We start from the raw sequence: 72,089 nt of genomic DNA, 5'->3' as shown, positions 1-72,089 counted from the left end.
ATATCTATACACTGAATGTGAGTGAGTTCACACTTTTCAGGTGCCGGATGCAACCCTGTGCTTTCCGGACTAGCATCAGCGCATCGATCATCATCAATCTCAGTCTTTCAGCGCATACAACGAAAATAAAAAACTCCACATTAAACCCTAGGGACCAGAAAGTGAAACAACAAAATCCTCACGTCACACTTTTACGCACGGCAACAAAAATAACGCTCCGTGGTTCAAATCACTTTATCACTAAAATACAACCTCTCTCCTGCATTGTTCAGTGTTCCCTCCGATAATGCTGCTGTTGTAGTCTCTAGCTCAATGTCCACGCACCCAGCAGAATAGCCGAGCGCAGTTCCAGGTGATATCATCGTTCCAGCCAAAATGATAGCCGCTCCTCACCAACACATCCCCCCACGGAGAACTTCGACCAGCAAGTTCTTCGCACCGCCGTCCACCCAGCCAGGCGCCCCGCAGAGAAGAGTAGTCAGTCGAGTAGCCAACTGAGATCAGGTCACGAGCGGTGGTAGTCATCACAACGTCGCCGCCGCTGCGAGGTCCTTCATCATAGTAGAAATCCAGGTCGCGCCGACGTCCCCATGGCGGTGGTCCTCCTCGCCGTAGGAAGACACCCACGGGGCCGAGTCTCCTCACAGCCAGGCCCGCTCCCGCGGTCCCCCCAAAATACACAGGTTCTTTAATCGAAGCACACACCCGCAAAAGTATGCACAACGATGGAGCTGGCCCGCCAAATATGTCGTGTATTTGAGTCATTAACTGCAGGTTAGCAGGCTTTAGATGTAATAAAATGGAGGAGAATAGAGAAGAGAAGCAGACGTCAGGGTTTCCAAAGTTCCATGGTCATTTATTCAGATTCAGCAACAAACAGCATCATGGAATCCAGAGAGCCAGGGCAGAGCCCTGACTCCACACAGCCTCCTCTGGGCACAACCATCATCCCAAACAAACATCTCACAACGTTCTTATAGTTGTCTAAATAGCCATATAAGGTATGTACTTAAAATAAGAGCAGCACAATGGCCATTTGGCTCAGCTGCAGCTGTTGCTGCGTTAGAATATAGCAATTTCACCAGTCACACTCTGAGTAGCAGATGGCAGGCTGGCTCACAACACATTCATGATTCTCCTACTTTAGTAAACTGACCTAGTATCATTTCTTAATATGTTTTGACTTGCACACTGTCCATATACCACAACTATTATGTAGTTGCAAACATCATAGTTAAACGGTTAATAATAAACATAATGAATTATTTAACCTTAATAAGCATTGTTCCCACTTTAGACTAGGTAGATGAAAAAATCATGTTAGTGCATACATATAAATGAATACTAAATGTTTTAATGTTAACAAAGCGACTAGTAAAGGTTGAACAATGACATAATGTGTTTGTAATGCTATTATACACGTTATAGTAGCGAAGAATATTCCAGGATTGAGTTCCTTGGCCAACTGGTACACAAGAAAGCTGAAGCACACACACACACACACACTCTCTCTCTCTCTCTCTCTCTCTCTCTCTCTCTCTCTCTCTCTCTCTCTCTCTCTCTCGCACACCCAAACAGTGAGTCGGTAGCCATTTGTTATGGAGCTACATTTCTGTCTTTATTAACCAAACAAAAGGAAAAGATTTGAGAGAGAAAACAGAGCAACTTTTATTTTATTTCATGAAAACTAATTAAAACATCAATAAAAAAATCCTAATTTGCAAGCAAAGACATTTATATAAACAGAGCAAAAATTATTTTGAATGAAAACGGCAATCAAAAAAATAATATTTGCAAGCAAAAAAATAAAAAGGATTTGAAAGAAAACACATTCTTTGTGGGTCGAGGGACAATTTTTGTGGGTTGCGAATAAATATCCCTAATTTTTGTTTCTTGTTATTATTTCAAGATTTTTTTTTTTTTTTTTTACTAATTCATTCACTAACATTTTTCAAAATAATTTCATTAATACAATAAAAAATTAGGATATTTTTTCTTCATTTGGGTCTTAAACTAATGAAACTAACAAAAGAATTAAAAAAAAAAAAAACACATTTCAACTGAAATAAAAATAAAAGCGAGGCTTTACAAATAAAACGATAACTAACTGAAAGTGTGTGTTGTTGTGTTTACAAAAGGAACTAAAACAAAATAAATTCATAGAGAAAATGTCCTTAGTTTTGTCAATATTTCATAATATATCGTTGCTGTCGGGGAGAAAGCTCTCATCTCCATATTTTAACTTTGTGTTTTCTCGTAAATTAACGCCCTACTTGATCATACTACAGCATCACTCAAAAGTAGCAGATCTACAAGCTTGAAACACGGCGCGAAGCGACACGTTTTAAGCTTGTAGATCTGCTACTTTTGATGCTTTTGAATTTGAATCCAGAAAAGTAACAGTTTTGGACATGTGCAGTTTCCACCTGACAGAGACCATATAAGCCTACTATACCTACTTAAAGAACACCTCTATACCATAAAAACATCAGCTTTGACAAGAGACAATCATACCAGTGTTTCCAGAAAGTAGACCGATAACTTGTAACACTGAGGCTGGGGTTAGACAGCAGCATAATAATAGAATTCTGAGACTCATTCAGTCGACACATACATTTACACATCAAGTTTCTCAATAGGGCATGCAAAGTGTCTCTCCAGCTTCTTTTTCCCTTTTCTGTTGTTCCATAAGTTTTATATCCGCTGCTCTCAATGCCTTATCCGCTTCCCTTCTCTCATTTTCTTTCCTCTCTGCTTCCCTTCTCTCATTTTCTTTCCTCTCCGCTTCCCTTCTCGCATTTTCTATCTCCGCTTCCCTTCTCGCATTTTCTATCTCCGCTTCCCTTCTCGCATTTTCTAGCCTCTGTCTTTCCTGTTCTGGTTTGGTGACAAAGCAATGATGACACACATACATCTTATCCCAGCCAACTGGTCTGTAGAAGTTACCTCCATGGAACGCATATACTTCTTCGCCATTAACATATCTTGTTACAAAATCATCCCAGCCGTTCACTCGTTGAAGTCCGCAGCCACACTGGCAGCAATTGAGGTTTTTGCCTTGTTCCCATGGTCCCATTTTTGAAGAATTCTTCAGCAGCTACAGTAAGAGTGATTTTCACATGCGACCTGAAAGATACAACCAACATATGACAGGAACTGTTGCAGCTGTTTAATTGTTGGTTACAAATAAATAAATAAAACAAAACAAAGGCAACAATTAGCAAATAACAATTTAATTCAACAAAAGATTACATAATATTTATATATTATATTTAAAATTAGTTAAAAAATCATATTGCTTGCAGTTGTATGAACTGCTCCTGGTCCTACATTATTTCAAAATATGGAATAAAAAATATATAGTTATCAAAATATGAAACTAGTCCATCAATACCATAGACACAATGGGACAACTTATCTTTAAAGACAACATGGCATGGCCAAAATGGCATGGCCAAAAATCAATTATTATTATAAATCAAATATTCTTTGCTACATATCACATGATTCCTGTAAAAACGGCAAGCTAGGGCAGGATAGGTCACGGATATCGAATCGATTGCCATTTACAGTAGCGAATGGGATGAGGTTATCAGTGACACCCTTTCAACCGTTGTCAACATTTGTGTCTTCTATGAACGGACTGTATGAAGTAGCACATTTTGAAAACAAAGATGGTCGGGTTTGTGTGCCTCGATGGTTGGTAGTGGGCCATAGCGAGACTATCAGATTGGGCAAGCAGCTCTGAATTTGTGTACAGTCCATGATTGGACAACTGATAAAAGATATAGAGCAGGTAGAGCAGGTGTTTTAGGGATAAGGCTGGTGTTGGAAGATAGCAACTTTTGCACAGGAACGCCCTTTGCGCCATGCTAAATCCCCAAATAGTGGGTAGGCTATGGCAACTTTGGCCCAAAATAGGGCCCCTATACTAGATCTGCACAATGTGGGCACAGGGCATACAAATTACAACTGTGTCTGTCGTGTCTCCACTTAGCTTCATCTTGCGCCGGGTAGAAGATAAGGTAGCCTGGAAACCAGACAAATCTGCCATCTCAAAAAATATTGTCCTCAGCAGATTTGGTCTGGCCCCGCTCGGTCGTGATTGGATTTTGCTGCCCCCGAAGTTGTGGGGCACCAATCAGAGCCCAGTATGCAAATATGGGGCGGGTTTATCACCTGAGACATTTTTTTAATCCACCCCTTGGAAATGCAGGTTCCACACAGAGATTTCAGATTAATATCTACGTAGTACATATGAGCTTAGTTTTAGCAACCATAACACGTTAATCCATCCTATTTAGATTGTGGCACTTTTACATTTTACACAAAAAGAAAATTGCTGTGGTGTCCTCTCTGATAACTTCATTCATATTCAAATTAACTAATTAAGTATTTCAATGATGAATTTCTAACAAATTGACATCTCACTGACCTTAACAGGGGTGTAGATATAGACAGTGCAGCAGTGTCACACTGGGGGGGGGGGGGGGCAGTTGATGGGTCCTGTGTGTTGGACAGAGAACGGGTCCTTGCTGCTGACTCAGTTCGCCACCTCGAAAGAACTGTGTTCACAGGAAATCAAACAGTGTAACTAAGTATTTCAAAGTACAAATCTCAAGTGTGCATGTCTACACACAGTAATGGTGAATCAAGTTTCAAGGTTAAAGTATGAAGGAATAGCGAGGTGCGAGTTTTATCACTTACGTTTAATAAGTATTAAGTAAAGTAGTAAGTATAAGTATTATTAAACATCTCAAACACTACAAAACATTTCAAAGTAAAAAGTTCAAGCATGTTTGTCCACAGTAAGCAGATTGTTTTAAGTTGTGAATTGAGTTTCTAGGTGAAAGTATATGAAGGAGTTGTGAGGTACCACAAATAGTGAGGAGGACTGAGGAGAACTATGGTGTGCTCGCTGCTGCTGCAGCGAACCCACAACAAGGAAGTCAGAGCCTGCTTAGAGGCTCTGAGTAACCTAATGACCTGTCATGAACTCACACACATCAAGTTCTGTGAAGGCCATATACTTTAACTTAGTTCTGTACATGAAAAAGTAGAGAACTAAGGGACTAAAAGATACTGAAAGTTAAAACAGACAAAAAACTGTAGCCTATAATATTGAAAAATATATCTGCAAAGTGGCAACTCCGAGTTCAAGCCAACACAAACTGTTGGAATTTTAAAGCTGTGAGGGGTCCAGACGTTAAGCTAAATAATACAATACAATTCAATCCCTTTTTAATGACATCATACAGAAACTAAATTACTTGAATGTTCGCAAAGCCAAATGCTTGTAGATTAGCAATTATATTAGACATCAATTTCTCCAATAAGCTTAGGATATAATTTAGTTTCTTTAGTAAAAAATAGCCCTACTGTATATGTTGTTTGATTGTTTAGTTTTTTTCTTTTTTTCCTAAGGGTACGGTCACCGTTTTCTTTTTAAATCCGCAAATGGCAACAAACCGCTCCGTTCCCATTGAAAAGCATTGGCAAGATCCGTCGCATAGGCAGACTTAAAGTTCGGTGTGAATGTAGCCTAAATGTGCTTTCTGTGAAGATGCATACAGATCGCACCAAATGTTTTTGCCTGATTTGAACAGAAACTGTTGGTACGATTACAGCGAGTTAAAATATATCATGTTTTGATAATTATGGACGTTTTTTTATTCATTAAATATAAATAATATATACCAAGATCAAGACAGTTTTTTTCTACATTTCATAAATAATGTTACCCATGTTATTATTTTTAAGTGCATATAATTTACTCCTGAGTACTGAGTACTACATTCACTGACGTTATTTTTACTTCATGATTCACTGGGTATAAATAGTAATGATTGAAATGGTACTCACTCTGTGTCATTCAACATCCAGATGTTGGTCCCAGCTGGTGACTGAGTGATGAATGAAGTGACCTGAACACAAGATAGACAGAGTTCTACCATCCACACACACATTTGGGACTAAAGATGACTGTACAGTAAACTGTATTGCAGTCATCTTAACTTAACACATCTGTGAGTGTTAAGTTATGTAGTACAGGGGTTCCCACTTTTCAGCTCAAGACCCAAAAGATACATTTGATGTCTCGGGACCCAAACTTATAAAAGTTCGGTGTGACTGCACCCTAAGTCATTTCAATCATCTCTTCGTTACAGTGGCCACCTCTGGTAAAATTGCCTATACCCTTATTGAAAAGATCATGCTATTCCCACCCCAGTTGCGACTGTGGCCATTTTATTTTGCATAAGTCAACGTTAAAGGTAGGGTGATATTTTGTGGTTAAAACAAAACGTTTTTTGTTAAAAGCACTATATTCTATATACATTGCTATAGAGTGTTTGTTCAGTAACAGGGGTCTCCCTGTCTCTCTCCAGCTCTTTAATAAACAGAAAATAATAAATGATCAGGTAGGTGACCACATTTCAGGCAATCAGAAGAGTATTCACCTTATTCCTGGCCAAGCCCACCGTGGGTGTGGCCAGGTAGGGGAGTAAGTTGTTTGGGGAGTGGTGGGGAGCATAGATATAGAAACCTAGATACCTCATTGGCCTCTGCAGTTTGTTGGAGCGACCTGTTTGGTATGGTGGCCGCCATATTTCCGGGGAGAACGGGCACAGGCCAATCACAGCGTGTTGACTACTGGCCAACCACAGCACGTCTTTTCCAGGACTTGTCAGAATCTAGTTGTCCCGCCCCCACCTGCCTCTGATTGGCCTACTGAACGCCCCCTTCTGTGGCGCACGCAGACATTTCCAGCTGCCCCCCCGGAAGCAGAAGCGCGTCCGCCATGCAGACCATTCAGAGCCAGAGGAGGCGTCTACCTTTATATGTCTATGGTGGGGAGCCCCATATCACATAGGTTTCCTTTTTACCAGTGTTGCCATGTCTGCTTATAATAAGCGATCCTGGGCTTGTTTTTTAAGTGTAGTTGCTTATTTGGGCTTGCTTCCTAATGTCTTTTAAACCAGTTGCTCCCAATTTTTTCCATGGCAAGGACCCCCAGATGTATTTATCCATGGACTCCCATCTGAAAATATTTTGTGCCAGGGACCCCCATACAAGATTTGTGTTGTAACATATTTAAAAAATATTCAAATATTAGAAAATATATATATATTGAAAATAGTAGATCCACATGACACGTTATGAGCTTGTAGATCTGCTATTTTCAAATAGCTGATGTAAAGTGGTAAAACTTAGCCTAGACACTTCTTTTGGGCCTGATTCTGACATGTCCTGTAAAAGACGCATTGAGATTGGCCAGTAGTCACTTTGATTGCCAGTTGTACCGAACGCTTACCCCAAAACATGATTCTGTCCGTAAAATTGGTATCCCGACCTGAAAATGTATTTTCTGTTTATTAAAAAGCTGGAAAGACATGGAGACTCCTGTTACTGAACATTCTATAGCAATGGGCGGCCATAGCTGAGTGGTTAGTGAGCCCGCCTGCGGAGCCAGAGCCCCTGGTTGTCCCAGGTAAGATTACAGGCCAGGCAACAACGTGTAGATGTGTATCCCTGAGCAAGACTCTTAATCTCTCCACACGCCGCAAAATGACTGCTCACTGCTACTAGTGATTATGGGATGGGTAAATGCAGAAGATAAATTTCACGGATGTGCAAATATACAGTGGGAAAAAAACACCCCAAGGAGTGGGGACGAATATTTGTTTTTATTTTTATTATGAGTACTAGCAGAATATAGAGCTATTTAACAATTATTGTAACCAAAGAAAATCACTACCCTATACCTTTATGTGACTTAGGCAAAAAAGAAAGTCTGGAGAAAGTCAAATAAGTCAAGTTTGCAATTGCCTAAATCAAAACAAGTTGGTTTAAGTAATTAAATCCTCTTATGTTACTTAACTGACAGACAGCGTTATTAGTATGTCAATAGTCATTTTGGGTGAAATGATTACGAAATATCATATAGTCTGGTATTTAGTTTTCTAAAAAATAACATTTTAGCAGGGTAAAAAATTATGCTGTGCTATGTTCAAACTTTTTAAAAGGGTTGTGTTTTTAAGTCTGATATTATTTTTAAAACATTAAAAACAAATATTTACTCACAATCCATATATATTTTTTATCCATCTGTACTTTGGATTGAACAGTATAGTCAAAATATTAGTAGAGAAAATTTAGCATATATATTTTACTCTACAGATGGATTATATATATTCATTGACTTACCGTGTTGTGTTGGTGTTGTGTAACAAGAAGAGACATGAGGAGGATGTTTTTTGCACCTTCTTTATGAACCCTGCAAACCACTCCCTCCTCTGACCATATCTGAGTCCACCCAATGTGAAGCAGCTCGTGTGTGTGTGCGTGTGTGTGTGTGTGTGTGTGTGTGTGTGTGTGTGTGTGTGTGTGTGTGTGTGTGTGGGTGTGGGTGTGGGTGTGGGTGTGCGCGCGTGTTGTGTAAATCTTCAGTTCCAATTTACTGTGTTAAATGCTTGACCTCCAGAAAGCATTTGACACAGTCTTAAAGACACACACGCACGCAAGCGCGCACGCAAGCGCGCACGCAAGCGCGCACGCAAGCGCGCACGCAACAAGCGCGCACGCAAGCGCGCACGCAAGCGCGCACGCACGCACGCACGCACGCACGCACGCACACACACACACATAATGATTTGGGACCCATTTTTGGATCACGGCCCAGTTTTTATGGGTCTTGAGTAAATATCCCATTAGCCTACTTGTTGGATACAACAATATAAAGGAAAGAAATAACAAAAAGAAGCACCATCAATAAAGATACAAAATTATACACCTACAACTATCCTGCATTATGTAGAAAAACAACGCATGTGTCTTTGTCAACCCAGTGCAATCAGTGCAAGGCAAAGCAAAGTGACAGTGTCCACAGTGCAATTAACAACGATACTCTAAGTGACATTAGAGGTCATAGTCCTTGATACTTATTTTATTCCAAGCTATATGACAGCTGACCAACCTTAGTCTCTTTGTAAATCTGAATAGCTACCGGCACAAAGTATTCTACATGCCAAGTCTCACATAGTTTCACCCAGGAACTTAAACACAATCATAAAGTAATAAAGCGGATTGAAAAACAACCATACAATCATTAAAAAGCAGTAATCAGCACAGTCTGTAGGACAGAGCATTATCGGTCATGAGAGAATTTAAAACACAGTCTACCATCACATGCAATATCCTCACAGCCCACACTTTGGGAATCGCTGGCCTAAATTGTAAATTGTAGTCACAGTCAAATAAATTGCACACACACGGGTCAAGTGCAGGTCAACCTCTCAGCGTATTTGCTGCCTAAACGCCCAACAGGGAAAATTGCAAGTCACCACAAAGATGCAGATTTAGGTGGAATATGGTGGGAACCACCACAAAGAAACAGAAAGGAGCTTCAACAAAGCTTCCATGTTTCCCCTTTCACACGGAAAGCATGTTTCCCCTTTCACACGGAAAGCATGTTTCCCCTTTCACACGGGGGAAAGGAGAAGCTTGAAGCTACACAATACTGTACGTGTGAGTCTCACATAAAAGACCATAATAAATGTGAAACTATAGCTTCCTTTTATGCTTTTTGTGTGCGTATGTGTGTATGTGTGTGTGGTTAATATGTTTTTGAAGCTTATCCATACAAACCCTGCAGTTTGTTGCACTCTGGGTAATTCTAAAGCATTTCTTGCGATGGTATCGCCTGGTAAACCATCCCGCCGCGTGAATTCACATTGTCATGTTTCTTCTGCAGATTGATCTGGCCCCAAGCACTGGGTGGGCGTTTTGCAGAAACAAAAAAGAGCGTCTGTCAATCGCAGGGCCCTGTGCTATCAATAAAGATAAGAAAAGACAGAAATAAATATAAAAACAAGATTTTTACATTTTTTTGCGAAAATAGCTGATTTCACAACGCGTCAAATCTAGTTCTGGTCTCCAAGTTACCGGCCTTCTCTGGGACCTTTGTATTGAATCGGGTCAAGCTAGACGCTGGTTCACTGATAGCACCATCCAGGGATGAGCTGTAGGGGGTGCTATGGGGGGTCGGCGACCCCTTAGTTCTGGCGCTGGCTGGGGGGCTGGGAGCTCCACATGCACGCGCCAGTCAGCTGCGGTCTTAACACCTTAAAGTTTAAACAATAGCCTCTCAAGGTTCGCGCCGTCAGCGGCGAGCCGTTCTCAATAGCGTCTCCCTGGCTACTTTGCATAACATTAGGCTACTCGAAAAAAGCCATGGACTTGAATTGAATGTGTACATTCCTCTCACAATGAGAGACAACAGTCTCTGCACTGCAGAGTGTGAAGGGGATCGCTTAGAAGAGGACCCAGTTCTCTGAGACAAGACAAAGACAAGTTGTCTGATTATTTTAAGTACTTATGTGTGTGGGTGAGTCTATGTAAAGGGCTTTTATATAAAACTAAAAGGAAAATAAAATAATTAATTAATTGAAACAAAAATAAAAAACAACAAATTAACAATGCAACTAAATAATAAGATATAATTACATTAAAAATCACATGTTGAATACAGTATTTCAACTAGCACTGAGCTGATTGGCTATGTGCACATGCGTGCACGTGCGCGTGCACGTGACGTCAGAAAATATAGCCCCCCTAGTTCAAAAATCCACAGCTCATCACTGGCGCCATCCCATTCATGTTTTACCTCTCAATAGATCTGGCTGTATTCCCACAGGACCTGAAAAAGGATCAAATCATCCCACTCTATAAAAAGGGACCAAGAATGACCTAGGTAACTACAGACCAGTGTTTGTACTGAGTACAGTTTCGAAAATATTTTTAAAATATAATTAACATCTTAATGAGTATCTGAACAAATCCCAGTCAGGTCAAGGTTATAGGTCTTATTCAACATATTTGTTTATTTAACTTTTTAACTGACCAGATTTGGAAAGAGACAAAGACAAAGAAATATGTGGGATGTTTTTTTGATTGATTGATGTACTTTATTTAGTAAGACATGAGAACAACAGTACATGGAAGTACAAATTCACAATACAAGGTCTACTAAACTGGAAGACTCATTAAGCACTGAGCTTGTTTAAGATGAGATCCCCATGCACACAAATCATGATGACATATAAGAGACAGACAGATATACACACTACTATACAGAACGTCATACAATCAGCTTACAGGTTACTGGTATGAGGAGTGAAAAATATGTACAAGAGAAGAAAAAAAGGGGTAGGGGGGGGGGGTAGGTTAAGACTTAGACAGGGGCCATTTTCGAGCCTCCTGAAGGTGTATCTTTAGGGCAGTTTTGAAAGTGAGTAGGGTTTTGGTGTTGCTTGACCTCCATAAAGCATTTGACACAGTCAATCAATTACTTACAATTGACGCATCTTATAATATGTCTTATGCAATATATTTAGCAATACACATTATCGATCATAATAATATTACATTTATACATACTGTATGTATACAAAATCCCCTGTGTTTTATTTTCTTCTTTTTTTTCATTACACCCAAAGAGTATAGACTGTTTGCCCAGATGGAAAGACGCTGATGTTTTGAAGTTGTGAAGTAATTTTTTTCATGATGAGAGTTTAGGAGAGCTAAATCATCAGCAATAAGGAATAGGTTACAATCACAGGCTGACTTCATATCATTAAGCAAATAACAAATAGCTCTATATTCTGATAGTACTCATTGCTATAGAGTGTTTGTTCAGTAAAAGGAGTCTCCCATGTCACTCCAGCTCTTTATTAAACAGAAAATGCATTTTCAGTACTATATTCTGTTTACTAAAGAGTACTTTAACCTTTTTAACAAACAAAAAATAAGCTAAATCACTTACCCTACCTTTAAATGAAAGAGTGGCACGGCATGTGATTACTGTTATCTTCAATGCCATAGCCAGGCTTGGCAATGAGTGGCAATCAATATTAAACCTTTATCATAATGTTACTGATTACTGACTGGTACTGAGCTGCATTATCTCATGACCCATAATGCTCTGTCCTACTGACTGTGCTGATCATTGCTTTTTCATGACTGTATGGTTGTTTTTCAATCTTCTTAATGACTTTATGGTTGTGTTTAAGTTCCTGGGTGAAACTGTATGAGACTTGGCATGTACTTTGTACCGGCAGCTATTCAGATTTTAATGATCAATTAATTTATTGTGTTCCACCCTGGATCAGTGGAATGAAGGTTTAAAGACAGAAATACCATGCCATTTTTAACAAAAAAAAATTTGTATATTTTAAAACACAGTCTACAATTCATTTTCAAAGGAAGCCAGCGACATGAAGATACAAAGATACATTCGGGGAAAAAAACAAGATACAAAGCTAAATATGCTGTGTAGCTTTGTATCTTTGTACCTTTTGTATCTGCCGGTGTGAAACTGCATACACAGAGGTCAAGTGCAGGTCAACCTCTCAGCGTATTTGCTGCCTAAACGCCCAACAGGGAAAATTGTAAGTCACCACAAAGATGCAGATTTAGGTGGAATATGGTGGGAACCACCACAAAGAAACAGAAAGCTTCAACAAAGCTTCCACGTTTCCCCTTTCACACAGGAAGCTTCTATGTTTCCCCTTTCACATGGGTGGAAGAGAAACGTGAAGCTACACAATATACTGTACGTGTGAGATGGTGAGAGTCTGGGAGAGCTGAATCATCAGCAATAAGGAATAGGTTACAATCACAGGCTGACTGCATATCATTAAGAAGAGAATAGGACCTAAATCCTGTGTGTGTGTGTGTGTGTGTGTGTGTGTGTGTGTGTGTGTGTGTGTGTGTGTGTGTGCGTGTGTGCGTGCGTGCGTGCGTGCGTGCGTGCGTGCGTGCGTGCGTGCGTGCGTGCGTGCGTGCGTGCGTTCTATTCCCAGGCCGGATGGACCGTTGCTGCGGTATTAAAAATGTACTTGAGTAAATGTACAAAAGTATGGGTATCAAAATATACTTAAGTAAAACCATCCATGAACTGTCACTCAGAAGAAAGCCTGCCATGCAAGCCTGCAGTGTTTGTTCAGTAAAAGGAGTCTCCCATGTCACTCCAGCTCTTTATTAAACAGAAAATGCATTTTCAGTGCTGTCTCCTGATTGGCTTAAAATGTGTCACCTACCTGAAAATATACTATATTCTGTTTACTAAAGAGCTGGAGAGACCCCTGTGACTGAACAAACGCTCTGTAGCAATAATTACTATCAGAGTACTTTAACCTTTTTTAACAAAAAAAAAGGAAAAAAAGATAAATCGCTTACCCTACCTTTAAATGAAAGAGTTGCACGGCATGTGAATACTGTTATCTTCAATGCCATAGCCAGGCTTGGCAATGAGTGGCAATCAATATTAAACCTTTATCATAATGTTACTGATTACTGACTGGTACTGAGCTGCATTATCTCATGACCCACTTTGAGCTGCATTTCATGTCATGAAAGGTGCTATACAAATAAAGTTTATTATTATTATTATAATGCTCTGTCCTACTGACTGTGCTGATCATTGCTTTTTCATGACTGTATGGTTGTTTTTCAATCTTCTTAATGACTTTATGGTTGTGTTTAAGTTCCTGGGTGAAACTGTATTAGACTTGGCATGTACTTTGTACCTGTAGCTATTCAGATTTGTGTGTGTGTGTGTGTGTGTGTGTGTGTGTGTGTGTGTGTGCGTGCGTGCGTGCGTGCGTGCGTGCGTGCGTGCGTGCGTGCGTGCGTGCGTGCGTGCGTGGTTACGCTGCACAACAAATAGCCTCTGATGCGTGGTTACGCTGCACAACACATAGCCTCTGATGCCTGACAGCGAGTCCATGGTTCTATTCCCAGGCCGGATGGACCGTTGCTGCGGTATTAAAAATGTACTTTAGTAAATGTACAAAAGTATGGGTATCAAAATATACTTAAGTAAATCCATCCATGAACTGTCACTCAGAAGCAAGCCTGCCATGGAAGCCTGCAAGAAAACAAATTCAAAATGAAAGTAGCCTAATTTGTATTTAATGATCTATTTTGGGTCAAGATACTCTTGGTACACTGTTGTTCATTCTATGGCATTCTGTGGCAACATTGTTGGCAATACAGGATAAACAGCAATTCAACGAAAGGAAACAACGTCTGCACACCGGTAATGCAGAAGCTCCGCTGTATTTATTTATTGCTGTTTCGATCAGTGTTAACTTGACAGAAATGTTTTATTTAGTTAAGTCATAGTCTTTTGAATAAAATGTAATTTAGTTTTAGTCATATTTTTTCATCTGAAAAGTTTCTAGTCTAATTTTAGTCACCTAAATCTACAGTTGATTTTGTCGACCAAAATGTATTTTGGCGGCTCGTAATGGTGTCGTACTGGCAGATTTCACATTTGGTTAAATGCTGAAAATAGCCGATCTACAAGCTCACAACGCGTCACAGGGTGACACATTGTTAGCTTGTAGATCGGCTATTTTCAGAGCGCAACACACGAGCGCAACCAAACGACTTGTCTTTTAGTTCTACTGGATCTCTGCTCCAGTCCCTCCCTAACTGTATTGTCTAGTTTGTATTTGCTGATGAAATTGTCAATTAGTTTTAGTCATCATAGCTTAGTTTTTATTTTGTGTTCGTCAATGAAAAAAGGTAGTCGACGAACATTTTTCATAACAGTTTTAGTCGACGAAATTAACACTGGTTTCGATCAACGTGTGATCTTCATCAGGTCTTTCTTTTTTAAAGGTCAGATGTGATGTTGTCCATTCTCACCACCTGTTGGCGGTACGTCAGGAAGTCTAGTATCTAGTCGCACATGCTTCGATCGACTGGTCAATCCTGAGGGGCTTTTTGGTTGATTGTGGAGCAATTTGAAAACTCATATCAGGGGAGCAATGCAGCGTGAGTGAAAACAGGAATGACCTTGGCACCACATCAATGGTCCATGTGTGTTACCTGTTTAGTAATATGCTACTAATACTTTTCAACCACAGCTAATGAGACATCTGTAGAATTAGGCCTACCGGTAGTTTTGGAACAGACACCATGAGACAAAAGATATATGCACACAGAACACATAGAATGAATTATATTAATAATTATAGCAGATTGTTTTAATTTGTAATGGGAGATGTATTTGTCTCATCAACGACAACTGTGCAGTGGAGACACTTTCTGATATTTGTCAGCCGACAGTGAACTGAGATAAAGAAATAAGGATCTGTAATCTCTGCCTCTACATGAAAGTGCTGTCATCAGCACAGGGGTGGGGTTGGGGGTGGGGTTTGGGGGGTGTCATAGCTGAGTAGTATAAGTGACCAGCGGACAGTCCACATCGACAAAGCATCAGGAGCATTGAACGAGTAAGTAAAGTAAATTAATTATATTTTCTGACACTTATTATTTCCATTTGTTATTTCCATTTTGTTTTTTGTTTGTTTGTTTGCTTCTTTTTGCATGCTAAATTTCTGATGTTTTAAACACAATTCCAGATCCGGATCCACGGATCCAGTCCTGGTCTTCTTCCTTCATTCTTCCATCAAAAATGGCTACAACAATGTGAGTTGTGATATTTTGTGATTTTTTTTTAATTAAAAACAAACGCTGTGCTGGGTTTTGTGATGTTGTGAGAACTGTTAAAGAGAGAGCAATATATTTGCTTATGTGCTAAATTAAAGAGAGCTATTTTTGAGCCAAAGCACATGAATCAGCTGATCATACAGTGCATCAAATCAATACAAATTAGGACCCCAGCATGATAGTCTATGGGACTAAAACCTTCAGTTTTGCAAACCATGCAATAGTATTGTACTGCATTGTACTACATTGGTGACCAATATTTGTGACTCCAGCAGCTGTTTCAATTTTCAAGAATAATAATAATAATTGATCCATTAAACTATGAAATTAAAGCCAACCAGTTCACCTGACGAACCATCTGAATGGGAATAATTCTGCTCCTGATGGTGCCTGAAATTGCTAGAGTCACAGACCTAAGTACAGTAGGTCAAGTTTGGTGTAACTACCAACCAAGACCAAGTGAAATCATCTGTGTTCATTTAACTCTGAGAGTGTAACAATGTAACCAGAAGGACCTGAAGAGGAGCATTATAATGACTATTGCAATACACAGAGGTACACAGTAGAATCCTTGGTGTTAATTTATTGTAACTCTGAGAGGCTGTGTCCAGCAAGGGCAGTGTATGTTTTGAATTGTTTACAATGGGAGTGCCACATTTTTGGAAACCCCAGCAGCGTGATGCGGCACTGAGCGATTACAGTATTTTCAGCCTGGCAAAAAGCCTCACTGGACACCTGTATGAATGTATATGTCACTCTCTGTCTCTTTGTCCAACAGAATCTCATTACAAAATGTGCAATGGATAAGATACTAATGTCCAAAAGTACATATAGTAAGTTATGTCTCACCATGAGTAACTACTGTAGTAACATAGTACATTTATTACATTATTCAAACTAATCACCAAATGTTCTCATTAGTTCATTAAACTCATTAAATTGCCCTTACTACAACTCAACATTTAATTGCAAGTGTTATACTGTGCCTCATCACTGGGGAGCTGCACAGACCTAGGGTATTTGCAAAGGGTATTTTGATCATAGTGTTAGGCCAGACTATGATATAGGCCAGATCGTAGCCTTGTTTTTATTTTTTATATCAAATTAAAAACAAGGATATAAACTTGCAATTAAAGTAGTTGTAAAATGAATAACAAATGAGAATATTTCATTATTGTCATTGTTTGAATAATAATACATATTTGTAACTAGTAACTACAGTTACTTTTGGTGAGACATAACTTACTATTATTATACTATTCTTCCTTGGCCTACTGGCAGCAATCACAGAAGGTTTGGTGCTATCAATCCGGTGGTTTGCAAGATTATCTGTGAACACGCACACGCACACGCGCATGTACACAAGGGTATAAACATAATCTCTGTCCCGGGCTCTCGACCTGGTGGAGATAATTATGAAAATAACTCACATTTACAAAGGTCCAGCATAACTACTGAAAATGTGACTGTACTGACAAAATGGAACAGATTGGAAGTTTTATGCTTTACTGTATGTACTTAATGTACATTGGGCTTGATATAATATTGGCCAATACATTTATTCATAGGCCAATATCATATGCATGCATTCAAAACCAGCTATATTTGCAATGCTCTGGAACCCTTTGTACTGTTAACTGTGTAATTAAATGTATATTGATGATATTAGTGTCCTTGTCTTTGTTTATACAGAGCTTGGGAGTTTTAAATAATCTGTCTTTAATGTTTATTTTAGGTAATCAGATGCTGGTAAAGACTTGATGAAGACTTGATTATCCTGACTGTCACAGCAGATCCTGGTTTAGGTAGAAGACAATTATTTACTGTATTTATATTTATTTTACAAGGTATTTCAGCAATAAGTAATTCTGTCATTTGTACACAAACTCCACAAATTACATTAAATGCCTTCCCATACTCCTATTGTCACTATTACAAGGCATTTGGCAAATACTCTCATTGGTAGCAACTGCAGAACAAGCTTCAATTCATATATAACTTAAATTACACAAATATTAATTAAAATATAGGCTAGAGAGTATTATGGTTTACCAACAGGATAAATGAACTAACACAGGTTCTGTATTTTCTCCAGTTCAGCGTGAGCCATGGACAGTAAAATTATAGAGCTGGCAGCTCTTGGTCGACCCTTCAGTCTCGGCATGCTCTATGACTGTCGACAAGACTCACTAATCCCAGGTAAAGCTTTAAATGTAGAACTGCTTTGAATGTACCACTTTCTTTTTCATTTTTACATATCGTTGCTGTCGGGTACCAGCTAACTCATTTTTTGAGCTTTTACATTTTTTTCCCCATAAATCAGTGCTATTGAACATCCTTTACGTCTGTGTGTTGGTTAAAACAATTATTGAACCAATGAAAAGTATAAAAAAATGCTTCTGACAAAACCAGCTAACTCCATTGGATCCTCAAACTTTCTGCTAAACCAGCTAACTCCACCAAAGGGGGGTGGAGTTAGCTGGTTTTGCTGACTCCAGGCTCCACACCCTTTTGACTTCCAATCTCATTGTGAGCTTGGAGGTCCATTCAGCTGTTCTTATCAATGATGAACAAAACCTCCTAACTCCACTTTTTGTTTTGTTTTTTCATTTCCTGAAAAATGTACACTTTGGAGTTAGCTGGTTTCTGCCTGACAGCAGAGATGTTTAATTATTTAAGTATGGGTGCTTCCAGCGAGAATTCAACCCACAAACTTAAAAGTAATAGTCCTGTGTTTTACCTATTGACTTACATAAGATCAGCAGTCTTTTTGGGATTGACACTTAAGTCTCAAAAGCACTTGCCCATCGGGCAAATACAGGTCATGTTTTACTTGCCCAAAGGTTATGTTCACTTGACTGAAAAATAAAATTGTAATAATAAGTCATCAAATGTGAAAGCAGAATGAGGAAATGGGATCCATTGAGGGAGTGATTAACAGAGTTGCAAATATATAAGGTGAAAAAAGAGATTCAGAAACAGTCAGCTAGTTACTGATATTCATTATTATAGGGCGGCCATTCCAGGGTCTGGGAGAAACAATCCACATGTTTTCATTATATTCTGGATGAATTGCAAGGCTGTGCACCAAATATTGTTATTATATTTATCAAACACAGTGAAAAAACTATCAATAATAGTGGTAAGGTACATAACTGAGCTACATACTCTATCTATCAATTACAGGCTATACATTGTGGGATTGTGAAGATCTGGGAAAGGACACAAGAAAAAGACCCCAGCACAACACTGAATTTGAGATAGTTGCATCTGAATCGATTGAGGACAAAACTACATCACTGAATGTTCAAGCGTCCTTGAAAGCAAGTTTCTTGGGTGGACTGGTAGAGGTCGAGGGCTCTGCCAAATATCTCAATGATAGTAAGACTACACAAAATCAGGCTAGAGTAACATTCAAATACAAAGCTACCACAATGTTTGAAGAATTGTCAATGAATCATCTTGGAAGAGGCAATGTGGACCATCCACATGTTTTTGAATCAGGCATAGCAACACATGTTGTAACTGGTATCCTTTATGGGGCACAAGCCTTCTTTGTATTTGACCGTGAAGTGTCTGATAAAGAGAATCGTGAGGAAATTGAAGGCAGCTTGAAGGCAGAAATCAAGAAGATCCCCTGCGTGTCAATAGGAGGTGAAGCTTCTCTAAAAGTGAAAGGCACAGACATGGCAAAAGTTGATAAATTCTCCTGCAAGTTCCATGGGGACTTTGCTCTTAAAACCACCCCAGTGTCTTTTACAGATGCAATACAAGTCTACCAAAGTCTTCCACAATTGTTGGGAACAAATGGAGAGAATGCTGTACCAGTGAAGGTCTGGCTGATGCCTTTGAAGGTTTTAGATTCTAAAGCTGCTCAGCTTGTCCGTGAGATTAGCATTGGATTAGTGAATGAAGCTCAAAGTGTCCTGGAGGACATCGGTGAACTGGAACTGAAGTGCAATGATGCACTGAAGAGCACTGTCGCACAACAGTTCCCACAGATTAGCAAGAAGCTGAGAGCTTTTAAAGATCTGTGTGAAGAGTACAAGCTAGACTTTAAGAAAACCTTGGCAAAGAAACTTCCTTCACTCAGAGGAGGTGGGGAAGAGGAAAGTGTGCTTGCAGAGATCCTGAAAAGAAGACACTCATCTCCTTTCAACAACAAAGACCTGAGTGAGTGGATGCGCTGCAAAGAGAGAGAAATAAACATCATAAGCTCCCTCACTAACATGATGAAAAACACAAAGGTTGTCTCAAGTGAGAGTGAATTTGACAAAATAATCCTCAGTTCAGAAACAGAAAAGGCTGTATGCTTTGCTTTCACCTCACTGCAAACGGCTGAACCATATCTGTCATCTTTATCAAGCTACCTAAGAGAAACACCCAAACAAGTGAACACTGAAGATACTGCACTGCATACCTGTGATGTAGAAGAGGAACAGTGGTACTTTTCAAAAGAGTTATCTGAGAAATTGAGACAGAAAGCAAAGCTTTACATTGATTTTGTGGAGGCCAACAAGGACGAGAAGAATATACAGTTCCTTGCGACAGCTATAACAAATGAGAGTCAAAAGGGTGCAAGTGTCTACCTTTATAAGGATGGATTTCTGGTCAATGAGAACTTCGAGCCACCTTCAAAGCCTGAAACACCTACAGCGAGTGACATAACCCATAACAATGTGACACTCAAGATGTACCCACTAAGATTTGGAGCGGAAGACATCAGCCATTACTGTATTGAGTACTGTGTCACTGGACAAGATAGCTGGCAACAACAGACAGCATCCATAGCTGATGAAGTCACAGTGTCAAATTTGACTCCTAACACAGAGTACACGTTCAGATACCGAGCAGTTTGTCCAGTTGGCAGGGGGCCAGACAGTAAAGACAGTGGCTCCATGAAAACTTTACCCTCAAGTCCACCTGAAAAACTTCAGGTTGAAGCATACTCAGATCAACTATTTGCTAAATGGGAGCGACCAACTGAGCTTGCGGACGGGGTGAAAGTGGAGAGCTACAGTGTGGAGTACTCAAAAGTATCCACTGGAATGAAAAATGAACAACTGCAGTGGAACAAAGTGGTGTCAAATGCTGAAAATGCCATCATTACTGGGCTAGAACCATTGACAGATTATGTAGTTAAAGTCAGATGTGACTGTGGCGTAGCTGGCAGAAGCAAGGAAAGCATTGCAGTCACTGTCCAGACAACAAAAGCTGAAATACGTCTGGCTGAATTCTACAGACATGAAAGCGAACTCATCAATTCAGGGCCACTCTCAGTTTACAGGCTACCTCTGAAAATGAATGAAATTGACATTGATGGATGCAAGAGCTACAGTATTGGCAAGGAAAGCATAAGGCCAAATCGCACGATAATGGTGCTTGGAGCAACTGGGGCAGGAAAAACCACCCTCATCAATGGGATGATCAACTACCTCCTCTGCATCAACTGGAATGATGATTACCGATTTAAATTGATTGACGAGGGACAGCTCGTTGATCAAGCTGAAAGCCAAACATCTGAGGTCATTGCATACAAAATGAACCATCAAGAGGGTTTTAAAGTCCCGTATTCGCTCACCATCGTTGACACACCAGGCTTTGGTGATACTCGTGGAATAGAAAGAGACAGGGAAATTACAGAGAAGATCCGGAACCTTTTCGGTTCCGAGGTTGGTGTCAATGAGATTGACATAGTGTGTTTCGTTACCCAGGCCTCTCATGCAAGACTGACACACACACAAAAGTATGTGTTTGACTCTGTGCTGTCCATTTTTGGTAAAGACATCGCAAAGAACATTCGGATGCTGGTGACGTTTGCAGACAGCCAGACGCCCCCAGTTCTGGGGGCGATAATTGCCTCCAAAGTCCCATGTCCTAAAACAGATGCGGGGTTGCCCATTTACTTCAAATTCAACAACTCTGCTTTTTTTGCAGAAAAAAGATCCCCCAGGGAAAGGGACTGTGATGAAGATGAAGACTCTGACGAGGACAACTTTGATCAAATGTTTTGGAACATGGGCATGAAGAGCTTGAAACATTTCTTTGCAGCTTTAGGCAAAATGGAAACCAACGATTTGGAGCAAACAAAGGAGGTTCTTAAAGAACGCAAAAGGCTTGAGACAGCTATCAAAGGCATACAGCCACAAGTTAAAGCTGGGATAGAGAAACTTGAAGAAATCATGATGACGGAGAAAAAGATTAAAGAGCATGAAGCCGCCATGTCCACAAATGAAAAGTTTGAGGTTGAGATTCAATTCGAAAGGACAGTGCAAGTACCTATCACTAAAGCAGGCGAGTTCAGCACCAACTGCGAAAGATGCAAACATACTTGTCACTACCCCTGTCTAATAGCAAATGACATTCAAAAGAAACTCTGTGCCGCCATGGACGAAAGTGGAAAGTGTACTGTATGCCTGCACAAATGTATGTGGAAAGACCATAAGAACCAGAATTACAGATGGGATGTTGTTACGGTGAAAGAGAAGCAGACATTGAATGACCTGCAGGAAAAGTATAAGATAGCCACACAAGCAAAGATGTCTGTCCAAGACGTGATTGAACGACTAAAGGAAGACAGTGAAAACCTTAAGGCTGTGATAATGTCCCTTGTGCAGCAGGCAGCTGCATGTTTGGCTAGATTGAATGAGATTGCTTTGAGGGCCAATCCACTTTCTGCCCCTGAATACATAGACATCCTCATTGATGGGGAGAGGTCTGAAGCCAAAGAGGGCTACAAGAGCCGAATTAAGTCTTTGGAGGATATGAAAGAACAGGCGAAGATCATATCCAAGGTCGCTAAACAGGAAGATGTCCTGTCATTAGGCAAAACATTCTGAAAAAGTAGCAGAACTACAAGCTCAGAATTTGGTGATGCGTTGTGATTTAATGTAGAGGTAAAAAAAAAAAAAAGAGGAGGGGACCAAGGAGAGGGCCCTGGTGGACTCCGGTCAACAAAGTATATAGGTTTTAAGTGGTTAAAAAACCCTTTAATCATTAAAGGGTTGAGTAGATTATATTGCTTGATTCATATTTGATGATTTTCTTTTCTTTTTTCAAAGCAACACCATTGTTTTGAGTGCATGTAATTATTTTAAATGTAAAAGCAAGCAAACAAACAAACAAACAAAACATTTCCACTGGAAAGTAGTGCCCACATTGTCAATTATTTGTGTTTTCTTTGGTGGTCTGTATGCATTAATCGAACAAATTAGTGCTTCCGTTTGCATAAATTACTATAGTCCCATTTGTTAAAATGTGAGTGTACTAGCCTGTACTATCTAATCAAATACTTTGTAAATTGTCATAACTTAAGTCAAGATATGTGCCCTGCTGTGGTAGTGGAAAGAAGGAAAACTTTGTCAGTAAAGGACATACAGAACACATTGTAATTGTAAATGTGATCCATTCTTTAAGATAGATTTGCAAAGAGGCCAAACCGTTTAGTATAGTGTTCAACTTCAGTGAAACCTACATACAGGTATATGGAATGATATTGGTTGCTAATTTAGATTTTGTTTGGATTTAATTTTTGTTTATATTTTTGTATTTCTTTGGTGCCGGTGACGAGGGGGAGTTTGGCCGTCCCGGCTGTGCTGGCATTGATGTTATGGGCTGTGATCTTCAGCTGGAGTTGGTGAGTACAATGTTTGCGTATACAAAGCAGAGAAGGTTAGGTAGGCCGGGTGGTTTAGATACCATCAGAGCTACGTGAACCCCCGTGCTAGGAAGAAGAAGCGCTTAACGCTGTTTGTTGTTTTGATGTATTTTTTTTTTCTTGTTGAATATGCTGTAAGTTTGTTATTTTAGTTTGTTTTTTTGTGGTGCGTCGAACGCCGGGATGCCACTGGGCATTTGCCTGGTGGCAGAGCTGCATGTGGGCGCACTGAAGACTAGCTTTGAGCTGTTAGTCAGAGGACAACTTGAGTTAGATGCGGGGCAGCTCTCTTGAAACAGTATAGTTACTTCTCTGTGTTGTGTACGTGTGCATGTGCTCACTATAGGGCTGGGGAGATAATGATGGCTGATTGTAATTTCTAGATTTAAAAAAAAAATTGCATTTGTTATATTGATATAGTTAATTACGCTTTTTTTCTATTGAAGATATCAGTAATAAGGTGGAGGCCTCTTTGGTTAGGCCGCTTGTGCACCCCCCCCCCCCCTCTCTCTCTCTCAGGTGGAATGTTGGCAGGTGTGTGATCAAGCTGAATGGAGGAGGGGGCTGGTTTCAATGTGCTCTCTCTCTCTCTCTCTCTCTCTCTCTCTCTCTCTCTCTCTCTCTCTCTCTCTCTCTGTCTCCAGCAGCCTGTTCTCTGTACATTTTACTTTTACACAGTCCTTAATTCATTATTTTACTTCAAGATTATGCTTACATTGAAAAATTTTTTTTTCTGTTTAATATAATTGTATTGCTAATAAATACATTTCTTAAATCTACACCCTGTGTGCAACCCTTTTTTACTGTGTAACTCATTATTGGAGAACTGCTTACATTAATCAAGCATTTTATTGCTTTCTTTTTGTCGTAATATTGTGTGTGTGTGTGTGTGTGTGTGTGTGTGTGTGTGTGTGTGTGTGTGTGTGTGTGTGTGTGTGGTCGGTCTTAATGTAGCCTAGTCATTATCTTAGTGTTGCTGTGGCACAGTGTACAAAAAGCAGCTCTTAAAATCCTTGTAGCTGTGAAGTAGTAATGCACACAACAGACTCAACTGTTGGTATACAGTTGGAAGCACGTAGTTCTGCCTGGATTATAGACTGGAGCAGACATCGATAAAAAGCACATTAAAACACAAGACAAGGAAATGTAACATCTAAACAGAGACCAAGGCATAATGCTCCATAAAAGGAGCGTTATGCCTTGAAACAGAAACTGAACACACACTAAACATACGAACAATCACGTTAGCTTGTGCATATAACATTCTACGTTGCCTGTAGATGTCCCTATCATCACATAGGTAATTTGTTAAATAATGGCCTACGTACACAGACCTTAGTACCAGACAGAAAAAAGACAGGAAATGACTGTCTTCCCTACTTCTTATAATCATGATGTTACTCTTCTTTGCATTGTAAATTATGTCACAGTCTGAGCCATATTGAGAGCAGACCCTCAGTAACTGATTAGGCCAGCACTATGGACAGAGGATCACCAAGTCATCCGCGTACATCAGGTGGTTGATGATTTTGTTACCAACCCGACACCCTGTATCACCCTGTATCAGCTGCTTAGATAGGTCATCCATATATAAATTAAAAAGCAAAGGAGACAGAATACTTCCCTGTCTAACACCATTATTTACTGTGAAATGAGCAGAAACACAGTTACCTCATCTAACACATTGTCTGATGTGCGTACCAAAAAGCCAGGATTCAAAATGTAGGAACCCCTCTTTTATGTAATTTATGGAACAACTTTTTGTGATTAACACGCTCAAAAGCTTTAGACAAACCAATAAAACACGTAAAAATGGTGGTATTATGACAGTTATTAAATTAAATATTTACTTTAACCCTTGCATTGTGTTAGAAACCTGCATCCACTTGTGGTGTTAGTGGGTCAAATTTGACCTGTGATTTAACTCAGCCCTAAATACTAAAAAAAATATTATTTTCATTAACTTTTTTTCTCCCACCTCATAGCTGACTTGTTGTGCATTCATATCCATGGATTTAAAAAAAATATATTATGTTGGGTTAGGGTTAGGGTTTCATCTTTCAATATATCTCGTTTTCAATTATAAAAATGTTAAAATTCACTCATTACATTTCCTATAATGAAGACAATGGATAATGAAGTTATCTAGCTATAATAGACATTAGAACACACTTCCAAAAAAAGTTTTTTTACAAAAATATGTAGGCCTATATATTTTTTATACTTTTCTTTTTTTTACTAAAATGTTAATATTATTAAAAATAGTGACACTTGGTGTGTTAGGGTTATTTTTGACCCATATACCATAGAAGGTAAAAAGTCATTTATTTTTCATAAACTCAAACTTTACTCCTGATAGCAAATGCTAATTGAGGACAAGTCTCTCTCACTCTCAAACATGTAAACATTGAATATTGACAATTTGGGGGGAATTAAGCCACACTTCTCTGCCGGGTAATTTCGGACCCTAACACCACAAGTGTGACTTTTTTTTATAGAGACCATCAGAATTAATTAAAATGATGATAAATAATTTTGTTGCGTTAAAATTGCTATTTCTGAGGATATCATGAAGCCTAATTCCAATAAAGAAATGTAAAGGGTACTTTTTACCTATTTAAACTTGAAAACTGGTCAAAAATGACCCTAACAATGGAAGGATTAAGGCAAAAATACCCATATCTGTGCCATGTTTAGGTTTAAAACCAATCTGGTTGTCAGAGGTCAGGACAAACTTCTCCAATCTGTTCAGTATAGTCCTCTCCAAGACCTTGGATAATACTATTCAGTTTCCCAGATTTAGCTTTAGTAAGGCACTAATAAAACGGATAAAATGGAATTTGGTCAAACACCATGTAAAAACCTAGTAAAGCAGACAGCAAGTAAGGGACAGAGTTTTCTGCCTGCAAACTTAAGATGTTCAGCAGATCTCTTGTCCATACCACACAACGTATTATCTTTAAGCATCTTGACTGCATCATGGACTTCTTGTGGGGAGATAGTCACATCCTCATTGTATTGTCAACAATGTTGCCCACTATGAAGGAGTTGCTTTGAACACAATTGAACAGCTCATAATAATGTTTCTGCCACAACTGAGAAATCTCCTCTGAGCCAGTTACACCATCAATATTTGTTGGCAAAGATGTTTTACAATTATTCAATACTTTCCAGAAGTCATTTGCATCATGGTTTTGTAGAAAATACAATGAGACGCAGAGCATATTTAAAATTTGCATCCTGACCTGTGTGTGTGTCTCCCTTTTGTTGCAAATCTGAGCCAGTTTGTAACATGTTGAACCAGAAAGAGAGAAACACTGCAGCTTACTGGTGAGCCTGAGAATAACAGCAAGAGTAGAGGTTTTCCCTTCTGGAAGGGCAACACAAGATAACTTCACACATTTACATACTACACAATATCTGACTAAAATGTCAGTTGAATGTACTTGGTATAATATTGGCCTATACATGTACATTGTAAATGCATATAGCATTCAAAACCAGCTATAATGTCAGTGCTCTGGAAGCCTTTGTACTGTTTAATATAAAAATGTTTCATCTTTTTTTAATCTTTATTTATTTCATTAATGGTTTACATGATGCCATTCATTTACTTTCCTTTTTAACTTTTTACATATTCCATAAATGAAAAGGAGCAGGAAGAAGATAAATCTTGTTTATTGTGTGTAAATCACTAATAATACACTTTATGTAATAATTTATGCTCATAATTAGTACACCCCTAGCATTAGTACACCCCTAGCTGTACTGTGATTGGCTGACTCTATTGGCTGACTCTATTCAGCACTGTGATTGGCTAGCGAGACACATGATGACCACACCACCCACTTCACACTGGGTGTGATTTTTGGGCGGTGTAGCCGGCCCTATAAGTGGGGTTGGGACACCTCATTAGTATTAGTTTCCTGCACTGTGATTGGCCCACTTGGCCCACTTTCCTGCACTGTGATTGGCTGACTCTATTGGCTGACTCTATTCAGCACTGTGATTGGCTAGCGAGACACATGATGACATTAATAACCTATAAATTATAGGATTATATTATTATTGTATTAGTATTATTATTTATTCGGTTATTGTTGTTAGCACAAGCAGCATAAATGGCTTTAGACAACTTGTGCCAAGGGAAAGTAAGTCTAAGGTGAAGGTGCTCTTCATCCTCACTAGCCACCAGCTTATCATAGAGGGATAGCGTCATCGTGTAGCAGCCCTTCATTCTCCTCCACATAAATATAAATAAAAACAGGTTTGTAATGCCTGCTCTGCCCTCAGGGCAGATTTATTATTTTAAACAAGTAAAACAGTGACCCCTATTGACAGTATTATTTGTAGCACTCCTTACATAAACTAAAGCAGGTGCAGTTAATATACTAATCAAACAGAAGTTGTTACTTTGAAAATTAGTCGAGAGTCGAGACTCTGGGCAGAAGGTACATGTGGCTTGTAGAGTGCACTTTTTTTTTGTCTCTTGATGTGATTTTTCATTCTTTGAGTATGCAATGCCTGTAAGTAAGATTTATGTTTGTGTATCGTGTAGTGTATGTTATGTCTGGAAATGAGTGTTAAATTGTCAATGTACACCATGTATTAGCATATCAGTGGTTTGTTTGTTTGTATGTATGTTTGTATCTTTTAATTTTTCACTCCATTTTCCCCTGTAAAAAATAAAGGAGCAAGGAACTACAGTTATGCAGAGAACCCATAATGGATTTATTAACCTAAATTATGCACCTACTTTAGACTATTATGTAGTTGCAAACATCATAGTTAAACGGTTAATAATAAACGAATGATGAATATAATGAATTATTTAACCTTAATAAGCATTGTTCCCACTTTAGACTAGGCAGATGAAAAAATCATGTTAGTGTGCATACATATAAATGAATACTAAACTATGTTTTAATGTTAACAAAGCGACTAGTAAAGGTTGAACAATGAAATAATGTGTTTGTAATGCTATTATACACGTTATAGTAGCGAAGAATATTCCAGGATTGAGTTCCTTGGCCAACTGGTACACACAAGAAAGCTGAAGCACACACTCACTCACACACTCTCTCTCTCTCTCTCTCTCTCTCTCTCTCTCTCTCTCTCTAATTAAAACATCAATAAAAAAATCCTAATTTGCAAGCAAAAACATTTATATAAACAGAGCAAAAATTATTTTGAATGAAAACAAATGAAAACGGCAATCAAAAAAATAATATTTGCAAGCAAAAAAATATAAAGGATTTGAAAGAAAACACAAAGCTGAAGCACTATCTCTCTCTCTCTCTCTCTCTCTCTCTCTCTCTCTCTCTCTCTCTCTCTCTCTCTCTCTCTCTCTCTCTCTCTCTCTCTCTCTCTCTCTCTCTCCCCCACCCAAACAGTGAGTCGGTAGCCATTTGTTATGGAGCTACATTTCTGTCTTTATTAACCAAACAAAACGAAAAGATTTGAGAGAGAAAACAGAGCAACTTTTATTTTATTTCATGAAAACTAATTAAAACATCAATAAAAAAATCCTAATTTGCAAGCAAAAACATTTATATAAACAAATGAAAACGGCAATCAAAAAAATAATATTTGCAAGCAAAAAAATTTAAAGGATTTGAAAGAAAACACATTCTTTGTGGGTCGAGGGACAATTTTTGTGGGTTGCGAATAAATATCCCTCATTTTTGTTTCTTGTTATTATTTCAAGATTATTATTATTATTTTTTAAAGTATTATATATATCTTTTTTACTAATTCATTCACTAACATTTTTCAAAAATAATTTCATTAATACAATAAAAAATTAGGATTTTTTTTCTCATTTGGGTCTTAAACTAATGAAACTAAAAAGAATAATAAAAAAAAAAACACATTTCAACTGAAATAAAAATAAAAGCAAGGCTTTACAAATAAAACGATAACTAACTGAAAGTGTGTGTTGTTGTGTTTACAAAAGGAACTAAAACAAAGTAAATTCATAGAGAAAATGTCTTTAGTTTTGTTAATATTTCATAATATATCGTTGCTGTCGGGGAGAAAGCTCTCATCTCCATATTTTAACTTTTTGTGTTTTCTCGTAAATTAATGCCCTACTTGATCATACTACAGCATCACTCAAAAGTATCAGATCTACAAGCTTGAAACACAGCGCGAAGCGACACGTTTTAAGCTTTGTAGATCTGCTACTTTTGATGCTTTTGAATTTTAATCCAGAAAAGTAACAGTTTTGGACATGTGCAGTTTCCACCCGACAGAGACCATATAAGCCTACTATACATACTTAAAGAACACCTCTATAGCCTACCATAAAAACATCAGCTTTGACAAGAGACAATCATACCAGTGTTTCCAGAAAGTAGACCGATATCTTGTAACACTGAGGCTGCGGGGTTAGACAGCAGCATAATAATAGAATTCTGAGACTCATTCAGTCGACACATACATTTACACATCAAGTTTCTCAATAGGGCATGCAAAGTGTATCTTCAGCTTCAGCTTCTTTTTCCCTTTTCTGTTGTTCCATAAGTTTTATATCCGCTGCTCTCAATGCCTTATCCGCTTCCCTTCTCTCATTCACTGGTTTGGTGACAAAGCAATGATGACACGCATACGGGTTGCCATACAACTTAGCCCAGCCAACTGGTCTGTAGAATTGACCTCCATGGAACGCATATACATCATGGCCATTAACGTATGTTCTTAATAAATCATCCCAGCCGTTGACTCGATTAAGTCCGCAGCCACACTTGCGGCAATTGAGGTTTTTGCCTTGTTCCCATGGTTGTTCCCATGGTTCCATTTTTGAAGAATTCTTCAGCAGCTACAGTAAGAGTGATTTTCACGTGCGACCTGAAAGATACAACCAACATATGACAGGAACTGTTACTGTTGTTAATTGTTGGTTACAAATAAATAAATAAAACAAAACAAAGGCAACAATTAGCAAATAACAATTTAATTCAACAAAATATTACATATGTTTATATATTATATTTTAAAATTAGTTAAAAAATCATATTGCTTGCAGTTGTATGAACTGCTCCTGGTCCTACATTATTTCAAAATATGGAATAAAAAATATATAGTTATCAAAAATCAATTATTATTATAAATCAAATATTTTTTGCTACATATCACGTGATTCCTGTAAAAACGGCAAGCTAGGGCAGGATAGGTCACGGATATCGAATCGATTGCCATTTACAGTAGCGAATGGGATGAGGTTATCAGTGACACCCTTTCAACCGTTGTCAACATTTGTGTCTTCTATGAACGGACTGTATGAAGTAGCACATTTTGAAAACAAAGATGGTCGGGTTTGTGTGCCTCGATGGTTGGTAGTGGGCCATAGCGAGACTATCAGATTGGGCAAGCAGCTCTGAATTATTGCTGTGGTGTCCTCCCTGATAACTTCATTCATATTCAAATTAACTTTTTAAGTATTTCAATGATGTATTTCTAACAAATTGACATCTCACTGACCTTAACAGGGGTGTAGATATAGACAGTGCAGCAGTGTCACGCTGGGGGGGGGGGGGGGGGGGGGCAGTTGATGGGTCCTGTGTGTTGGACAGAGAATGGGTCCTTGCTGCTGACTCAGTTCGCCACCTCGAAAGAACTGTGTTCACAGGAAATCAAACAGTTTAACTAAGTATTTCAAAGTACAAATCTCAAGTGTGCATGTCTACACACAGTAATGGTGAATCAAGTTTCAAGGTTAAAGTATGAAGGAATAGGAGGCACGGTGGCGCAGTCGGTAGCGCTGTCGCCTCACAGCTAGAAGGTCCTGGGTTCGATTCCCGCCGGGGGACGCTGTGGGTGCTGGGGGCGTGTCTTCTCCTCCGCGTCATCAGCGCCCATACCCTAGGTGGGGTTGGCAAAAGGGCCTACTCTGTGTGGAGTTTGCATGTTCTCCCCGTGTCTCCTAGGGTAGTTAATACCCTCACAAAAACATGTAGTAATCCTGGTCGCTATACCGCCTCCCCCATGACAGCCGGGGCGCCTGATGGAGGGGAAGGGAACTGGTTGGAATAACGTGTTCCTTCCACGCGCTACGTCCAATCAGGGAAACTCCCTCCTGTCAGGTGACAAGAAGGTCAGTTGGCTCTCATGCCTGAAGGAAGCATGAGCTCGGCCCTGGCCTCCCTACTGTGGGGGACTGGTGTAGTGCTGGTGTAGGGCGGGTGTAGCGCCCAGGATCACTTAGGAAATTGGCACCGGGTGAAAAAAATGGGTTACAAAAATCGCGAAAAAAAAAAAAAAAAAAAAAAAGAAAGTATGAGGTGCGAGTTTTATCACTTACGTTTAATAAGTATTAAGTAAAGTAGTAAGTATAAGTATTATTAAACATCTCAAAGACTACAAAACATTTCAAAGTAAAAAGTTCAAGCATGTTTGTCCACAGTAAGCAGATTGTTTTAAGTTGTGAATGGAGTTTCTAGGTGAAAGTATATGAAGGAGTTGTGAGGTAACACAAATAGTAAGGACTGAGGAGAACTACTGTATGGTGTGCTCGCTGCTACTGCAGCGAACCCACAACAAGGAAGTCAGAGCCTGCTTAGAGGCTCTGAGTAACCTAATGACCTGAAGAGGAAGGAAGCAAGCACTCAAGATGAGTTTTCGAAGTACCAAAGTACAGGGTGCACGGCTCAGGCAGATAAAGTTCATAGAAAGGAATGCCAGCACTCACTTAAGTCCATTTAGGCTCTTTATTTATAAGGTCATAGCTCCCCAGCACACAGCGTCAAAAACCGGACGTTTCGGCCCAGAGGCCTTCTTCAGCGTATAATGACATCACACTGTTTTTGTGTCACTTATAAAGGGACCTTGGTGCAACGCACAGAGCGGTCCGGGTAACACCACAATAAGACAGTCATTTTTTAAACAGTCATTTTTTAAACAGTCATTTTTTAACAGTCATTTTTGTGTTGTTAACACAAAAGGGTCACCATAAAACAAAAAATACGTATATAGAAAAAAAGAAAGAAAGCAAAAAGAATTATTATTATTTAGCAATAAAGCGACAGGTTTTACAACCTTAGTCTATGCGAGTCCCTCAGTACTCCTTCATAAAGACAAACTCAGATTTCATTCAAGACTTGCATATTTGTGAAAAATGTAAAACACATTTTTTAAAATACCGAAGTATACACAAAGTCACTTGAGAAAGAGGCATTAATCATTCATTGTCACATCATCAATTTGTTGCTCTACAAAATAAACTTATTTCACTCTCAAGTGGTATGCTCTGTCTGTTTTACACACAATAAATACTATAAGAAACAACCTAATAACAGTTCTTCGTTTAGACCTTTAGGGTGTTCTGTTTGGAGAGAGTGTATCCACCATGCCTCTCGTTGCAATAGCAGTTTTTCACGATCCCCACCTCTTTTTAAGGGCAATAATGCCTCAATACCCTGAAACCTTAAAGCACAGACTTCATGTCCCACCGCATTAAAATGTCTAGCAACATGTGATTTTTCATCCTTGATTCTAATATTACTTTTATGTTCTGAAATTCTAACTTTAAGTTCTCTTTTGGTTTTACCCACATAACAAAGGCCACAAGGGCATTTTAGCAGATAGACCACAAACTTAGTTTTACAGGTGATGATGCTTTTAACATCATTTTTTTTTCCTGAATGTGGATGCAATACATGCTTCCCTCTGATCATTGCATTGCAATGAACACAGTTGTAACACGGAAAGTTGCCCGTAGGCAAATCTGACATAAAATGCTGTGGTGGAACATAACAGTCTGCCCTCACTAAAGAGTCCCTCACATTTTTGGCACGTTTGTGTGCAAAGATGGGGGGCTCCTTGAAAACATGACCCACATTAGGATCACTCGATAACACATACCAGTATTTTTTCACAGAATTCTTAATATCAATGCACAAAGGGGAATAGGTAGTGGACAAAACTATCTTAGACTCCCCTGCACGAGCAGGTTTTGGAGTTAACAAACTAGACCTCTCTTTCTCTCGAGCTCTCTGTACATTAACACTTAGCACTTTATCACTATAACCTTTAGTTTTGAAACGATCGCACAAGTCCTTAGCTTGTCTTTCGAAAGCACTGTCAGTACTACAGATTCTTTTCGTCCTCAATAGTTGACTGTAAGGTAAGCTTCTCTTTAACCCTGACGGGTGATAGCTAGAAAAATGTAAATAATTGTTTCTATCAGTTTGTTTTCTGTAGACACAAGTAGAAATCTTATCTACCTCTCTCTGTACTAATACATCCAAGAATGACACGGATTCTCTACTAAACTCTAAAGTGAAGGATATCGATGGCATTCTAGAATTAATATAAACCTTAAACTCCTCCAACTGTTCCACTGACCCAGAAAAAATGAAAAAAACGTCATCAATATATCTAAACCAACATCTTAACCAAGGAGAAAAAGGATTGTTATTGTACACAAAGTCACCCTCAAATTTTCCCATAAATAAATTGGCATAATTTGGGGAGCAGGGACTTCCCATGCTCACCCCTTGACACTGTAAATAATAAGAGTTCTCAAATTTGAAATAATTTTTGTTTAACACAAGTCGAGTCAGATCAGTGAGAAAATCAGTAGGGGGAGTTTTAGCCTCTCTCTGGTTCAAAAAATAAGTCAGGGCCTCAAGCCCTTCTTTATGAGGGACATTAGTGTACAGGCTAGCCACATCCATAGTACACAGGAGATCTGAGTTAAGAGTGTTCTGAACCGAATCTAATTTGTTTAGAAAGTCTGTAGTATCTTTAACAAAAGAAGGAAGCTTGGCAACCAACTGTTTAATATGTAGATCTATATATTTGGACATAGGTTCAGTCAAAGACTGAGTTCCTGCTACTATAGGACGGCCCGGAATCGGTTCAACCAAACTCTTATGTATTTTAGGAAGAGAGTAAAAAATAGGTCGCACAGGATGTATTTGAAACATGTCATGTTTCATTTTTCATATCAAGTCATATTCATTTTTTTAGATGAATTGGTCATCCAGTGCCCTCTTAAGAAAAAACTCTATTTCTTGTGCGAACTTTGCAGTAGGGTCACTGCTTAAAGGTGTATAAAAGTCACTATTACTCAACTGTCTTGTAATTTCAGCTCTGTAAGACGTTTTATTCAACAACACTATCGCACCACCTTTGTCAGCATTACGTATAACAATTGTCTCATCTTTAGCTAAATTGGCCAAAGCCAGCCTCTCTTGAGGAGTTACATTAGAGTTAACCTTCGACTGTTTGTTATCATGAAAAACAGAAAAAACATTTTGTTCAACAAGTCTGCAAAAAGTGGCTACAGAGTGATTAAAACTCGGAGGGATAAAAGTACTTTTCGGTCTCAGAGTTCGTATATTTTCAGAACGAACAGGTTCTTGCACTCGGTTAATTTGTAGTCCATGTGTCGTATTCGGAGCCTCTTTAGCAAAGAAAGCTTTCAACTTGACAGACCTGAAAATTTTAAAGAGTTCTACTCTCGTTTGAAACGAGTCAGCTTTTTTGAATGGAACGAAGGACAAACCTTTAGAAAGGATGGCGGTCTCATGCTCGGTCAAAGTTGCCAGCACTGTACAGAGAGCTCGAGAGAAAGAGAGGTCTAGTTTGTTAACTCCAAAACCTGCTCGTGCAGGGGAGTCTAAGATAGTTTTGTCCACTACCTATTCCCCTTTGTGCATTGATATTAAGAATTCTGTGAAAAAATACTGGTATGTGTTATCGAGTGATCCTAATGTGGGTCATGTTTTCAAGGAGCCCCCCATCTTTGCACACAAACGTGCCAAAAATGTGAGGGACTCTTTAGTGAGGGCAGACTGTTATGTTCCACCACAGCATTTTATGTCAGATTTGCCTACGGGCAACTTTCCGTGTTACAACTGTGTTCATTGCAATGCAATGATCAGAGGGAAGCATGTATTGCATCCACATTCAGGAAAAAAAAATGATGTTAAAAGCATCATCACCTGTAAAACTAAGTTTGTGGTCTATCTGCTAAAATGCCCTTGTGGCCTTTGTTATGTGGGTAAAACCAAAAGAGAACTTAAAGTTAGAATTTCAGAACATAAAAGTAATATTAGAAACAAGGATGAAAAATCACATGTTGCTAGACATTTTAATGCGGTGGGACATGAAGTCTGTGCTTTAAGGTTTCAGGGTATTGAGGCATTATTGCCCTTAAAAAGAGGTGGGGATCGTGAAAAACTGCTATTGCAACGAGAGGCATGGTGGATACACTCTCTCCAAACAGAACACCCTAAAGGTCTAAACGAAGAACTGTTATTAGGTTGTTTCTTATAGTATTTATTGTGTGTAAAACAGACAGAGCATACCACTTGAGAGTGAAATAAGTTTATTTTGTAGAGCAACAAATTGATGATGTGACAATGAATGATTAATGCCTCTTTCTCAAGTGACTTTGTGTATACTTCGGTATTTAAAAAAATGTGTTTTACATTTTTCACAAATATGCAAGTCTTGAATGAAATCTGAGTTTGTCTTTATGAAGGAGTACTGAGGGACTCGCATAGACTAAGGTTGTAAAACCTGTCGCTTTATTGCTAAATAATAATAATTCTTTTTGCTTTCTTTCTTTTTTTCTATATACGTATTATTTTTTGTTTTATGGTGACCCTTTTGTGTTAAAAAATGACTGTTAAAAAATGACTGTTTAAAAAATGACTGTCTTATTGTGGTGTTACCCGGACCGCTCTGTGCGTTGCACCAAGGTCCCTTTATAAGTGACACAAAAACAGTGTGATGTCATTATACGCTGAAGAAGGCCTCTGGGCCGAAACGTCCGGTTTTTGACGCTGTGTGCTGGGGAGCTATGACCTTATAAATAAAGAGCCTAAATTAACCTAATGACCTGCCATGAACTCACACACATTATCAAGTTCTGTGAAGGCCATATACTTTAACTTAGTTCTGTACATGAAAAAGTAGAGAACTAAGGGACTAAAAGATACTGAAAGTTAAAACAGACAAAAAACTGTAGCCTATAACATTGAAAAATATATCTGCAAAGTGGCAACTCTGAGTTCAAGCCAACACAAACTGTTGGAATTTTAAAGCTGTGAGGGGTCCAGACGTTAAGCTAAATAATACAATACAATTCAATCCCTTTTTAATGACATCATACAGAAACTAAATTACTTGAATGTTCGCAAAGCCAAATGCTTGTAGATTAGCAATTATATTAGACATCAATTTCTCCAATAAGCTTAGGATATAATTTAGTTTCTTTAGTAAAAAATAGCCCTACTGTATATGTTGTTTGATTGTTTAGTGTTTTCTTTTTTTCCTAAGGGTACGCTCCTTTCCCATTGTAAAGCATTGGCAAGATCCGTCGCATAGGCAGACTTAAAGTTCGGTGTGACTGTAGCCTAAATGTGCTTTCTGTGAAGATGCATACAGATCGCAGCAAATGTTTTCGGCTGATTTGAACAGAAACTGTTGGTACGATTACAGCGAGTTAAAATATATCATGTTTTGAGTTCAGTATCAAAGTTTTTTTATTCATTAAATATAAATAATATTTACCAAGATTAAGACAGTTTTTTCTACATTTCATAAATAATGTTATCCCTGTTATTATTTTCAAGTACATATGATTTACTCCTGAGTACTTGACATTCACTGAAGTTATTTTTACTTCATGATTCACTGGGTATAAATAGTAATGATTGAAATGGTACTCACTCTGTGTCATTCAACATCCAGATGTTGGTCCCAGCTGGTGACTGAGTGATGAATGAAGTGACCTGAACACAAGATAGACAGTTCTACCATCCACACACACATTTGGGACTGTACAGTAAATGATATTGCAGTCATCTTAACTTAACACATCTGCGAGTGTTAAGTTATGTAGTACAGCTCAAGACCCAAAAGATACATTTGATGTCTCGGGACCCAAACGTATAAAAGTTCGGTGTGACTGCACCCTAAGTCATTTCAATCATCTCTTCGTTACAGTGGCCACCTCTGGTAAAATTGCCTATACCCTTATTGAAAAGATCATGCTATTCCCACCCCAGTTGTAGAATGGCTTATGTCAAGAGTGTGACTGTGGCCATTTTATTTTGCATAAGTCAACGTTAAAGGTAGGGTGATCTTTGTGGTTAAAACAAAACTTTTTTTGTTAAAAGCACTATATTCTAATTCTATATACATTGCTATAGAGTGTTTGTTCAGTAACAGGGGTCTCCCTGTCTCTCTCCAGCTCTTTAATAAACAGAAAATAATAAATGATCAGGTAGGTGACCAAATTTCAGCCAATCCGGAGAGTATGCTTATTCCTGGCCAAGCCCACCGTGGGTGTGGCCAGGTAGGGGAGTAAGTTGTTTGGGGAGTGGTGGGGATCCCCATATCACATAGGTTTCCTTTTTACCAGCGTTGCCGTGTCTGCTTATAATAAGCGATCCTGGGCTTGTTTTTTAAGTGTAGTTGCTTATTTGGGCTTGCTTCCTAATGTTTTTTAAACCAGTTGCTCCCAATTTTTTTCATGGCAAGGACCCCCAGATGTATTTATCCGTGGACTCCCATCTGAAAATATTTTGTGCCAGGGACCCCCATACAAGATTTGTGTTGTTAACTAATTAAAAAATATTAAATATAAAAAAATATATATATAAAATAGACACTTCTTTTGGGCTTGATTCTGACATGTCCTGTAAAAGACGCACTGAGATTGGCCAGTAGTCACTTTGATTGCCAGTTGTACCGAACGCTTACCCCAAAACATGATTCCGTCCCTAAAATTGGTATCCCGACCTGAAAATGTATTTTCTGTGTATTAAAGAGCTGGAGAGACATGGAGACTCCTGTTACTGAACATTCTATAGCAATGGGCGGCCATAGCTAGGTTAGTGAGCCCACCTGCGGAGCCAGAGCCCCTGGTTGTCCCAGGTAAGATTACAGGCCAGGCAACAACGTGTAGATGTGTATTCCTGAGCAAGACTCTTAACCCCTCGAAACTCTTAATCTCTCCACGCGCCGCAAAATGCTCACTGCTCCTAGTGATTATGGGATGGGTAAAGGCAGAAGACAAATTTCACGTCTGTGCAAATATACAGTGGGAAAAAAACACCCCAAGGAGTGGGGACGAATATTATTATTATTTATTTTTATTATGAGTACTAGCAGAATATAGAGCTATTTAACAATTATTGTAACCAAAGAAAATCACTACCCTATACCTTTAATGTGACTTAGGCAAAAAAGAAAGTCTGGAGAAAGTCAAATAAGTCAAGTTTGCAATTGCCTAAGCCAAAACAAGTTGGTTTAAGTAATTAAATCCTCTTATGTTACTTAACTGACAGACAGCGTTATTAGTATGTCAATAGTCATTTTGGGTGAAATGATTACGAAATATCATATAGTCTGGTATTTAGTTTTCTAAAAAATAACAATATTTTAGCAGGGTAAAAAATTATGCTATGCTATGTTCAAACTTTTTAAAAGGGTTGTGTTTTTAAGTCTGATATTATTTTTAAAACATTAAAAACAAATATTTACTCACAATCCATATATATTGTTTTATCCATCTGTACTTTGGATTGAACAGTATAGTCAAAATATTAGTAGAGAAAATTGAGCATATATATTTTACTCTACAGATGGATTATATGTATTCATTGACTTACCGTGTTGTGTTGGTGTTGTTTAACAAGAAGAGACATGAGGAGGATGTTTTTTGCACCTTCTTTATGAACCCTGCAAACCACTCCCTCCTCTGACCATATCTGAGTCCACCCAATGTGAAGCAGCTCGTGTGTGTGTGTGTGTGTGTGTGTGTGTGTGTGTGTGTGTGTGTGTGTGTGTGTGTGTGTGTGTGTGTGTGTGTGTGTGTGTGTGTGTGTGTGTGGGTGTGCGCGTGTTTTGTAAATCTTCAGTTCCAATTTACTGTGTTAAATGCTTGACCTCCAGAAAGCATTTGACACAGTCTTAAAGACACACACGCACGCACGAACGCACGCACGTACACACACATAATGATTTGGGACCCATTTTTGGATCACGGCCCAGTTTTTATGGGTCTTGAGTAAATATCCCATTAGCCTACTTGTTGGATACAACAATATAAAGGAAAGAAATAACAAAAAGAAGCACCATCAATAAAGATACAAAATTATACACCTACAACTATCCTGCATTATGCAGAAAAACAACGCATGTGTCTTTGTCAACCCAGTGCAATCAGTGCAAGGCAAAGCAAAGTGACAGTGTCCACAGTGCAATTAACAACGATACTCTAAGTGACATTAGAGGTCATAGTCCTTGATACTTATTTTATTCCAAGCTATATGACAGCTGACCAACCTGAGTCTCTTTGTAAATCTGAATAGCTACCGGCACAAAGTAGTCTACATGCCAAGTCTATAAATAATAAAGTAATAAAGCGGATTGAAAAACAACCATACAATCATTAAAAAGCAGTAATCAGCACAGTCAGTAGGACAGAGCATTATCGGTCATGAGAGAATTTTAAACACAGTCTACCATCACATGCAATATCCTCACAGCCCACACTTTGGGAATCGCTGACCTAAATTGTAAATTGTAGTCACAGTCAAATAAACTGCACACACACGGGTCAAGTGCAGGTCAACCTCTCAGCGTATTTGCTGCCTAAACGCCCAACAGGGAAAATTGCAAGTCACCACAAAGATGCAGATTTAGGTGGAATATGATGGGAACCACCACAAAGAAACAGAAAGGAGCTTCAACAAAGCTTCCATGTTTCCCCTTTCACACGGAAAGCATGTTTCCCCTTTCACGTGGGGGAAAGTAGAAGCGTGAAGCTACACAATACTGTACGTTTGAGTCTCACATAAGACCATAATAAATGTGAAACTATAGCTTCCTTAAAACATTTTTTAAACCCTGCAGTTTTTTGCACTCTGGGTAATTCTAAAGCATTTCTTGCGATGGCATCGCCTGGTAAACCATCCCGTCACGTGAATTCACATTGTCATGTTTCTTCTGCAGATTGATCTGGCCCCAAGCACTGGGTGGGCGTTTTGCAGAAACAAAAAAGTGGAAGAGCGTCTGTCAATCACAGGGCCCTGTGCTATCAATAAAGGTAAGAAAAGACAGAAATAAAAATAAAAACAAGATTCTTTCCATTTTTTTCAAAAATAGCTGATTTACAAGCTCACAACGCATCACCTCTAGTTCTGGTCTCCAAGTTACCAGCCTTCTCTGGGACTTTTGTGTTGAATCGGGTCAAGCTAGACGCTGGTTCACTGATAGCGCCATCCCATTCATGTTTTACCTCTCAATAGATCTGACTGTATTCCCACAGGACCTGAAAAGGGATCAAAGCATCCCACTCTATAAAAAGGGACCAAGAATGACCTAGGTAACTACAGACCAGTCTTTATACTGAGTACAGTTTCGAAAATCTTTTTAAAATATAATAAATTAACATCTTAATGAGTATCTGAACAAGAACAACCATATGTACAAATCCCAGTCAGGTCAAGGTTATAGGTCTTATTCAACATATTTGTTTATTTAACTTTTTAACTGACCAGATTAGGAAAGAGACAAAGACAAAGAAATATGTGGGATGGTGTTGCTTGACCTCCATAAAGCATTTGACACAGTCAATCACAATCACTTACAATTGACGCATCTTATAATATGTCTTATGCAATATTAGCAATACACATTATCGATCATAATAATATTACATTTATACATACTGTATGTATACAAAATCCCCTACTATGTTTTATTTTCTTCTTTTTTTTCATTACACCCAAAGAGTATAGACTGTTTGCCCAGATGGAAAGACGCTGATGTTTTGAAGTTGTGAAGTAATTTTTTTCATGATGAGAGTTTAGGAGAGCTAAATCATCAGCAATAAGGAATAGGTTACAATCACAGGCTGACTTCATATCATTAAGCAAATAACAAATAGCTCTATATTCTGATAGTACTCATTGCTATAGAGTGTTCGTTCAGTAAAAGGAGTCTCCCATGTCACTCCAGCTCTGTAATTTATCTTTATTAAACAGAAAATGCATTTTCAGTACTATATTCTGTTTACTAAAGAGCTGGAGAGACATGTGTGTGTGTGTGTGTGTGTGTGTGTGTGTGTGTGTGTGTGTGTGTGTGTGTGTGTGTGTGTGTGTGTGTGTGTGTGTGTGTGTGTGTGTGTGTGTGTGTGTGTGTGTGTGTGTGTGTGTGTGTGTGTGTGTTCCCTACTGCAAATGTCATCCAAATGAGTTGTGAAATTTGTCTGATCTTTGTACCAGATTGCCTTTCACAACACTGTCATTTTGGCGAAAATTAACATTCGTAAAAAAATAGGTCACAACGTGAGCTTGTAGATCAGCTGTTTTCGGTTAAGAGATTAGTGTAGAGGTAAAAAAGGACCGGACCTAGTGCTGACACTTTATGATATACCTCTTAGTTCCACTCAGTCAATTTATATGGAAGTGTTTCCCTCTAGCTCTCATATAGTGTCATCTAAAGACTGTTTTTTTTTCTTTCTTTCTTTTTTAAATTGAGAGCCAGGCTTTACCTTTCTCCTGTTTTATCTTCCTGGGTGTTTTTTTGTGTTGTGGACATTCTATTAGTGTTGTGTGATCAGACTGAACAGTAAAATCCTTGTTAATCCATTTGTAGACTTACCTCAGGGTTCATACTTAATAATCAGTGTTGGAAAAGTTACTAAAACATAGTAATATATTACTTATTACATATTACTTGTTTAAAAAGTAATATAGTTACTTTACTTATTACTGCCTGCCAAAAGTAATTAGTTACTTATTACTTTAAGTAACTTTTTTTCCCTCGCCCCCAGTAATTGCATCCTTTCTCCCCAAAAGTCTGACTTTGCATTTTCAACATTAGCAGTTGTTTTTTTCTCTTTTCTGCAGCCTACATTGTAAATTCCTCATTGTTGATTTAACTCTGAAAAGTGTTCTGTACACATGACCAGGGCCAGATCTACCATATGGGCACTTTGGGCACGTGCCCAGGGGCCCCTGAGCATGAAATAGGCCCCTGAGCCCGATTTTTTTTTATTTTCTTGCTCCGCGAAAATATCACCCATTCTCTTGATCATGATATGATTATCCAATAGGAATTAAAGTCGTCATGAAAATTGATTTTTTTTTGCTAAATTTAGCTCAGAGACGAGGGTGACCCTTTCAAATATGATTATTTCGAACCTTTGATCTTCGTCATCATGCAGTACGTTTGCGTTTTCAGGAAGTAATAAAAAATCGAATGTGATGGACTTTTGATATAAAAATACACAAAACAAAGTTTTGAGTCACTTCCACCCACCGATGGAATAAAGTGAACACCAGTGACATTGCACTGACACAAAAATCACTCTCCAGTACAGGATGGAGGTCAGTCAAATGATTAAAACTCAATTTCTAATGAACGCCAGCCCATGGATACATACGACTGTAGCTCTAGTTGTAAGCCCCTTTGCTGTGTTGCATTATTATATTTGTTGTTAGCAATCATATAATTGCTTGGAATGTGTAAAAGTGACCGATTGGCCAAGTCCAGATATGCAAATTTGGGGTTCTTTATTTTAAGAATGTATCAACTGTCATTAACCCAGCTACACATTCCCATAGCCTATGACTGATCTAAACATTCCAATCGAGGTTGTACAACATAATATAAGTTACATTTCTCACCCATCACTATATTCAAAAGACCATTCAATTATTGTCTTGAATACAGACAGACCACCCACCCCTCCTCCTGTATAGTACTTGGCACCCTCCAATCTAGGACTGCCAGAACTGCAGAGGAGAGCGGTTGAGGTGACCACACCCATGATTAGCACCACTATCAATGATTCAATAAACAGAAACACGTCAGGGGGGGGGGGGGGGCTCGGGAGCTTCAGTGCCCAGGGGCCCCCAGGGGTTTTAATCTGGCCCTGCAACATGACGGTCCATTTGGTTCCATTTGTACACTCATTTGAATTATATTAACACTAACACACTAAGACTTTTACTGTGTATGAATTCATAACGTACAGACTAAATGAAAACCATTTGACTATGAATTGAATACTAAGGACCTCAATGGAAACAAGACAGCAAGGACTTTTTTGGAAGTATTTTAAATGTATTTAATGTATTTTTTGCCTAATAAAATATTCAAATTCAAACACCTGGGCTCAAACTGATAATGACTCATCATGAGACACAATCTTTGAACAACTTCTGTTGTTTATTAAAGCTCCAAACAGTGCTAGGCCAATAAGGCTACATGTGCCAGTGCATTTCAATTCCAAAAATATAGAAAAACTTACATTTCTATATGACTGACTGGCCATCAAAACTGAAAGCATCAAGAGGACTCAGTCAGGACACAAAACACATTCAAACTGAAAATAATCAAATCAAAAGTGTGTGCATACAGCAGCAACCAGTTAAACAACAAAACCTCTTCATAAACTGCTATATTTCTTTGTAAACAAAATGTTTTCTAATAAAATACAAAAATAAAAAGGCTCCCATAGCAACACATATCATCGTGGGTTTCTGACAGAATGTAGGAGCAAATGCAAGTTAAAAAAATCAATCATTCTGTATGACTGCTGAAAATTTCAAAGAAAGTCAAAAGTGTGCATTGTTTTGTTCCACTTTTGCTTTGACAATGTAAACATAATGCTATTCTGGCTGAGCCTGAGAACTTCAGTATCCCAAGCAGGAATTGAACTCATAAGCCACGATTCACCAGTCCAGTTAACAACCCCCTGCACCAACCTACTTTCCTCAATGGAGGAAGTTGTGGCATCATATAAATAATGTAATTTATATATATATATAGCCGACCTACAAGCTTACGGCGCGTCTTCATCGGTTAACAAGTCACTTATAATAAGCAGACATGGCAACACTGTTTGATCCGGTTTAAGGCCTGCCCTTCTGCAGCTGATAATTCACACATAGACAAGTGCGCAACATTTCCGTATCCGCTCTAGACCGGATCAGCAGCCTGCATATAGCAACTCGATCCCAACCAGTCTACCATTATATCAATGGACCAAAAACAACACAGGATCAAATAAACACACTCAAACCCAGAGTACCACCAAGGCTCGTGAAAAAAAGTAATAAATTACTTTTGGAAAAAAGTAAAGGTAATATTATTACTCAAAACGTGAAAGTAATTAGTTACTTTACTAGTTACTGGAAAAAAAGTAATAATATTACTTTAAGTTACATATTACTTTAGTTACTTTCCAACACTGTTAATAATAATACATTTGGTACCCACTCCTTGGGGTGTTTTTTTTGTCACTGTATATTATTTGCACATAACATTTTTCCATCCTATAACCACTATAGGAGCAGTGAGCAGTCATTCTATGGCGCTCTGGGAGCAATTGGGATCAAGAGTCTTGCTCAGGGACACACATTGACACATTGTTATTGGCCTGGCCTGGAATCATACCTGTGACACGCAAGGGCTCTGGCTCCCCAGGCAAGCTCACTAACCGCTCAGCTATACTTAAATGACCACTATGCATGCTATCAGGTGAAGGGGAGATCTTCAGTTCCCAAAAAGAATAAAGTCTGCACACTGGGTCAAGGGTCACGATTCAAAGTTGGTTTCTTTTACACCATCATTGGACGTGACGTTTTGAGGCCTACCGTCTGATGAAGAGCCGGCAGGCTCGAAACGTCACGTCCAATGATGGAGAGCTGCCTTTAAGGAACCAAAGACCATTTTAAACTTTGGAGCATGACCCAGAGTGCAGACTTTATTCTTTTTGGATTCTGACCTCAGCCCAGCACCTGGTTTTTAGTGAGTGGATGTGCGTACTTTATTGTTTCTGAGATCTTCAGTTTCAGCTTCACCCAGCTGGTGGCTGCTCAGTCAAGATTGGGGAGGGACAAGTTAGGGGTGTGTCTTGCTCAGGGACACTTTGACAAATAGACGCGGGCGGGCCGGGAGGGGAACCGGTTACCTTCAGATTACCAGATGGCCTCTCTACTTACTGAAGTACGGCCACCCAAAAAGTAAAGACATTTTACGTAAAAAGAGAGAATATCAATGCTCCTCTTTCACCGGGTCGTTGTGTTAGTGCAATTATTGTAAAATTCTTATGGGTCCTTTATATTTGAAATACTTTTCCACCATAACCATTCCACTTAAATGTGTTGTTTGACCACTTCTCTAAATACACTTTTTAGTTGTGCTGTCTGCTAGTGTCTGCCCCATACACATTAAAATGACACAGGAATAGCTTTGGAACTGGAAATGTACCCCGCCCGCCCCAACAAACAAACTAACAAAACAAAACAAGCTATGAATGGATGTTGTAATGACCACGTAGCCGCCAGAGGTGTCAACAAAAGTATGACTTATTATACAGTGAGGCGTTTGGGGACCTTTGCCCCATATTGCTGGGTTCTCTCTCTGGGACAAATTTTGTTTGAATGGCCAGTCTGTCTCTGTACAGTAAGTGAACCGTGTTGTGGTTGGACAAGCAGTTATTCCCTCTTGGCCAGAGGGGTAGAACTTTTTTCACCCTCATAGGAGACGGGGGTTTGAATCCTGTGTAGGACATGAAACTTAGGGATTGTACTGTAGCTTTAAAGTCAAATTCAGGGTTTTGCTGCGTTCACATATCTCCCCCTCTATCCCCCACTCCAGCCTTCATCTTCCAACCACAACACGGTTCACTTACTGTTTTGGAACAGACACCATGAGACAAAAGATATATGCACACAGAACACATAGAATGAATTATATTAATAATTATAGCAGATTTTTTAAATCTGTAATGGGAAATGTATTTGTCTCATCAACGACAACTGTGCAGTGGAGACACTTTCTGATATTTGTCAGCCGACAGTGAACTGAGATAAGAAATAAGGATCTGTAATCTCTGCCTCTACATGAAACTGCTGTCATCAGCACAGGGGTGGGGTTGGGGGGTGGGGTTGGGGGGGTGTCATAGCTGAGTAGTTAAGTGACCAGTGGACAGTCCACATCGACAAAGCATCAGGAGCATTGACCGAGTAAGTAAGTAAAGTAAATTAATTATATTTTCTGACACTTATTATTTTGTTTTGTGTTTGTTTGTTTGCTTCTTTTTGCATGCTACATTTCTGATGTTTTAAACACAATTCCAGATCCGGATCCACGGATCCAGTCCTGGTCTTCTTCCTTCATTCTTCCATCAAAAATGGCTACAACAATGTGAGTTGTGATATTTTGTGATATTTTATTATTAAAAACAAACGCTGTGCTGGGTTTTGTGATGTTGTGAGAACTTTAAAAGAGAGAGCAATATATTTGCTTATGTGCTAAATGAAAGAGAGCTGTTTCATGGTACAATGGAAGTCAATTAGAAGCAATTTTTGAGCCAAAGCACATGAATCAGCTGATCATACAGTGTATCAAATCAATACAAATTAGGACCCCAGCATGATAGTCTATGGGACTAAAACCTTCAGTTTTGCAAACCATGCAATAGTATTGTACTGCATTGTACTACATTGGTGACCAATATCTGTGACTCCAGCAGCTGTTTAAATTTTCAAGAATAATTGATCCATTAAACTATGACATTAAAGCCAACCAGTTCACCTGACGAACCATCTGAATGGGGAATGCTCCTGATGGTGCCTGAAATTGCTAGAGTCACAGACCTAAGTACAGTAGGTCAAGTTTGGTGTAACTACCAACCAAGACAGTGAAATCATCTGTGTTAATTTAACTCTGAGAGTGTAACAATTAGAGATGCACGATATTGTTTTTTGGATACCGATACAGATACCGATTATTTGCTGGGTCATATCTGCCGATACCGATCCGATACCGATATATTATATATCATATTTATATAGAGCTCATTGCTGAATTTTTTATTTTTTTATTTGTTTTACTGGTGAAAGTTGATGGTAAACCCCCCTCTCCACTAACCCTACTGTGATGAAAAATATTTATGGAATAAATACATTAATTATAATTATATATATTCTTCTAAGTAACAAACTTAACTATGACATCCTTTTTGGGTAGCACTTTACAATAATGACCCGTTATAAAGCATTTATAAACGTTTATAAGCAGTTTGTAGACTATTAACAAATGATTAACAACCTGTTTGTTGACATTCGTAAATGATTACTAAAACCTTTATAACTATGGTTACAAATCATTTATAAGGTATTAGTAAGTAGTAAACTATTCATTAATAAGCCATTTATATACATCTGTAAATGATTATAAAATCATTTGTAATGACCCATTATAAAGCATTTATAAACGTTTATAAGCAATTTGTAGACTATTAAGACTATTAACAAATCATTAACAACCTGTTTGTTAACATTTGTAAATGATTACTAAAACCTTTATAACTACGGTTACAAATCATGTATAAGGTATTAGTAAGTAGTAAAACTATTCATGAATAAGCCATGTATAATACATCTGTAAATGATTATTAAATCATTTGTAACTGATGTTATATAATATATACAAGCTATTTGTAGATAAAGAACTAATCATACACAAACTATTTATATACATTGGTTAATGATTATTAAATAGTTTATAATAACATTGTAGAATGTTTAAGAATCATTATTTAAAACACATTAAAACATTATTTAGACTCGAGTTTGTTCATCAGTAAATAATGTAATTTAAATTGTAGGAAATCATTTGTAAATGATTTATAAAGTGGTAGAAATTGAGTTTTTTGTGGTTATAGGACATCTCTTTAAACATGTATTAAGACTTCATAAATCATGTGTTAAATCTTTGTTCTAGCCCAATAACAACAAACCATTTCTAAGCAATTATTACATATTTTCTAAATGTATCAATTCAACATTTAAAAAGTATCTGCAGATCATTATTTCCACATGATCAATTTTACTTGTCGGTAATTTGGGAAATGTGTTTGTTCATGTTTAACATATGCTTTTTAAAACATTCCTAAAATATCTATAAATCCTTAGTACATGTTATTATGTGCCCTATAGTAAAGTGAAGACAGTTCATCATTTACAACTGTCTGTTAACGTGTTTGTTCATGTTTAACATATGCTTTGTAAAACATTCCTAAAATATCTATAAATCCTTAGTACATGTTATTATGTGCCCTATAGTAAAGTGAAGACAGTTCATCATTTACAACTGTCTGTTAATGTGCCTTTCTCCTTACCTGTTGCAAACTACCTGGCGTAAGACATTCGTAAAGAGTATGTAGACCATTTGCAAACGTTATCATGGGCCTTGTTGTAAAGTGAAGACTATGCATTATTATTTCATGTTTAACAATGATTAGTAAAACATGTGACATCAAAAAGTGGCAGAAGTAACGTTATAGAGTATAAAAGTATTAAACAATTTATTAAGATATAAAATGCAGCAACTCTTGGCCACAGCACACACACTGACATTTAAACAAAGTTCAATTCATCACAACATAATCACAGAGTAGCAGCGTGGAGCCTCTGCAGTCACCACCTCCCAGTGCAAGTTAGCTTTAGCTGCTAAGCTAGGAGGACATTACTAGCCTACACATCAAAACAAACATTGTGGATACAAACGGCCACCATCAAAATACCCCCTGGTCATAATGCTACTTCATGTGTGTAAGATTAGCCCTTTTATGTTACCTCGATCACCTGCAACAAGACAGTCAAAACACATAAAACATGAATTAGACATATTTCTGTCCAGTCTGCAACTGCATCACTGTTCACTTCCTCCCTAGTAGGCTACTGCAGGTGTAATGCAGGTAATCAGTGTGTTGCCAGATTTTGCAAAAGAAACAAGCGGCCAGGTCTATGAAAACAAGCCCAAAAGAAGCAACTAGGCTCAGGCCCATGATAACGTCTGCAAATGGTTTACATACTCTTTACGAATGTCCTACACATCATTTGCTAAAAAAAAAAAATATATATATATATCCCTAAAAAACTACATTTATACCACTATATGAATAATTTCCAAAAGATTTCTTACACTTTAAATTACATTATTTAATGATGAACAAAATCTAGTATAAATAATGTTTTAATGCGTTTTAAATAATGTTTAAATTATTCTTAAATGTTCTACAAAGTTATTATAAATGATTTCATAATCATTAACCAATGTATATAAATAGTTTGTCTATGATTAGTTATTTATCTACAAATAGCTTGTATATATTATAACATCAGTTACAAATGATTTAATAATCATTTACAGATGTATATAAATGGCTTATTCTTGAATAGTTCACTACTTACTAATACCTTATAAATGATTTGTAACCGTAGCTATAAAGGTTTTATTAATCATTTACAAATGTCAACAAACAGGTTGTTAATGATTTGTTAATAGTCTACAAACTGCTTATAAACGTTTATAAATGCTTTATAACGGGTCATTATTGTAAAGTGCTACCCATTTTTGTATGCTATAAGCCATCACAGAATTATTTGAATCTTTGTATAACACAAAACCATATGTTATGTGGCCTATGGAACTAAGATCATTGAATCTAGTTTGTTATTAGTGTTATTCATATTGTCTGTTGCCTAAATTAATCAGCCTCTGGCCCTCTGCTCTAAACAATAAAGCCCCCCTTAGCTCTCCCAATCACAACTCCCTGGAGCCACCACTGTGTGTGTGTGTGTGTGTGTGTGTGTGTGTGTGTGTGTGTGTGTGTGTGTGTGTGTGTGTGTGTGTGTGTGTGTGTGTGTGTGTGTGTGTGTGTGTGATATACAAACTAATCTTACCATAAATACAATCATTGTTTAGTTTATCACTATCTAACATTCTATAACATCAACAGTGAGTTTAGGACAGGGACAGCTTGCTTCGTACACTACACTACAGATTGTAGGACAACAGGATGTCAAAGACAGAAACATTACCAGCTGAGAGTTAATTTGTGCTCATTCTCTGTGGTTAAATACACAAGCAGCTTGCTTGTTCAAAAGCAGCCGCTGGTTGCACTCGAGTCGAGTAACGAGTGTTTGTTACGTCGATGTTAAATAACGAGGCAATGTACACATTCGTGTTGAAAATATATCCTCCGCAGTATCCCTACTCTAATCTAATTTAAGATGTACAAGAAACCCTCTGACTGTTCTGGGTATGAACTATGGACGTGAAGAGTTTGTTTGCTGTTAGTTTGACCACTTGTCTCTGTGCAGCCTAGCCTGCTGCGCTGCGCAGTCAGTGCAATGCACTGCCTGAGAGACATTGCGGGCGCGTTCGAAAATTACGCACCGGAGCACACTCGCCTATTAGTTTGTATTGGCCAGTGCGCTCAGTGCTGTATTTTCGAACGCACCCTGCATGTAGAGCGTGTGGAGGGGGGAGGAGCTACAGCTGGCTCTCTTAAAGAGACAGAGACAGGCAGACAGACTGCTCTCGCCTCTCTATTTTATTTATTTTATTATACAATATATACAATATCGGTGAATTTAATCGGGTTTATTTTGAGATCGGTTCGATACCGATATGGCATTTTAGGGCCGATATCGGCCGATTCCGATACGTTACCGATTATATCGTGCATCTCTAGTAACAATGTAACCAGAAGGACCTGAAGAGGAGCATTATAATGACTATTGCAATACACAGAGGTACACAGTAGACTCCTTGGTGTTAATTTACTGTAACTCTGAGAGGCTGTGTCCAGCAAGGGCAGTGTATGTTTTGAATTGTTTACAATGGGAGCGCCACATTTTTGGAAACCCCAGCAGCGTGACGCGGCGCTGAGCGATTACAGTATTTTGCACTCGCACGTTAAGTTATCTGCTTGCTGAGAGAGCTGAAATATTTTCAACTTGGGCGTTTGTAATAGATTTAGGCGAGCACCTTGGCTTTTTCAGCCAGGCAAAAAGCCTCACTGGACACCTGTATGAATGTATATGTCACTCTCTGTCTCTTTGTCCAACAGAATCTCATTACAAAATGTGCAATGGATAAGCTACTAATGTCCAAAAGTACATAGTAAGTTATGTCTCACCATGAGTAACTAGTATCATAGTACATATATTACATATTCAAACTAATGTAAATCACCAAATGTTCTCATTTGTAATTAACTCATTAAATTGCCCATACTACAACTCAACATTTAATTGCGAGTGTTATACTGTGCATCATCACTGGGGAGCTGCACAGACCTAGGGTATTTGCAAAGGGTATTTTGATCATAGTCTTAACAGCCAGATCGTAGCCTTGTTTTTATTTTTATATCAAATTAAAAACAAGGATGTAAACTTGCGATTAAAGTAGTTGTAAAATGAATAACAAATGAGAACATTTCATTATTGTCATTGTTTGAATAATAATACATATTTGTAACTAGTAACTACAGTTACTTTTGGTGAGACATAACTTACTATTATTATAATATTCTTCCTTGGCCTACTGGCAGCAATCACAGAAGGTTTGGTGCTATCAATCCGGTGGTTTGCAAGATTATCTGCGAACATGCACATGCGCATGCACACAAGGGTATAAACATAATCTCTGTCCCCGGTCTTCGACCTGGTGGAGATAATTATGAAAATAACTCACATTTACAAAGGTCCAGCATAACTGCTGAAAATGTGACTGTACTGACAGCAAAATGGAACAGATTAGAAGTTTTGTGCTTTACTGTATGTACTTAATGTACATTGTGCTTGATATAATGTTGGCCAATACATTTATTCATAGGCCAATATCATATGCATGCATTCAAAACCAGCTATATTTGCAATGCTCTGGAACCCTTTGTACTGTTAACTGTGTAATTAAATGTATATTGATGATATAAGTGTCCTTGTCTTTGTTTATACAGAGCTTGGGAGTTTTAAATAATCTGTCTTTAATGTTTATTTTAGGTAATCAGATGCTGGTAAAGACTTGATGAAGACTTGATTATCCTGACTGTCACAGCAGATCCTGGTTTAGGTAGAAGACAATTATTTACTGTATTTATATTTATTTTACAAGGTATTTCAGTAATAAGTAATTCTGTCATTTGTACACAAACTCCACAAATTACATTAAATGCCTTCCCATACTCCTATTGTCACTATTACAAGGCATTTGGCAAATACTCTCATTGGTAGCAACTGCAGAACAAGCTTCAATTTATATAACTTAAATTACACAAATATTAATTAAGATATAGGCTAGAGAGTATTATGGTTTACCAACAGGATAAATGAACTAACACAGGTTCTGTATTTTCTCCAGTTCAGCGTGAGCCATGGACAGTAAAGTTATAGAGCTGGCAGCTCTTGGTCGACCCTTCAGTCTCGGCATGCTCTATGACTGTCGACAAGACTCACTTATCCCAGGTAAAGCTTTAAATGTAGAACTGCTTTGAATGTACCACTTTCTTTTTAATTTTTACATATCGTTGCTGTCGGGCAGAAACCAGCTAACTCCATTTTTGAGTTTTTTAATTTTCTTTACTTTTTTACTTTTTTACCAAAGGGGGGTGGAGTTAGCTGGTTTTGCTGACTCCAGGCTCCACACCCTTTTGACCTCCAACCTCATTGTGAGCTTGGAGGTCCATTCAGCTGTTCTTATCAATGATGAACAAAACCTCCTACCTGTGTTTTTTCATTTCCTAAAAAAAAAAAAAAGATTTTGGAGTTAGCTGGTTTCTGCCCGACAGCAGAGATGTTTAATTATTTATGTATGGGTGCTTCCAGCGAGAATTCAACCCACAAACTTAAAAGTAATAGTCCTGTGTTCTACCTATTGACTTACATAAGATCAGCAGTCTTTTTGGGATTGACACTTAAGTCTCAAAAGCACTTGCCCATCGGGCAAATACAGGTCATGTTTTACTTGCCCAAAGGTTATGTTCACTTGACTGAAAAATACAATTGTAATAATAAGTCATCAAATGTGAAAGCAGAATGAGGAAATGGGATCCATTGAGGGAGTGATTAACAGAGATGCAAATATAAAAGTTGAAAAAAGAGATTCAGAAACCGGTCAGTCAGCTAGTTACTGATATTCATTATTATAGGGCGGCCATTCCAGGGTCTGGGAGAAACAATCCACATGTTTTCATTATATTCTGGATGAATTCCAAGGCTGTGCACCAAATATTGTTATTATATTTATCAAACACAGTGAAACAACTATCAATAATAGTGGTAAGGCACATAACTGAGCTACATACTCTATCTATCAATTACAGGCTATACATTGTGGGATTATGAAGATCTGGGAAAGGACACAAGAAAAAGACCCCAGCCCAACACTGAATTTGAGATAGTTGCATCTGAATCGATTGAGGACAAAACTTCATCACTGAATGTTCAAGCGTCCTTGAAAGCAAGTTTCTTGGGTGGACTGGTACAGGTCGAAGGCTCTGCCAAATATCTCAATGATAGTAAGACTACACAAAATCAGGCTAGAGTAACATTCAAATACAAAGCTACCACAATGTTTGAAGAATTGTCAATGAGTCACCTTGGAAGAGGCAATGTGGACCATCCACATGTTTTTGAATCAGGCATAGCAACACATGTTGTAACTGGTATCCTTTATGGGGCACAAGCCTTCTTTGTTCTTGACCGTGAAGTGTCTTATGAAGAGAATCGTCAAGAAATTGAAGGTAACTTGAAGGCAGAAATCAATAAGATCCCCAGCCTGTCAATAGGAGGTGAAGCTTCTCTACAAATGAAGGACATAGACATGGCAAAAGTTCAGAAATTCTCCTGCAAGTTCCATGGGGACTTTGCTCTTGAAACCACCCAAGTGTCTTTTACAGATGCAATACAAGTCTTCCAAAGTCTTCCACAATTGTTGGGAACAAATGGAGAGAATGCTGTACCAGTGAAGGTCTGGCTGATGCCTTTGAAGGTTTTAGATTCTAAAGCTGCCCAGCTTGTCCGTGAGATTAGCATTGGATTAGTGAATGAAGCTCAAAGTGTCCTGGAGGACATCGGTGAACTGGAACTGAAGTGCAATGATGCACTGAAGAGCACTGTCGCACAACAGTTCCCACAGATTAGCAAGAAGCTGAGTGCTTTTAAAGATCTGTGTGAAGAGTACAAGCTAGACTTTAAGAAAACCTTGGCAAAGAAACTTCCTTCACTCAGAGGAGGTGGGGAAGAGGAAAGTGTGCTTGCAGAGATCCTGAAAAGAAGACACTCATCTCCTTTCAATAACAAAGACCTGAGTGAGTGGATGCGCTGCAAAGAGAGAGAAATAAACTTCATAAGCTCCCTCACTAACATGATGAAAAACACAAAGGTTGTCTCAAGTGAGAGTGAATTTGACAAAATAATCCTCAGTTCAAAAACAGAAAAGGCTGTATGCTTTGCTTTCACCTCACTGCAAACACCTGAACCATATCTGTCATCTTTATCAAGCTACCTAAGAGAAACACCCAAACAAGTGAACACTGAAGATACTGCACTGCGTACCTGTGATGTAGAAGAGGAACAGTGGTACTTTTCAAAAGAGTTATCTGATAAATTGAGACAGAAAGCAAAGCTTTACATTGATTTTGTGGAGGCCAACAAGCACGAGAAGAATATACAGTTCCTTGCGACAGCTATAACAAATGAGAGTCAAAAGGGTGCAAGTGTCTACCTTTATAAGGATGGATTTCTGGTCAATGAGAACTTCGAGCCACCTTCAAAGCCTGAAACACCTACAGCGAGTGACATAACCCATAACAATGTGACACTCAAGATGTACCCACCAAGATTTGGAGCGGAAGACATCAGCCATTACTGTATTGAGTACTGTGTCACTGGACAAGATAGCTGGCAACAACAGACAGCATCCATAGCTGATGAAGTCACAGTGTCAAATTTGACTCCTAACACAGAGTACACGTTCAGATACCGAGCAGTTTGTCCAGTTGGCAGGGGGCCAGACAGTAAAGACAGTGGCTCCATGAAAACTTTACCCTCAAGTCCACCTGAAAAACTTCAGGTTGAAGCATACTCAGATCAACTATCAGTTAAATGGGAGCGACCAACTGAGTTTGGAGACGGGGTGAACGTGGAGAGCTACAGTGTGGAGTACTCAAAAGTATCCACTGGAATGAAAAATGAACAACTACAGTGGAACAAAGTGGTGTCAAATGCTGAAAAAGCCATCATTACTGGGCTAGAACCATTGACAGATTATGTAGTTAGAGTCAGATGTGACTGTGGCGTAGCTGGCAGAAGCAAGGAAAGCATTGCAGTCACTGTCACAACAAAAGCTGAAATGCATCTGGCTGAAATCTACAGACATGAAAGCGAACTCATCAATTCGGGGCCACCCTCAGTTTACAGGCTACCTCTGAAAATGAATGAAATTGACATTGATGGATGCAAGAGCTACATTATTGGCAAGGAAAGCATGAGGCCAAATCGCACAATAATGGTGCTTGGAGCAACTGGGGCAGGAAAAACCGCCCTCATCAATGGGATGATCAACTACCTCCTCTGCATCAACTGGAATGATGATTGCCGATTTAAATTAATTGACGAGGGACAGTCAAGCTCTCAAGCTGAAAGCCAAACATCTGAGGTCATTGCATACAAAATTAACCACCAAGAGGGTTTTAAGGTCCCTTATTCGCTCACCATCGTTGACACACCAGGCTTTGGTAATACTCGTGGAATAGACAGAGACAGGGACATTACAGGGATGATCCGGGCCCTTTTCGGTTCCGAGGTTGGTGTCAGTGAGATTGACATAGTGTGTTTAGTTACCCAGGCCTCTCATGCAAAACTGACACACACACAAAAGTATGTGTTTGACTCTGTGCTGTCCATTTTTGGTAAAGACATCGCAAAGAACATTCGGATGCTGGTGACGTTTGCAGACTGCCAGACGCCCCCAGTTCTGGGGGCGATAATTGCCTCCAATGTCCCATGTCCTAAAACAGATGCGGGGTTGCCCATTTACTTCAAATTCAACAACTCTGCTTTTTTTGCAGAAAAAAGATCCCCCAGGGAAAGGGACTGTGATGAAGATGAAGACTCTGACGAGGACAACTTTGATCAAATGTTTTGGAACATGGGCATGAAGTGCTTGAAAGATTTCTTTGCAGCTTTAGGCGAAATGGAAACCAACGGTTTGGAGCTAACAAAGGAGGTTCTTAAAGAACGCAAAAGGCTTGAGACAGCTATCAAAGGCATACAGACAAAAGTTAAAGCTGAGATAGAGAACCTTGAAGAAATCAGGATGATGGAGCAAAAGATTAAAGAGCATGAAGCCGCCATGTACACAAATGAAAAGTTTGAGATTGAGATTCAATTCGAAAGGACAGTGCAAGTACCTATCACTAAAGCAGGCGAGTTCAGCACCAACTGCGAAACATGCAAACATACTTGTCACTACCCCTGTCTAATAGCAACTGACATTCAAACGAAACTCTGTGCCGCCATGGACGACAGTGGAAAGTGTACTGTATGCCTGCACAAATGTATGTGGAAAGACCATAAGAACCAGAATTACAGATGGGATGTTGTTACGGTGAAAGAGAAGCACACATTGAATGACCTGCAGGAAAAGTATAAGATCAGATCGTTCAATCAAGACTTGATTGAACGACTAAAGGAAGACAGTGAAAACCTTAAGGCTGTGATAATGTCCCTTGTGCAGCAGGCAGCTGCATGTTTGGCTAGATTGAATGAGATTGCTTTGAGGGCCAATCCACTTTCTGCCCCTGAATTCATAGACATCCTCATTGCCGAGGAGGAGTCTGAAGCCAAAGAGGGCTACAAGAGCCGAATTAAGTCTTTGGAGGATATGAAAGAACAGGCGAAGATCATATCCAAGGTCGCTAAACAGGAAGATGTCCTGTCATTAGGCAAAACATTCTGAAAAAGCAGCAGAACTACAAGCTCAGAATGTGGTGATGCGTTGTGATTTAATGTAGAGGTAAAAAAAAAAAGAAAAAAGGAGGGGACCAAGGAGAGGGCCCTGGTGGACTCCGGTCAACAAAGTATATAGGTTTTAAGTGGTTAAAGAACCCTTTAATCATTAAAGGGTTGAGTAGATTATATTGCTTGATTCATATTTGATGATTTTCTTTTCTTTTTTCAAAGCAACACCATTGTTTTGAGTGCATGTAATTATTTTAAATGTAAAAGCAAACAAACAAACAAACAAACAAAACATTTCCACTGGAAAGTAGTGCCCACATTGTCAATTATTTGTGTTTTCTTTGGTGGTCTGTATGCATTAATCGAACAAATTAGTGCTTCCGTTTGCATAAATTACTATAGTCCCATTTGTTAAAATGTGAGTGTACTAGCCTGTACTATCTAATCAAATACTTTGTAAATTGTCATAACTTAAAGGGCCATTTCACCCCTGGACGTCTTTTAATGAAGTTTAGGAGTCAAGAAACAAGATCCTGGGTTTTTTTTGTGAATAATCTGTGTTTTTAGATATCTAGTAATCTTCGCAAACGTCGTGACGTTATTTACGTCATGAGAGATATGTCTCATTCCTTTCCGCACTACATGTCTCGGCGCGTCTCAGTCAGACCAGCTCCACAGACAGACCCAATGGTGTGCCCGTAACACTTTGTTCAACCTTCTTTCCCCACTCGGCCACTCCCATTAGCTGTGGCCAGCGGGCAACCCCCCTTGCAGAGTGAGGCATTACTTTACCTGAGTTATCTTCTGATAGTTGTACTTGAATGTTGACATGAAATAATAATCCTGTGTAGTGTTTCATAAGCTCAAGCTTGAAAAAAAAAATACAGCGTGGAGTGGCAGCGCTGGTAAACAAACACCGTCACGAAAGGCTAGGATCATAATACCAAGGATGTGACAGTGATGTCAATACTATGCGACACGGAAGTGAAACTGCATAAATATACTAAGGATTTGCAGGGATATGACATCACTAACGAATCCTTGGACATATATGTAACTAGTTGAACGTGTGCGAGGACAGCCAGTGTTGCCAGATATTGTGAGAGAAATAAGCAGCCAGGTCTATGAAAACAAGCCCAAAAGAAAAATAACTATGCCAAGAGCACTTTACCTAGACATGGGATATTATATATTTGAAAATTGCTGATCTACAAGCTCACAACGCTTCGCAACCCATTGTGAGCTTGTAGATCTGCTATTTACAAACAAATCTTGAGGGGGAAAAAGTCCAAAATGTGGATATATTTTTTTTTTTTGCAAAATATTTTTATTTGCTTTTCAAAATGTGGAATATTTTTGACACATATTTGTTAGGGGCTCCCTGCCACAAATTATAATTTCAGATGGGGGTCTGTGGAAAAATACATGAACATGTTTGAGAACCACTGGTTTAAACAGCAATCAAAACATTTGGAAACAAGCCCAAATATCAACTACATTTTAGAAAGAAGCCGCTTATAATAAGCAGACATGGCAACACTGGCATGCTGTTTGGATGTTATTGTTGGAGATCACACCCACATGCGACCTCCCCTGCCACAAGGAGGTGCAGTGCACCAAAGCATTATGGTCATTGTAGTAATGCAGCAGTCCAGTCAAACCCTAGTCAAACACACAGATTTCATAATTTTTCTGGCCATAGGTTGCAAATTTTAAATTGCGCTACTGTTATCTACTACAAATACTATTACCATTGAGTGATTGCAGTTTCTTCCAGGGGTGAAATGCTCCTTTAAGTCAAGATATGTGCCCTGCTGTGGTAGTGGAAAGAAGGAAAACTTTGTCAGTAAAGGACATACAGAACACATTGTAATTGTAAATGTGATCCATTCTTTAAGATAGATTTGCAAAGAGGCCAAACCGTTTAGTATAGTGTTCAACTTCAGTGAAACCTACATACAGGTATATGGAATGATATTGGTTGCTAATTTAGATTTTGTTTGGATTTAATTTTTGTTTATATTTTTGTATTTCTTTGGTGCCGGTGACGAGGGGGAGTTTGGCCGTCCCGGCTGTGCTGGCATTGATGTTATGGGCTGTGATCTTCAGCTGGAGTTGGTGAGTACAATGTTTGCGTATACAAAGCAGAGAAGGTTAGGTAGGCCGGGTGGTTTAGATACCATCAGAGCTACGTGAACCCCCATGCTAGGAAGAAGAAGCGCTTAACGCTGTTTGTTGTTTTGATGTCTTTTTTTTTTCTTGTTGAATATGCTGTAAGTTTGTTATTTTAGTTTTTTTGTGGTGCGTCGAACGCCGGGATGCCACTGGGCATTTGCCTGGTGGCAGAGCTGCATGTGGGCGCACTGAAGACTAGCTTTGAGCTGTTAGTCAGAGGACAACTTGAGTTAGATGCGGGGCAGCTCTCTTGAAACAGTATAGTTACTTCTCTGTGTTGTGTACGTGTGCATGTGCTCACTACTGAGGGCTGGGGAGATAATTATGGCTGATTGTAATTTCTAGATTTTTAGTTTTAGTTGCATTTTATAAATAGTTATACGCTTTTTTTCCATTGAAGATATCAGTAATAAGGTGTTGACTATGTTTTGAAAATGGGGCCAGTATTTAGGCAGGCTTGTGTGTGCTCGCTCTCTCGCTCTCGCTCTCGCTCTCTCTCTCTCTCTCTCTCTCTCTCTCTCTCTCTCTCTCTCTCTCTCTCTCTCTCTTTTTTCAGGTGGAATGCTGGCAGGTGTGTGATCAAGCTGAATAGTCAAGGAGGGGGCTGGTTTCAATGTTCTCTCTCTCTCTCTCTCTCTCTCTCTCTCTCTCTCTCTCTCTCTCTCTCTCCAGCAGCCTGTTCTCTGTACATTTTACTTTTACACAGTCCTTAATTCATTACTTTCCTTCAAGATTATGCTTACATTGAATTGAAACATGGTATTTTCTGTTGAATATAATTGTATTCCTAATAAATAATTGTGTTAAATCTACACCCTGTGTTGCAACCCTTTTTTTACATCGCTAGACAAGTGTAACTCATTGGTGAACTGTTTACATTAATAAAGCATTTTATTGCTTTCTTTTTGCCTGTCTAAATAGGTATGCGTGTGCGTGTGTACGTGCGTGCGTGTGTGTGTGTGCGTGCGTGTGTGAACCATCATTTAAACATTTCAGTATGGTCTTAATGTAGCCTACTCATTATCTTAGTGTTGCTGTGACACAGTGTGAAAAAAGACTGCTCTAAAAATTGACCTATCATTGAAGCTGTAGTAAGTAAGTATATAGTACAGTCCATGCTTCTAAAAAACGATTTAGATTTGAAGTTACAGTATTTACATCATTGGTTCTCAAAGTGGGGTCTGCAGACCCCCAGATGTCCTTGGGGGGGGGTTCCAGGGGGTCCCCAGCAAAATGTGTTAATATAGCATCACAATAATTTTAACTACTTTAACCTTTTATACTTTGGCTATTCAAAAATAGCAGATATACAAGCTCATAGCGCGGCACCGAGTGCCGTGCTAAATGTGTGCAAGCCTTTGAATATATCGTTTTTTAAAGCAAACATTTGTAATTCAAATCTTTGCTTCTGGGGGGTCCCTGGAACAAAATATTTTGAGATGGGGACCAAATACTGCGGTCCTTGACATGAAAAAGTTTGAGAACCACTGGTTTACGTATAGACACATACTGTAGTTCAGTGGAAGCAAAGCCACCTGCCACCTGTGTACCCACTGATCTTCATGCCTATGTTTAATCCTTAATAGATATATTTGCATTCCTTCCATTGTGCCTGTGTGTGACTGTGTGTCTCCCTTTTGTTCCAAATCTGAGCGTTGAATAATAAAGAGAGAAACACTGCAACCTACTGGTGAGCCTGAGAATAACAACTGGTGTAGAAGTGTCCCCTTCTGGAAGTAAAACAAGAGAAACACATAAATTATAACTTCACACATTTACATACTACACACTATCTGACAAAAATATCAGTTACTGTTATCAGTAGGGGAGAACGGGGTAAGATGAACCACTTTTTACTTATGTTGACCTCTAGGCAAGGAAAAATGAGATGGAAGTAAAATCTAAGCATCTACTAAAACTTCAAGATGTCTTCCATCAATTGAAATAATGAGTGTGCATCTATGACAAATGGTTGTAAAAATATGGGTTCTCAAAAAAAAGTGGTCATGTGGTTCAATTTGCCCCAGGTAAGGGGTAAGTTGATCCTAGTCAAGGGGTAAATTTACCCATATGATATTTTGCATTTTCAAGTTTAAACTTGAACAAATAATGTATTCACGTATCAACAATAATTTAATAACACATTTCCCTTTTGCAAATGGTCTTATTTATGTTCTTAATGGTATGTAAACAATATAAAACTAATTAAATAATGTTTGTTATTCAGAACCTTTTAATATTTGCAATTGTTAATACAATATTGAAAACTTCTCTTAAATGAGTGTATTCATCCAAATGAAAGGTCATACAGCATAATTTGAGAAGAAAAGACATAATAAAAAATATGAATGGTGATTCATATTAGGATAATTGGCTCAATTTACCCCAAGGCATTTGGTTCATCTTGCCCCATGGCCACCATTTTGACAAATCTGGCTAGCTTAATGCTTCAGGCTAAGCTTTAGTTAAATGATTCACATGGTTTCATACATAAGAATATCACCAACATGCATGATATATAAGTTTAGGCCTGGGTACATTTGCTTTAAAATAAACATCATTATACCAGAAAAGTAAAAATGTAACTTTGACCAGCACAAAACACTTTTTTATGTAAAAATATGCTTATCACAGTGCCCATGTGTGTCTCCCCTTCACTGCCAGGTAGAAATGATGGGTGTGTCCTGATTTTAAGGTCACATGACCACTCATGTGTATAGTTTTAAAGATACAGGGGGTGGTTCAACTTACCCGGCGGCTCATCTTACCCCGTTCTCCCCTACGTGGTATAATATTGGCCTATAAATGTACACTCTAAATGTACAGTTATAATGTCAGTGCTCTGGAAGCCTGTGTACTGTTTAATATACATGCAATGTATATCACATTGATGGTATAAGTGTTACTGTATTTATGGAGTGGTGCGGTCAAGCAGTAGCAAGGTAATGCTACTTCCACTCCTGATGTCACAGCCTTGACATTTTGCTGTTCAAATATGATTTACATAGTGAAATTAACATATTTATTGTTTATGTGAATGCCAAATTATAACATACATACAGTAGGTACTGTTCACATTAGTTTAATTTACAGCATTTATAAGTATGTTTCCCTGTCCATTATGGTGAGTTAGATCAAATTCCTTGATTAAAGTGTGATGATTTTATCCACCAATATATACACGCACACGCACAAACGCACAACGTCATTGTGATCGAATTTATGCATTTATTCAAAATGTAAAAGATAAGAACAATTCCATTGTGTCATATAAGTAACTTGACATTTGCACTTGGAAGCAAGTGTCCACACAGATTACATTAAACGGTAAATTGTCACAGTGTTTGATTCTTTGCGTTGTCATTGGTAACCAGTTTCCATTGATCACATTTTACTTCTCACTTCTTTCCAAAGACCAAGTAGCCTACTGCATCCAGTGTGAGCATTACGTTTTATTTAGTTTAGGAATGTCATTGAGTACAGTGAACATTCACATCCGTCTACACAACACAATGAGGATTATAAGTCTGTCTACCCAATACCCACTACTACTACAATAATAATAATACACTTTATTTACAATCAAGGTTATTATAGTTATAACTAATGAAGCTAACAATAGAGTCAAAAAACACATTTAAACTGATATGAAAATGAAAGCGAGGCTTTACAAAAAAAATAAGTGTATTGTGTGATACAAAACTAAATAAAACTAAATAAAATCATAGAGAAAACGTCCTTAGTTTTAGTCTCGAAGATATGTGGGGACGTCACGTCAGGGACCAAATCAGTTTGGCCTGTTTTGAGACCAATTTACAGAAAACCCCAGATTTGCTTTGAAAGCCTGAGTGTTCAAACTGGGGTATTTTTGGGGATAGAAGAGAGGTAGGGGAGACCAAAAACACACAAAAAAGAAGAAAAAGTTAAAATTCATGGTGTAGTCCCTTTAAGGCGGTTACACACCGGCGAATATGCGAATATACGCAAAATTTGGACTCGTTCCGAATAATTAAAAGACGCTTTTTCGCTTCGCTTTTTCGCTCCATGTAAGCTTGCATTGACTTTATAAGATTTTAAAAAAATACGTATTATTCGCGTGAAAAAAATCGCCCCGGTGTGTAAGGACCTTTAGGGCGCGCTCCCACCGCACTTTTATTTTACCTCTGGGGCAGAATCTGCCAATGCTTTGTCAATGTAAATGCGTGGATTCACGCAAGAGCGGATATTTTCTGTCGCGCAGATAGATACAGTATATACATATATATATATATATATATATATATATATATATATATATATATATATATATATATATATATATATAATTACAATAATACATTTAATATATCTCTGCTCCAGCAGCAACCAGCTACCTCCAAAACGGTAATTTTTCAGGAAATGAAACAACAAAATATACGTTTATAATATACGAAATGAAGAAAACCATTCAAATGAGGCTAAATTCCTAAAAGCTAACAATGGATCTCCAAGCTCACAATGCATCACAACATGTGAATTAATGCCCTGATGCTTCGTGAAACGTATTATATGCAATAATAAACAGGACTTTAAATATTACAATAACATTTGCAAAGAGGGGTTCACAGAGTTGGAGTTTGCGTAGAACTAGCGAGATAAATGCTCTGAACTTATTTCTTGTCACATTGCTCTCCTCATTAAATACTTCATAGATTTTAGAAATAGAATTACTTGCTTTCATAACATTAGCGTCAGTGCTAAGTTTGATAAAAAGGTACACTGCATAGTTTTAACAGACTACGGGGAGAAAAACCCTGCCGTTTAGTTTGTTTACGTGCTGCTCCTCCTCTGTCTGTGTTCGCTCGCGCAGTGCGCTCTGCGCTGTGCTGTGCAACAGCAGCAGGAGAGGAGAGGGGGGGAGTTGCGTGGTTTTGACGGACAGTTTGAGGATCCAATGGAGTTGGGAGGTTTTGTCAGAGGCTTTTCATACTTTTCATTGGTTAAATTTTTTTTACACAGACGTAAAGGGTGTTCAATAGCGCTGAAAATGGAGTTAGCTGGTTCCTGCTGGACAGCGACGATATAATAAATGTATATATAATATATAACATGCATAATATATAACATATAATATATAACATATCCCTCCCTTAAAAGAGCCATAAATCCCATCTCTACTCAAGGTTTTGTGACAATGACATTGGTTGTGGTACAACGTAATAACACCGTTGACTTTACGTTTGCCAGTAACAAACAGGGTGATCAAAAGATTTACATTTGTATGTGAACCTACATTGGCCATATTTGCCACATTTATATATATATATATATATATATATATATATATATATATATATATATATATATATATATATATATATATATATATATACACATTATACACATTTACATACATTCCAAAACTATGCTATAACTACCAATGCCAACCACATCAATCACCTACATAGCAGAAATCACACGCATCACACAGACCAACAATCCACCACATGCCATAATATGGCCTGCCCCCACAAACCTGCATCCCACAAACATCCAGCCACTGCCAACTCTCTGTTCACCCAGCCTGATCTCCAGAGGTCTCCGTAACATTGCACGGATCCAGTGCACTTCATTCCGTGGATAGTCGCCTAGAAACCCCGAAATTGCGTGCATATGTACGGCGAGTCCCACGGTGGGCGTAACCAGTCGCAACCCGGAAAAACCCGGAAGCAGAGCAGTCCCCACAACAAAATGTACGATTCTGTGCCTATCGGTACATAACTCAAACGGTGCTGAGTAGGCACAGGCGAACGTCACACCGTTCAGGACGGCAACTCGGTCGCCTTAGCTCCCTCGGTGGTCCTTCACGGGGTGACAGTTCGCCTGTGACTGCGCGCCTCCGTCATGGTTTAGTCACAATGGGGGAGATGCGAGGCGGCTATGCACGGAATTTCCCGTGTCTATTCACGGAATTTCAAAAACGTTCAAAAACGTTCAAAGAGAACGTTTCCTCTGGAGATCGGGTTGGTTCACCATGACATCTACAGTATGTCAAGGGTTTGTTTTGAGTATCTTGTATCTTAGGTCAAAACTAGGCCTCTTCTGTTTGTACCCTTTCAGTAATGTTTATCATCATAGGCATCCGTCCGTCAGTGATGACGATGGGTTGCGCCTGAGGGGTCAATTTCTCTTGCAGCGGCGACTGTGGCTGTACAGCCCCACTCTGGAGTGACAGTCTCTGTTGCAATTGTCGCAGACGAATGGGGAAGGGTCTGGTACTGGAGTGGGGGCTGCTTCAAGCAGTTTCCTCTTCTGCCTCTTCGCCTGCAGCAAGGAGATGTGCCTCTCCTCCTCAGCACGGCGAGTTCCTGAAGCGACAGTCCGCCTCCAAGCACCACAGTCTTTTGCAGCTTCCTCCCAGTTGTTGTGGTCAATGCCTGCCTGCTTCATATCACGTTTACAGACGTCCTTGAAGCGCAAGCGTTGGCGACCAAGAGGTCTGGAGCCTGTTGACAGCTCACCGTACAGGACAGCTCTGGGGAGCCGGCTGGGGTCCATCCTGTGGACATGGCCAAGCCACCTAAGGCGGCGCTGACTCAGACTGACAGTAACATTGCTAGTTTTCTGAATGAGGACTACGGATGGAAATTAGCATTCTTGCTAAATCCGGTGTATTTACACAGCATTGTATGTGTGCTGTTCATCAATATGTGCTGTCCCTTCCAAATAAGCGTATATTTAGCGTAAAAAAATAATTAAAAAAATGTCCTGATTCTAGTTTGTGAGCTATAAGGTCTCCCACTTCAAAGTATGAGATGGGGGCGGGGGTAGGTTGACGTCGCCTCAGGTCTCCCTACTAGAACAGTCAGTGGTTTAACAACACTTGGGTCGTTCACAGTGTTCGAAGTTTTCACACAAAACTTAATCCAAGATTCTTTGAAAATAGCCAATGAAAAAAGCCAATGTGACACGTGTAGCTTGTAGATCATATATATACAGGGTTAATGTTAAAGTGATTGTGATGCCATGTTAACTTTGAGAACCACTGCACCGGAAGCCAGAGCGGGCCCGACAGTTTATCATTTCACGAGTACAGACCACGCCTTCAAACCAAACATTGTTTAACATTCTTTATTTAGAAAAGAAGGAGATGGACCTGTCAGGAAAGGAATTGGTTATGCATGGCTTAGGAGATGGAGGGAAGGAAGGGAAGGGAAGGAAGGTGGGAAGGAAGGGAGGCTTTAGGGGTGGGGATGTAGGAGTGGAGATGGAGGAGGAGATGATGTGTAGACAGGGAGGTGATGAGGAAGGGGGTAAGGATGAGGGAGTGAAGACAAGGGGTACGATTTATCTAGTGAGGAGGGTAAGTGAAGGATGTAAGGTGTGAGGATGGTGAGAGGATGGCTAGGGTGAGGTGAGCTGGAGGGAGTGAGAACAGAGGAAGGGGAGGTGGGGATGAAGGGGCATGTGAAGCCTGGATAAGGGGCGCAAATGGGAGTGTGGGACGGAGGGCGTCGTAGCCCTGGGGAGGGATGAAGGACGGGGCCCAGTGGGGGCGCGGCCCTGGGGGAGGGAAGGGCGAAGCCCTGGTGGGGGAGGAAGGGCATAGCCCTGGTGGGGGAGGAAGGGCGTAGCCCTGATGGGTGGAAGGGCGCGCGAAGCCCTGAGGGGGGAGGCATAACCATGTGGCTCCAGGGGGGGTGGAGACCTGAGTATTTGGCTTAGGGTCTGAGGAGATAGGCGTCCGTCTTGGCAGTAATCTGTGGACGCACCATCACTCGAGACCCCGTCTGGAACCTGAAGACTAGGACAGATCGGAGAGTACAGAAGAAAGGGTAGGGAGGGAGGGGTGCGAAGAACAATGCACGAATGGCAGGCGGACCTGGCAGGTTTAAATACCCTCACTTATTGGTAGAAGGGGTGGAGTTCAGGGTGAAGAGCGATTAGTTACCATGGCATCGGTGCCACTGTGAGTGGCAAGGGTGGAGCTATGATCAGTTACCGTGGCAGATAAGTCGAGGGAGGAGTTGGCTCGGTTACCATGGTGATCGATCAAGCTTGTAACCTAGAGAGTGAGCTAGGAATGGAAATAGATCATGGGAGTAGAGTGAGGGGCAAGGTTAGTACTGTAACAATCTCATTGTTTGAAGGCGTAGTCTTCCTCCTGAACATACATTGTACCAACTCCATTAAAATGAGTCTCAATTCATACAGTGATTATAAAGATTCACATTCATTTTATATCGATTTGTTTTAGATTCAATTTGATCTAAGCCACCAGGTGCCCAGTGTAGGAAAAAGAGGAAAGAAAAATAGGATAAACGTGTAAAAGATAACGGTATGCAGCATTGCAGCTTTGTAATCTCTTTATGATTAAATGTAATGAAATAGACTGTTTGTTGGCGGAGGTTGTAGGCTACTGAGTGAGGCGTTCGCCCAGCACGCTATATAAGCTATAACCACCACTGCTGACAATTCACAGAGTGAGCTAGGTCAGGATTTCTCAAAGTGGGTGCCGTGACGCAAGTCCAGGGGTGCCGCGGAATCCTTTGATCATATTTGACTTTGTAAAAACCGACCTGAGTTGCACTGTACTTTTCAGTCTACACCAAATCCCTTCGCCAAAAATAGCAGATCTACAAGCTCACAACACGTCATGTTGTGACGCGTTGTGAGCTTGTAGATCGTTGTAGAATGTTTCCCCTCGGAATGGGGATGCTGGGGTTAAACGATAAGTAGAAAGTTATTTTCAATCTGTCCTATTATAATGGAAACGGACATTCTCTGAAGTTTTCCTCGTTACTTAGGCTACTGTATCTTATGGGGAAAGATTGACATATTTACGTACCGTGATATGACATACATGTAAGGTGCTGTAAAGTAACAATGTAATTCAGGGGTGCCGTGGATGAAAAAGTTGTTTACAGGGGTGACCTGAGCCAAACATGTTTGGGAACCACTGAGCCAGGGCCTTCATACAATGCATGAGAATCGAGCCCACTTTGTAACTGGCTGCATTTCAAATTAGGCGACGCAATTACACAGCGTCGCCTAATTTGGCACGTTCGATAAGAGAGAGGGAGAGTGAAGTGTGCACATGCATGCACACGCTGAGGAGGAGCCCTGAGAGGAATTTATCATCTTCAGCTTCGGGGTCATTAGCCTGGGCCCAGAGCCACTGAAAAAAACTCCAGTGTTGATTTTGACAGCAAATTTTGATTTCGTTTTAGTCTTAGGTTTTTTTTTGTCTTTTGAATAAAGTTCTGCTCAGTTTTTGTCATCTTTTAGTCACCTGAGATGTTTTACTGTCTAGTTTTAGTTGAATAAATATCACAAGATTTTAGTGGACTAAAATGTCATTTTGGCGGGCTGTGATGCCACCGAAATGGCTGATTTTCACTTAGCTGCATGCCGAAAATAGCAGATCTACAAGCTCACAACGCGTCGAACTTGTATCGGCTATTTTCGGTCTGTGACATCATTTTACACATTTTAATCTAGTTTTTATTTGTTGACAAAACCTTCAGTATATTTAGTCATAGTTTTAGTCATCATAGCTTAGTTTTTATTTCGTTTTAATTTTGTTTTCGTCAGTGGAAAAAGGTAGTCGACAAACATTTTTTGTCTTAGTTTTAGTCGACAAAATCAACACTGCGACATTCCCATATAGACGTGTATTCAACTGTATAATCAACCTACAGTTGATTTGGAATTTGCTCAGAGATAACAAGAACAAGAAGAACATGATTACACTATGTGTTGGGACTGTGTAGGTCAGTGAGATCAGTGATTGTGTCACAAATCAAAGATTGTGATAACTCTATCTTTCGACGGCTCTGACGTGGGCTAACCAGCACATGAAAATAAATAAATGAAGTGGTGGAAAGTAAAGTAATAATAATAATAATAATACCTGAGATTTATATAGCGCTTTTCTAAATCCTCAAAGTCGCTTTACATGTTAAACTAAGTAGAGCAAAAATAAAAACAGAACAACTTTAATAATAGAATACAGAGAATAAAGTTAAAAAGTTAAAAAGGCTGCAGAAGGCCAGGGAATAAAACAAAAGTTGAATGGCAGTTGAAAAGGTGGTAGGAGATCAGGCTAGGTGGGAAAAGCAGTTCTGAAGAGGTGGGTTTTGAGGGAGGTTTTGAACACGGCAAGGGTGGGGGGCGGTTTTGATGTGAGGTGGGAGTGGGTTCCAGAGGGTTGGTGCTTGGTTTTTTTTGGTGGGGAATTTGAGGAGGTTGGCATCGCTGGATCTGAGGGAACGGGTGGGGACGTGGTTGTGAAGGAGGTCGGAGATGTATTGGGGTGCCTGGTGGTTTAGGACTTTGTAGGTGATGATGAGGATTTTGAAGTTGATTCTGTGTTTGACCGGGAGCCAGTGGAGGTCACGGAGGACTGGTGTGATGTGGTCTCTGGAGCGGGTGTGAGTGAGCAGGCGGGCGGCTGAGTTCTGTACATATTGAAGTTTATTGAGGGTTTTGGCAGTGATACCGTGGAGGATGCTGTTGCAGTAGTCTATCCGGGATGAGATGAAGGCATGAATGAGGGTTTCGGCAGCGGAAGATGTCAGGGAGGGACGGAGACGGGCAATGTTCCGGAGGTGACCTATTTTGGTGATGTTTTTTATATGCGGGAGAAATGACAGGGTGGGGTAAAAAATTACACCAAGGTTGCGGATGTGGGGGGAGGTTTTAATGAGGGAGCCGTCGATATTGAGTGAGAAGTCCTGGGTGGAGCGGGTGAGGGAGTCGGGGCCGATGATGATTATTTCAGATTTATTGCAGTTGAGTTTTAAAAAGTTGTTTTGCATCCAGGTTTTTAGTTCTGTGAGGCATGCGGTGATGGTGGAATGGGTGGCTGCGGTGATGGTTTTGGTGGAAAGGTAGATTTGTGTGTCGTCAGCGTAGCAGTGGAATTGAAGTCCGTGGTTGCGAAGTATCTGTCCGAGGGGAAGGATGTAGATGGTGAAGAGCAGAGGACCGAGCACTGAGCCCTGGGGGACTCCATGAGTGACTGGGGCAGTGGGGGAGGTGCAGTTGTTGATTGAGATGTATTGTTGGCGGTCTGAGAGGTATGATTTCATCCAGGAGAGGGCATTGCCGGATAAGCCGAGGGAGGAGTGGAGGCGTGATATGAGGATAGAGTGACTGATGGTGTCGAATGCGGCACTGAGGTCAAGGAGGATGAGGATGGAGAGGAGACCATTGTCGGCGGAGTGGAGGATATCGTTGGTGACTTTAAGGAGTGTGGTTTCGGTGCTATGGAGTGAACGGAAGCCGGATACAGGTTATTGGAGTGTAGGTGGGATTTGATTTGTGATGCAACTGTGCGTTCAAGTATTTTTTGAGAGGAAGGGGAGGTTGGAGATGGGCCGGTAGTTATTGGGGATGTTGGGGTCGAGACTGGGTTTCTTGAGGATGGGGGTGATGGCAGCCAGCTTGAGGGCAGGAGGGACAGAGCCAGTGGACAGGGAGGAGTTTATTATGTTAGTGATTAGTGGTGTGTGTGAGGGGAGACAAGCTATGACGAAGGTGGATGGTATTGGGTCGAGGGTGCAGGAGGAGGCTTTCATGCCGGAGGTTATGGAGGATAGGTCGGATGCGGTGATTTCGGTGAAGACAGAGAGTGGGTGGTTGGAAAGTAGAGGAGAGGCATGATCGGGGGCAGGGGGGGTGTTAGGGGAGGAGGTGGCCAGTTCGGAGTGGATGGTGTCGATTTTGGATTGAAAAAATGATTAAAAAGCTTCTCATTTGCTGGTGGTGAATGAGGTGGTGGTGGTGTCAAGGGGTTTGAGAAGTTTGCTTATGGTGGAGAAAAGTGTCTTTGGGTTGTTGCTGCCGGATTGTATGATGGAGGAGTAGTGGGAGCTGCGTGCGGTGTTGAGAGCATCCCTATATTGCTGTTGGTGTGATTTGTAGATGTCAGAGTGGATGGTGAGACCGGTTTTCTTAGAGAGCCGTTCGAGTTGCCTGCCTTTGGCTTTGAGGTGACGGAGGTGATCAGTGTACCAGGGGGCGGAGTGGGTGTAGGAGACAGATTTTGTTTTGATGGGGGCGAGCTGATTGAGACAGGAGGAGAGTGCGCTGTTGTAGCTGGATACCAGTTCAGTGGGGGAGGGGTTCTGGGTGAGAGAGTGGTCGAAGGTGGTGTCAGTCAATAGGGCGGAGAGAGATGAGGGGTGGATGGATTTCAGGTTCCGGAATGATATGGAGCGCTGCTGTTTGATGAGCGGTGTGGGGATGTCGATGTCCAGGGTGAGGGCCAGGTGGTCTGAGATGGCGGAGGTGAGGTTGAAACTGGTGAGGTTGCTAATGGTGATTCCGGTGGTGCAGATCAGATCCAGGGTGTGTCCTTTTTTATGGGTAGGGAAGTCGACGTGTTGAGTGATATTGAACGAGTTCAGAATGTCCAGGAAGTCGGTGGCAGTTTTACAGGTGGAGGAATCCAAATGCAAATTAAAGTCCCCCAGAAGTAAAACAGATGGAGATATGGCGCAGAGTTGAGTGAGGAATTCAGAGAGATCGGAGAGGAATGCTGGGTTGGGTTTGGGGGGGCGGTAGATGACTGCAGTGACCAGGGGTTTGGGGCCGGGTAGTTTAAATGACTGTTGCTCTCTCTTATTCATTTGACAATTTGGCCAATTTGCTATTAAAAAGGTCTTAAAAGTCATTAAATTGACACTTTATAAATGTGCAGATACCCTGTATCCACTTATACTGTATGTTGGTTTGTTTACTGTTGAGTGAGAAAACAATGTTACCTATTAAGCTAATCATCTGGGGACCCCCAACAAAAAGTTATCTGGGGACCCCCCAGAAGTCAATGCACTCATTCAATTATTTGAATTGAATGATGGTTTATTTGATACATTTGGGGTTTTTATAAAATATTGCAATTTAATTTCAAAAGCAACAGTTTAGTGTTTTCATTTAGGTTTGCAATGCAGGCTTTAATT

The 72,089-nt window shown here is 39.4% G+C and overlaps 2 protein-coding genes and 1 long non-coding RNA gene across 5 annotated transcripts; 2 read left to right on the top strand and 1 right to left on the bottom strand.

The window, feature by feature from the left end:
* Window positions 1-17,290: 17,290 nt before the first annotated feature.
* LOC308076988 (uncharacterized protein) lies at window positions 17,291-22,358 on the top strand (the record flags this gene model as incomplete). The annotated part of the gene is made up of 3 exons (XM_080417512.1): window positions 17,291-17,324; window positions 17,615-17,718; window positions 18,706-22,358. The coding sequence occupies exons 2-3, from the start codon at window positions 17,628-17,630 to the stop codon at window positions 22,356-22,358; spliced, it is 3,744 nt and encodes a 1,247-aa protein (XP_080273638.1). The 5' UTR covers window positions 17,291-17,324; window positions 17,615-17,627.
* Window positions 22,359-28,640: 6,282 nt separating this feature from the next.
* Window positions 28,641-38,926, bottom strand: LOC308077286. 2 transcript variants are annotated; one of them, XR_013932382.1, is made up of 4 exons: window positions 38,806-38,926; window positions 36,860-36,921; window positions 30,659-30,794; window positions 28,641-30,025 (listed from the first exon to the last, which is right to left on the bottom strand). It is a non-coding gene; the product is annotated as an uncharacterized lncRNA (long non-coding RNA). The 2 variants fall into 2 exon arrangements; XR_013932383.1 differs by lacking the exon at window positions 38,806-38,926 and adding an exon at window positions 38,039-38,164.
* A 7,194-nt stretch (window positions 38,927-46,120) lies between these two features.
* Window positions 46,121-59,879, top strand: LOC308077508 (uncharacterized protein). Of its 2 annotated transcripts, none has more exons than XM_080418241.1 (5): window positions 46,121-46,183; window positions 46,294-46,360; window positions 52,012-52,081; window positions 52,375-52,473; window positions 53,331-59,879. In XM_080418241.1, exons 4-5 carry the CDS (start codon window positions 52,383-52,385, stop codon window positions 56,966-56,968), a joined length of 3,729 nt encoding a protein of 1,242 aa, XP_080274367.1. In that variant the 5' UTR covers window positions 46,121-46,183; window positions 46,294-46,360; window positions 52,012-52,081; window positions 52,375-52,382; the 3' UTR covers window positions 56,969-59,879. The 2 variants fall into 2 exon arrangements, with proteins under 2 accessions (XP_080274367.1, XP_080274366.1); XM_080418240.1 differs by having other exon boundaries at window positions 52,370-52,473.
* Window positions 59,880-72,089: the final 12,210 nt, after the last annotated feature.

Source organism: Gymnoscopelus braueri, assembly GCF_963280865.1.
Source record: "Gymnoscopelus braueri genome assembly, chromosome: 21".
Taxonomy (NCBI): domain Eukaryota; kingdom Metazoa; phylum Chordata; class Actinopteri; order Myctophiformes; family Myctophidae; genus Gymnoscopelus; species Gymnoscopelus braueri.
The sequence above is the reverse complement of the archived record's forward strand: the minus strand, read 5'-3'. Positions and strand labels throughout refer to the sequence as shown.

Excerpts from the sequence above, each read along its gene's own strand:
- LOC308077508 (XM_080418241.1), top strand. The coding sequence starts at position 52,383 with ATGGACAGTAAAGTTATAGAGCTGGCAGCTCTTGGTCGACCCTTCAGT. Across the intron at positions 52,474-53,330 it reads ACAAGACTCACTTATCCCAG|GCTATACATTGTGGGATTAT; the intron begins GTAAAGCTTTAA and ends TATCAATTACAG.